The sequence below is a fragment of the Eleutherodactylus coqui genome, chromosome 11 (assembly GCF_035609145.1).
Source record: "Eleutherodactylus coqui strain aEleCoq1 chromosome 11, aEleCoq1.hap1, whole genome shotgun sequence".
Taxonomy (NCBI): domain Eukaryota; kingdom Metazoa; phylum Chordata; class Amphibia; order Anura; family Eleutherodactylidae; genus Eleutherodactylus; species Eleutherodactylus coqui.
This window is the reverse complement of record NC_089847.1, coordinates 15092721-15164809: the sequence shown is the minus strand read 5'-3', so window position 1 is coordinate 15164809 and position 72089 is coordinate 15092721. Positions and strand designations below refer to the sequence as shown.

General features: G+C 44.0%; 1 protein-coding gene and 1 long non-coding RNA gene across 2 annotated transcripts in view; both read right to left on the bottom strand.

Annotated features, from left to right (window-relative positions):
• LOC136581995 (uncharacterized) overlaps positions 1–12542 on the bottom strand; it is a 25097-nt gene extending 12555 nt beyond the window's left edge. Inside the window, exons 1-2 of the long non-coding RNA XR_010787112.1 lie at positions 12427–12542; positions 9172–9329 (exon numbers count right to left, since the gene is read on the bottom strand). This is a non-coding gene — a long non-coding RNA (uncharacterized lncRNA). The remainder of the gene's footprint in view (positions 1–9171; positions 9330–12426) is intronic.
• A 20492-nt stretch (positions 12543–33034) lies between these two features.
• LOC136581686 (Fanconi anemia core complex-associated protein 24-like) lies at positions 33035–55804 on the bottom strand. Its single transcript, XM_066582312.1, has 5 exons — positions 55794–55804; positions 51894–52003; positions 46543–46694; positions 46127–46273; positions 33035–33119 (listed from the first exon to the last, which is right to left on the bottom strand). The coding sequence occupies exons 1-5, from the start codon at positions 55802–55804 to the stop codon at positions 33108–33110; spliced, it is 432 nt and encodes a 143-aa protein (XP_066438409.1). The 3' UTR covers positions 33035–33107.
• Between the last annotated feature and the right edge of the window lie 16285 nt (positions 55805–72089).

The window sequence follows — 72089 nt, the reverse complement described above, 5'->3', positions numbered from 1 at the left end:
AGTGAGTTTTCAAACCTCTCACGGTTCTTCCTCAGGCATAATGAAATAGATCTGGAGACGCAAACATATACACTATATGGACAAAAGTATTTGGGCACTGCAGAAAATGGAGCGAATATGCAAATACTGAGTTTGCCGAATGGTAAGCTGGGAACGGCATGGGTAAAATAAAAAGCTGCTCATTCTGTAATAACTATTCATTCAAGCTGAGCCCGATGGCATCCGCAAGAAGAGACGGCTGTGACTGACAGCTGGCTTCCCGCTGCAACAATCAGGATCAGTGAGGACAGCGTTCCCGCTGTTAACACCTTACAAGCTGCGATCAATGTCGATCAAAGCATGCCGCAATGTCTGTGGGGAGGAAAACTCCCCCCAAAATTGTCACATCCTTAGGTCCAAAATAGGCCATGTCACTAAGGCTAGATTCATATGGGGGAGCACAATATTAGGCTTCGAAATGCGTCCTGATATCAGGCTTATCACCGTGTGTTTTCATGCCGAAGTAAGATATTTTTAATGTAAAAATGCCTTGTATGACTTCTGGGAAATTGTGAATCCCTGGCACTTGTTTCAGAGGATCATCAAGTGTTTCCTATTGCTTTTAAAGGGAAAACTCATGCAATGTGTTTTGTCTGTCCTATTGAAAGCGATGGGTGATGCATTCCTCGGAACGCGAAAGAATGAGACATGTAGCAATTTTTTTACCTAGCAACATAGCTGCACAGGAGAAAAAAAATCGCTCATGTGTATAACCCCGTTCAAAGGAATGGAGTTCATATTCGCACAAGTAGCCTCAGGGGCTAAACTGCAAATAAAGAGGATGAGATTTTAGAACGCTCATTCATCCACATATTGTCATTCATTTCAGTGACAAAAATCGGCAGCATGCTCATTTAGCGGTGAATTTGACACATACTTTCATTGTGGATCTTATCACACACGTTCCATGTAGGAGGGAAGCAAGCCCAATGTATGGTCTGAACAGTGCCTCTGTTAGTTGTAGGCAAGTAAGTGGAGTAAATCTGTAATAGTTTACAGCGTGGGAGAGTAGAGCGTGCAGAGCATTAAAACTGTCATAGGTGGAGGAAACCCTGTCCGAGGGGACATCAGAAGAGAGCATGCATGGAGGAGATCTGGGGGGCTGCAGCCCCCAGGACTAATAAATAGTAAAGGAGAAAAAAGAATCTGGTCCGAAAAGGATCTTCCGCCGTCTTCTGCTTATGCGCGCCAAAGGTAAAATGGTGATGCATGCACAGAAGACTGAATCGCCGTGGGAGATTTGAAATCTTCTGGCTTACGGCCACTAAAGGTAGCTGGGAGGCTGGAGATGTTATTGTACTTTTTTATACAATTATACATTGGTTAATGGCGATCACAGAAAAGTGTAAAAAAGCAAAATAAATAGAGATGAGCGAGCATGCTGGGTAAGGGCAGTTACTTGAGAGAGCACCGCTATTTTCGAGTAACTGCACGCTCGTCGATGCTCTCTCAAGTAACTGCTTTTACCAAGCATGCTCGCTCATCTCTAAAAATAAAGTTAAAGTTTAAGCTCCCCTCACGGTTTTGGATCCATGAGGGGAGCTAAAAATACTCACCTCCATCTTCCACGATATCCCACAACGTTCTGTTCCTTCCAGGACCTCATGTAATCTTCTGCGCATGCGCGGTCAGATGTAAACTTAAACGTCAGGCGCGTGCACAGAAGACCTTGCGGCCCTATAGATTTAAATTCTCTGTGCTCCTGGTTAGCACGTGTAGCCGAGAGCAGAGAGATATCACCGGGGACCACTGTATACGGTTCTCGGTCACATGATTGCCATTACCCAATGGATAACGGCCATCATATAAAGTAAAATAAAAGCTTTAAAAAAAGAAAAAAAAGTTTCATCTTCCCTCTTTGATAATATTTGTGAGGGGATATGAAATTACGTACCTAAAGCCCCCAGATTTATCCATGCAGCTTACCCGGCTTTTGCAAATGCACACATTGCCAAAATGGCAGAAGCATGCGCAAAAGCCGCGGGGGTGCAGTAAGCGGTCCCTGGTCACGTGATTGCCCCTATCCAATGCATAATGGTGATCATGTAAAAGTAAAAAATCTGTTGAAGTTTAATGCTTCTTTTGGTTTTGGCCCCATTGTGCATGCAGACATAATATTAGGGCCACAATGGGTATTTTTCTGAGCACGGGACAAAAAGGGGTATGCATTTTGGGGTGAAAGTCTTCATTTATCTGTGTGCTGTACAAAAAAAACTGTTTTTAAAATGACAATTGCCAAAAAAAATGAAAATTGTAATTTTTTTCCTTCTGCTTTGCCTAAATTGATTCAAAAACTGTGGGGTCAAAATTAATTTGTTAAGGGTCCAGTTTTCAAAATGGGGTCATTTGTGGGGGTTCTCATTTTGACCGCTCAAGGGCTCTATAAGTGTGCAATGGGGCCTGAAATGCCTTCAAGCAAAATTACTGTTTTGAAAGCCATTGGCTGCTCCTTTCATTTTGGGCAAAAGATTAGGGCCCCAATGTGTATGTTTCTGAACACAGTACAAACAGGGGTATCCATTTTGGGGTGCAAATCCTCATTTTCATGTGCACTATAGAAAAAGAAACTGCCTTTAAAATGACTTCTTTGTTCCCTGTGTGATGTATAGAGAAATAATTAATATTCCCTGAATACATTAAAAATTTTACCTTGTTTGTTTTTTCTGTTAGTTTAATAATGGAATCTCTGCACTCCAATAAAGATTTGACTACATCCCCCTGCGTAGGGGTCTATGCGGTAGAGTGTTGCCAACTTTTTATTGAACTCAAATAAAATCTTTTGAAACATAAAATGACTTATTTGCAAAAATAGGAAATTATATTTTTTCTCCTCTGAATTACATTAACTCCTGAAAAACAAATGTAGGGTCAAAATACTCATCAAGGGGTGTAGTTTTGAAAATGGGGTAATTTATGGGAATATATATCATTCTAAGGGTGCACTCACATGAACGTATATCCGCTCGGTTTTCACGCCGAGCCGATATACGTCGTCCTCATCTGCAGGAAGGGGGATGGAAGAGTCAGGAGCAGGAACTGAGCTCCCGCCCCCTCTCCGTCCTCTGCACTATTTGCAATGGGGAGAGGCGGGATGGGGGCGGGGCTAATTCTCGGAACTTAGCCTGGCCCCGTCCCACCTCCTTTCATTGAAAATAGTGCAGAGGGGCGGAGAGGGGGTGGAGAGGAGGCAGAGAGGGGACGGGAGCTCAGTTCCTGCTCCTTGCTCTTCTATCCTCCCCCCTGCAGATGAGGACGACGTATATCGGCTCGGCATGAAAACCGAGCCGATATACGTTCATGTGAATCCAGCCTAACACCTATGAGCCTTTGCAATCTTGGCTTGGTGTAGGAAAACAAAGGCTTCCTCAAAATGTTGATAAGTAAAGTTAAATTTGTACGTCTCTTAAATGGTTAAAAAAAAAACTAAAAGTTTTTAAAATGTGCATCCAGAATAAAATAAACAGATGGAAATCTAGATCTTATTAAAAATGTAAAGAGATGTTACAAGAGAAAATGTGAAAAAACATTTTTTTTCAAAATTCTCCCAATTTTGGCACCTTTAATAAATATACACAAATTCTATCGGTCTATTTTTACCACCTAAATGAAGTACAACATGTGGCGAAAAAACATGTCAGAATCACTTGGATATGCAAAACCTTTATAGAGTTATTCTATGTTAAAGTGACACGTTAGATTTCCAAAATGTGGCTCCGTCTCTAAGGCGCAAACAGGCTTGGTCACTAAAAGGTTAAATTACCCTCCAGTGCGGACAATAAATAAAGCGTATGTAAAGTAATTTATGATGCAGCTTTCACAGCACATTTCAAGTCCCCCGTACACACTGAGGTTTTCTGATGTGGATTCCAGCCAGAAACACGTCGATTTAATATCCCATTGAGTACCGTGGGAAAAGGCAAATAATATGTCCGCATTGGATGTGGAATGAATTTGAGTCAACAAATCTGCATGTGGATTAACCCCACTGAATTAAAGCTGACGTGTGCAGATCAAATGAAAATTCACCTGAGAAATCTGCAGTAACTGCAAGTATTTCTGGCACAAATTTTCATGAAAATGCGCAATGGACATTTCCAACGTGGGTTACTACTTGTGTGAACGAAACCTAAGGCTGGTTGTACACATTATCGCAGTTTTTCAAGCGGATAGAAGTCCTTCTTTTATTTTTAATTTTGGATCCACTTCTGGATTTGATTTAAAGAAAAATGCATCAAAAACGACAGCGGCATTTTTTCAAAAACTGCGATGTGAGGAACAATCCTTAGGGCTCATTCACACGACCTGTGTATACGTTCTGTATTATGCGTGTAATCCGGAGTGCTGAATCCCCATTGATTTGCATTTGAGTATTCAGACCTGCTTTTTTTTTTGTTTTTCACATAAGATCTTTGAACAAATTATTAAACAGCATGTATGCAAGTACTTGGATGAAAATGGAGTAATTAACCAGAGCCAGCATGGGTTTGTAACAAACAAGTCATACCAGACGAATCTAATTTCCTTCTATGACAGTATCACTGACTGGGTTGATCTAGAAAATGCCGTGGACCTAGTTTATCTTGACCTTAATAAAGCATTTGACAAAGTATCTCATACGATTCTTATTGAAAAAAATGATCAAATATGGGATTGGTAAGGCAACTGTTAGGTGGATTCAGAACTAGCTGAGTGATCGTACTCAAAGAGTGGTCATAAATGGCTGCACATCCAAGTGGAAGAATGTATCAAGTGGGGTACCCCAAGGCTCTGTCCTAGGCCCAGTGGTGTTCAACATTTTTATAAATGATCTGGACGAGGGAATTGATTGGAAACTGATCACATTTGCTGATGACACAAAGCTAGGAGGGATAGCCAACACTAGGGAAGAGAGAAAGAGTATTTAAAAAGATCTAGAAAAGTTTGCACAGTGGGCAGCGACTAACAGAATGGTATTTAACAAGGAGAAATGCAAAGTCCTAAATCTGGGCAAGAAAAATGAAAAAAGCACATACAGAATGGGAGGAATTGAGCTAAGCAGCAGCACATGGGAAAAGACTTGGGTATACTAATAGCTCATAGACTGAACATGAGTCAACAATGTAATGCAGCAGCCAAAAAGGCAAACACAATTCTGGAATGTATTAAGAGAAGCATAGAGTGTAGCTCATGTGAGGTCATTATCCCCCTCTACTCTTTCTTAGTCAGACCTCATCTGGAATACTTGTGTCCAGTTCTGGGCACCCCATTTTAAAAAAGACAGAGAAACTGGAGCAAGTTCAGAGAAGAGTTACCATGATGGTAAGTGGTCTGCAAATCATGTCCTATGAAGAAAGGTTAAAGGATCCGGGAATGTTTAGCTTGTAAAAAAGAAAACTTAATAGCTGTCTACAAATATCTGCAGGGCTGTCACAGTGCAGAAGGATCAGCCCTATTCTCATTTGTAGAAGTAAAGACTAGAAGCAATGGGATGAAACTGAAAGGGAGAAGACACAAATTAGATATTAGAAAAAACTTTCTGACCGTGAGGGTGATCAGTGAGTGGAACAGGTTACCACAGGAGGTGGTGAGTTCTCCTTCAATGGAAGTGTTCAAACAAAGGATGGACAAATATCTGTCTGGGATGATTTAGTGAATCCTGCACGGAGCAGGGGGTCAGACCCGATAACCCTGGAGGTCCCTTCCAACTCTACAATTCTATCATTCTATGATATGTACATATTTACATGGTGGATTTTGGTGCAGATCTGCAACAGATTTCACATTTTTAATTGAAGAACTGACGACGTCCGGTGCGGATTTTAATGTGGTTTAATCTGCTACAAACCCAGTACCTCTGAACGCAGCCTTAGGTTAGGTTTACACGGTGGAATACCACCTCTAAAAACCACAGCAAAAACCTCACCTGAGCCACACTTGGATGCACTCCTGTCAATGGGCAAAAGCCGCATGTGGAATTCCGACGCTAAAAATCATGTTTCCGTGCCGAGAAGTGTGAGGTCAGTTGTTGACGCAGTGACCAATCAGATTTCTGCAAGTGAAATTTGCCCATTGACAGGGCTAAATCGACTTATCGATCTACTGCAAAAATCATGGCCGAAAGACACACATTCTGCAGCAGTTTTTAAAGGTAGAATTCATGTGGAAAATTCCGCTGCGAATTCCATCATGTGACCGCTGTAAGAACAGCCTGCACCCAACGTTGTATGGAGTGGAATCCACCCGCGATCCCGCTCCATACAACCATTTGTTCGGACTTGCGAACAAATCGACTTGCAAACAGGTTCCTGGAACGGAACCTGTTCGCAAGTAGGGGACTAACTGTATAGAAAATCTAATCTCCAAAGCCGTAGCCACTGTTGTGGATTTCTAAATTTTGGTGTGGATTTTGGTTTCCATTGAAGTCTATGACAGAAAGCTGAGAGTTTTCACCAAATGTATTGCTAAAAATTTGAATTGATCTGGATTAAAATTCCGCACCGCAAGTCAATATCCACACTAATTTAGTGCAGATTTTTTTTCGCAGCGCATGGACGAGACTTTAACATTTGCATCCATATTCCTGCTACTGACAAAATCTGGCCCGAGTGAACATGGCCTCACAGCGAAAATCACTAGAACAACAGACACTTTATGAACTCCATGATTAGGGCTTCTTCACGCGACTGTGACACAAATAGAACTTATTGATTTCAATTAGTTTCTTCTCATGAACGTCTTTAGCGTTTGCATTTCCCGTGTGATTAAAAAAAAGTAGAGCCTGTTCTATCTTTCTGCGTTTTTGCACAATAAAGGCCCCCATAGCAGTCTATAGAAGGCACACAGATACGCAAGGGGGTGTGTAAAACACTGCGCAAAACACGGAAAAAAGAACACATCTGGACCTCATTAGACTTTTAATCCACAGAAAGGGAGTGTCACTCACGTGAGTGAACTAAACCAGAGTGCAGAAAAAGTACAGTACTATGCACAGACACACGAACAAATAGATCTCATCCAACCTTGTTCATGTGCAAATATGATACGCTGCGGTAAGCCTTTTGGCGCATGTGGTCTTCTGAATAAGCCCTAAGTTGATGGGACCCCTCAGGATTCTGTGTAACCATTTGGAAACAGATCCGTCCCACTGGCCATGACTCCATTCAGACCGGAAGTCGTGCTAGTAACATAAATACTCTTCTGGATAAGGAAACTACCAGGGAAACACGCTGCTTGTAGTATGAAGAGGTGCTGACCGCAATACAAGATGAATTTGTACTTTGATGAAGTGCTGACAGAAGAAAATGCCATAATCTGCTAAGGAAGCAAAGAAGCGCAACTGCCTGCTACTCCTCGCTGAGCCGCGCTGCTGACTTTCAGCTTCTATTGTCCGAAATCTTTCTGAAGACACAAATCTTTTATAAATCTTGTCAAAATCCAAATTCACGACTCGTTCTCGCTTCAAGGAGGAAAATTGTCTCAGAAATGTCCTTAGTCTAGAGCAATGAAGGAATTAGAAGGTTGGGTGGTGTCTATCTCTGAGCAGGCGGGTGTAGACTGCTGCTATGTCATCTCCATACACTACACACATGGGAGAGCAGGATATTTTCTCTATCCATGAGCTGCTGGGTGTAGACTGCTGTTGTGATGTTTTCATACACTACACACATAAAAGAGCAGGATCTGTTCTCTATCTCTGAGCATGTGGGTGTAGACTGCTGCCATGTCATAGCTATAGACTGCACACATAGGAGAGCAGAATCTCTTCTCTATCTCTGAGCAGGTGAGTGTAGACTGCTGCTATGACACCTCCAAACACTACTTAGAGGAACAGGATCTTTTCTCTATCTCTGAGCAGGTGGGTGTACACTGCTGCTATGTTGTCTCCATACACTGCACACACATAGGAGAGCAGGCTCTCTTTTTCTCTCTCTGAGCAGGTGGGTCAAGACTGCTGCTATGAAATCTCCATACATTGCACATATAGGAGAGCAGAATCTCTTCTCTATCTCTGAGCAGGTGGGCGTAGACTGCAGCTATGATTTCTCAATACACTGCGCACATAGGAAAGCAGAATATCTTCTCTATCTTTGAGCAGGTGGGTGTAGACTGCTGCTGTGATGTCTCCATACACAAAACACATAGGATAGCAGGATCTCTTCTCTATCTTTGAGCAGGTGGGTGTAGACTGCTGCTATGATGTCTCCATACACAAAACACATAGGATAGCAGGATCTCTTTTTCTCTCTCTGAACAGACGGGTGTACACGGCTCCATACACTAAACTGCACCCCTGCTGTTCTATTGATTCACTCCCAGACCTCAACCTCATGAGTCCAGATTTGGCCAACCTGCATAAAAGCAGGAATCACTCCACCACCAGTGTACAAAATAATGTTAGACAGAGCTAGTGAGTAGTGTCAACATGATTTGGCAGGAGGTAATATAACCCCCCTTTGGTTCCTGGACAGTATTTTGTCCCAGAACTGAAGAATCACTTTAAAATTATATCCAATGAAAAATTGTTCCGTTTATGTTACTATCGTGGAACAACTCACTTTATTATGGAAAAATAAATACAACCGTGGGAGGGCATTCTTATGATCAGTTCGCATTTACGTTGTGGGCTTGGAGCCAACGCCGTCAATACAATCAAATCTGCAACAAAGACCAGCACTGCATGCAGTGCCATTCTTCAATATTTATAAGCTGCAGGCTAGCTCCACCCACTGATTGACTGCTTTCCGCCTATTACTATATGCATAGAGAGACAAGTGTCAAGCAGTGGCAGGGTGGATGTGGCTAGCTGCAGATCATGAACATGGAGGACTACTTCCCTGTAGTTCTCAGTGTCTGGTTGCTATGCATAAAGTTGAAGTTTCTCCTAAACTACTGCACAAATACATACAGCAGATGTCTCACTGCAATCAGTGTGACTGTCACTAACTTTTACTGCCCTAGAGAGGGCTATGAAAAGATGGTGATAGATTCTCTTTAAAGAAACACCTTGTGATAGGCGTTAGACGGTGAAGTTGTTTTGCGCTGGGAGTGTTTTTGTGAATCATACATTTAGTTAGTTTTTTTCTGGAGGGGGGCACATAGTTATTATATAAATAAACCTTTTTGATGACAATGAAGATGATAACTAATGCAAACCTGTTGGACTTTTTCACTGCCTTCACTTCGGTCTCGAGGATCTTGTTATCAGCGACCAAGCCATTCCTCTGCAGAAGTAGCACCTTCTTCTCTGCCTGCAGAGCCGTGATCTTTCCCATCAGATCGCGCACTTCTTTGTTGTTGTTCTCCTGCTGCCGCTGAAGTTGGAAAGAAGCACATCAAAACGAAACATACTTACTTTGTGAAATAGTCACTCATTTTCGTTACTGCTGCTGTGCAGAGAAAACATCAAGGGCTTTTTCCCATTAACCCCTTCCCTCCATATGACATAAGGGTACGCCCTGGATGCGGGGTACTTCCCGCAACTAGACGTACCCTTATGTAATAGGGATAGCGCGAGATCATAAGAGATCTTGATCTATCTGGCAGCAGGAGCCGGCTGTCACTGACAGCTAGCCTCTTGCTGCAACAGTGGGGATGCATCGGAGATGCGCCCCCTGCTGTTAAACCCTTCCCTACCGCGATCTATCTAGATCACGGCATGGGAAGGGTTCACAGAAGGAGCGCGCTTCCTTCTATGATGTTATCTGGCTCTCGCAATATAATCACAGAGAGCCAGGCTGGTTGCCATGGTAACAGGACGCCACCTACAGGCGTCCTGTATTACCATTGCCTGTGATCGCTGTAATAAGTGATAAGGCATTGCAGGAGAGACGTCCTGCAATCCCTTATTATAGCAATCATTGGTGGTATGATGCAAGTCCCCCACAGGGACACAAATGGTGTAAAAAAAAAAAAAGAACAATAAAAATGTACAAAAAATAAAAATGTAAAAAAAAGTTAAAAAAATAAAAACAAAAAAACCTTTTTTTGGTCTATCTCGTATTAGCATAAAAAAAAATAAAGAAATCTCACATATTTGGTATTGACGTGTCAGTTACGACAGGTACAATAAGTTGAACATGCTTTTTATCCTGCACCACAAAAAGCGTAAAAAAAACGATAAAAAACTGAGGCAAAATGCTAATTTTTAGCATTTTGCCTCCCAAAAAACGCAATAAAAGTGATAAAAAAAAGCCATATGTAGCCCAAAATGGTACCAATAAAAACTACAGCTTGTCTCGCAAAACATAAGCCCTCATAGAGCTCCATCCATGGAAAAATAAAAAAGTTATAGAACTTTGAATGCAGCAATTTAGAAAAAAAAAAAGATTTCCAAAAAAAAAGGTTTTACAATAGCTTTATAATATAGTCTATGTACCCAAAAATGACACTGATAAAAAAATACAGTTCGCCACGCAAAAAACAAGCCCTTTTACAAGTGTGTCAACGGAAAAATAAAAAAAAGTTATGGCTTTTGAACAATGGAGATGAAAATCTGTCAAAAATTGTTGCGTCCTTAAGCCAAAATAGGCCGTGTCCTTAAGGGGTTGTACCAAGATCACAAGTTATCCTCTAAACGTGCTGATCGTGGAGGTGTCACCACTGGGAGCCCCACCGATCCCGAAAGTGGGGGTCCCGTCCTTCTCACTGTGACTTTACTGCACGCCACAATGTGAGTGACTGAACAAAGCACTGGTCAAGCAAATGCGCTGCTGCTCCATTTAGTTTCAATGAGACTGCCAGTGATAGCCGAGAGGCAAACGCTTGCATACTTCCATCAAATATAGTGAAAGGAAACGAGCAGCAGCCGCACATGCTCAACCAGCGCTCCATTCATTCTGATGTCACAACGGGGAATAAAGTGACAGTCAGAAGGGGACAGTGGACTGTGGGTAGGGGATAGCTTGTGATCCTGGTACAAACCCTTTATCCCCTGAACGCTATATGACATTAGTTTACATCATTACAGCATGGTACTTAACCCACCAGGATGTAAACTTGCGGCATGTGGATGGCGCGGGTTCAGAAGCCGAGCCTGCGCCAACTTCAAGCAGTAGCTGGCTGTTACTGATATGCGGCCTCCCACTGCAACACCTGGGATCAGAGAGAACATTGATCTCTGCTTTTAACCCACTACATTCTGTGAGCTATGTAGATCCCTCTGTGATGTCATCAGACTCCTGAGATGTAATCACGGAGGGCCAATGGGTTGCTGGGGCAACAGGATTGCAGAAACTGGCATCCCGGCTTGCCATGGCCTATGATCACTATTACAAGCGATAAGGCATTGCAGTACAGACGCCCTGCAATGCCTTATCATAGCAATCATAGCTATAGTACACGTGCCCTACAGAGGTATAAAAAAAAAAAAAAGTGTTAAAAAAAACAAAAAACCTTTTTTGCGCTCTTTCCCCTATTTGTATAAAACCCCCCACAAATTTTAAAACACTTCATCTAGGCTCGTGAGGTTGGTAACGACCCTAGAGGACTGGCAACATGTCGCATGGTCAGATGAGTCATGGTACCAATTATTTTGGGCTGGTGGAAGGGTTCATGTGTAGTGCAGACCGCATGAAGCCATGGACCCCAGTTGTATACATGGTACTGGGCAGGCTGGTGGTGGTTCCTTACTGGTGTGGGATGTGTTCTTGTGGCATAGGTCATGTCCACTAGTCCTCCTAAACACATCACTGAGCGGTGCCACTATGTTTTACTATGTTTCACTGCTTAGTGACCATTTGCAGCTGAAATGGGATATTGCAGAAAATGGGAAAATGCTCTGTGCCTAAATGGCTTTGAATGTGGATGTAATTTCTGCCCCAGTTGCTTGCCTGTGCAGATGGACGATTCTAGCCAGATCCTGCTAACCGTTATCATTAAGCACTGATGGGCAGCCACTGCACTCTAGTTGGTAATGCCTTGTATGCCGTATTCCTGGTACACACATGATGCTGAGGATCGAGGAATGTTAAATGTGCGGACAATTCAGAAGTAGAACATACCACCCGTCTGTCACCCACTAAACCGCCTTGTTCCAACTCCATAGAATTCACATCGCCTTGCCATGAGCGTGCTGGCCGGTGTTCAGCCTCACTCACATGACAACACCCCATAACGTATACAGGTGAGGGTGTTCCCAAGCTGTCCCCTGAGCTAATGTCACTAAATACTCAATATACATACTGGTATCCGAGGACGTCTGGCATATCTGTGTAATATATATAAATGTGTAATGGAAAATAGCATGGCAGCCCTATAGGTACGGTAAAGTGCCCAGATTTTGTAGGTCACAGTAGGAACCCCTCTTATGAGTGTACATGTAGCTCCGGTCTCCTTTAAGCTTCAGTTTCACACATGAGGAGTCCAAGAGCCCCATCAGAAGTACAGACACAATCCCACAGGTAATCTCACCTTCCTGGACATGTTTGGAGTGATTCTCTCGGCGTCTTCCTTTTTGGACTTCTAACTGTTTTATCAGAATCCGCTTCTATTCCATCAGCAGTCCATACGGACTTTGCAGCTGATCCCTAAAAACATGAATTGTGGATTAACAAAATGGTAAATAATTTTAGGAAAAGAGACCTAGAGTTTACCGCAGACTACGGGGAGTAGTCAATACTACAACTTCCAAAATGCAGGTTGCATCTATAGCAAAGTGTCAATAGCACGTTCTCTCCGTGTTTGCGTGGGTTTCCTCCGGGATCTCCGGTTACCCCAACATTAAAAAAGTAGGTGACCGCTGAGCCTGGAGTTGAGTTATACTTACTATTATAAAATTAAAACAGGAGGATTACTTAGCACGATGGTTGCTGCATTGAACGGTGGCTTTCAGTGTGGTAACAAAGAGGGGAAGGGGAGTATAACATTTACATCATGGACTCGAGCCATGACAAAGCCGTGTGGATTTTAGTGCAGATTTTGATAGAGATTTACAACTGTGAAAATGGCTCAGTGTGCGAACTGAATGTTCTAGTCTGCAGTCCGAGGTTGGAGAGCATTTCTTTGTACTGTTAAGTCACATTAGCCTTCATCACTTCGGCAGCGGTGGACTGTGCCGCTAGTGCATAAGGAAATAGAGTAGTGGTGACAGCATAATCGGTGCAATAAAAATGTTATCTTTATTCCTCCATAGTCAGCAATGTTTTGACTCAAGAGTCTTTTTCAAGCATAAAGACATAACATACACATTTATATACAGACTAATGTTAACAATCCACAAATCAGACAAGATGTTACCTCCCCTCATTAGTCCACCTGGGTCCGGGATTGTCATGGCGTCTGGCTCCTCTGTCTGCGCATCTCAGCAGCGCCAATGCGCATGCGTGGATCCCCATAGTGCTTAGCGCCGGTCATGTGATCCGCAGAGGGTCTCGTGATGTCACAGACTCAATCGCCATCGGCGCATGCGCTGGTCGCATAGTATATTCTAACACCATGGCAATGCTAGGCATGTAAACTTATTAATGGAGCATGGTGCTGCTACAGGCGCAGAGGAGCTCAAGGACATATAAATAAAAGCCATTAAAGTATATATAGCTCCAAATTTACATCAGATAGATAGATAGATAGGACAACGCCAGGCCACGTCTAAAAAGCGAACAATGAATTAAAATCAATTAATAAAATCAATGTACATAGTATATGTACTAAGATATAAATCAGTCAGCTATCACCAGTTACAAGAATTAAGTCACATTATACTCATGATTCAGCCCTTTCGGGTTTAAAGTGTCCAGCAAATAAATACAGTAAAGCGCCTTCTTTTTTAGGGCTTTTGCCCTATCACCCCCTCTGGCCATTGGGGGCACCCCATCAATCACCTGAAATCTTAATTGAGTAATGGAGTGACCCTTATCATTAAAGTGTCGAGGGATCGGCAAATCTAGATTCTGTATGTATGGTGCTCTTATGTTTCACTATCCTGCTCCTCACCTCCATCGTGGTTTCACCCACAAATCGAAGCCCACATGGGCATGTTATAAGATATACAACATACGATGAGGAGCAGGTATAGCGACCATCCATTTTAAATGCCACACCTGTTTGAGCATGAAAAAATTTGTCCCCCTTCACCAAATTTCCACAACACGAGCAACCCAAACCAGGGGTAATTGCCTGCCTTGTAGGGTAAGAGGGTCCTTGGTTTCTGTGTCGTCACTTTATTAAATAAAGAGTGTACAAGTTTGTCCCTCAAGCTGGGACACCGCCGATATAACATCATTGGTGGACTTACAAGTTCCTCGGAATTGCTAGCAAGACTCACCAATGCCCAGTGTTTATTCAAAACAGCTCGTATATGTCCACTCATAGGATTATACATAGACGCAAACGGCATTCGGCTACACTTTTCCTTCCTTCATTTGGTGATCAGGAGAATGTCCCTGTCAACCAATCTAGCGCTCTCTGCTGCACGGGCAATTAAGGACTGTGGATAACCCTTTTTAAGAAATTTATCGCACAGAGATCTCTCTCTTACTCTTCCTTCCGCTCCACTCCCACCTGCCCCCCGCAGCCCACCTGAGCCTGCTCGGATCACTAAGCTGTTACTCGAGAAGAGCGATGCTCGCTCGAGTGAGTAACTGCCTTACCGAGTAGACTCACTCATCTCTAATTATGACCCCATATTAACACCAGTGTCTGAATAAGGGCTCACACCCACTTGCGTTTTTTGAGTGCTGCAATATCGCTGCATTTTTTTAACATGATTGTCAATGAGACTTGCAATTTTTGTGCGATGCGTTTTAACATTAGAAAGTCACATTGACAATCGCGTGAAAAAAACGCAGCAATATTGCGTGAAAAAAACGCGCAAGAAAACCCAAGTATGCAGGAGTCCTAAGACCTCCCAACTGTTACTGAACAAAAACTACACTTTATAAGGACCAATACCGCCATACAATGACTATATAATGGTAGATCCTAGTTCTGCACAGGTACTGCATAGACAGTAGAAGTAATTACAGGAAAGTTACCTGCCATAATCACAGATGACGTCTTCTCTAACTGAAGTCCTTGACTTTCCATTTTCTGACTCGTCTCTGCAGAGTTTTCTACCCAATCATCTTTAGTTCTTCAGCACCCGAGCTACCCATCTCTCACTCTCTACACAAAAGTCCCTTTAACAGTACTGTCAGCTTTGAACACGGTGTAAAAAAGGTTAAATGATGAAAATCGAATGTTTCTCTCATTATTATGCTGTACATTGACTTTGTATTACACCTGCTGTCCTGCTCCTGACAGCGCTCGGACACAGCGGCAGTGCTCACATGATTAGAGAGCCATTACTGTATGGCACAGGTAGAAATAGTTGATGATGTTGAGCTGCTCAGTACTTACTGATCTATATATATAAAATTGAATGTATGTCTGTGTGCGTGCGTGTGTCTGTCTGCGTGTCTGTCTGTCTGTTTGTCCTTTATGCGCTACTACACCATTCATCCGATCGCCATGAAACTTTGAGAAGTTGTTGAGTACACTCCTGGGAAGATTATAGGCATAGTACAACTATCCTACGATAAATGGCGCGCACGCGAGCGTCGTCGAAAGTTACCACCCCCCCACGTAGATCGAATAAGTAAGCCACCTGCTATTGTGATGTCATCACTGATGTCATCAACATCGGACGCCCTTGAACATGCCCCAACATCTATCTATATATATAAAATTGAATGTATGTCTGTCTGCGTGTCTGCGTGTCTGTTTGTCCTTTATGCGCTACTACACCATTCATCCGATCGCCATGAAACTTTGGGAAGTTGTTAAGTACACTCCTGGGAAGATTATAGGCATAGTACAAATATCCTACGATAAATGGCGCGCGCGCGAGCGTCGTCGAAAGTTACACCCCCCCCCCCACGTAGATCGAATAAGTAAGCCACCTGCTATTGTGATGTCATCACTGATGTCATCAACATCGGACGCCCTTGAACATGCCCCAACATGTTCTATAAAGCTGCATTGTGATGTCATTAAGGCTCTATTATGACACGTACAGCTTGGAACCACTAGAGCACGCCAGCCAATTACCATTGGAGTTGGAAGTGGGTAAACAAGTACTAGGATATCTTCCTAAGAAGCCACAGCAGCCGGATAAATTGTATGTTCCACCCAACGGCTATTTTATTCAGCCCGCAAGGGGGAAGCAGCGGCCTACAAAATCTCATTCAGGTAGGTAGGTTCAGTTCTTGGAGGTTGGGGAATGCTTATGGGCAAGGCCTTATGTCTCATCCCAACTTAATTCTCTCACTTCCCAATGTCATAGAAACTTGAAATTTGGCACGAGCATTGATTATGTCATAAATAGGAAAAGTTAATGGGTTCCAACTCGATTATTCAATTCAAAGCGCCAAAGAATTAGCGTTCAAATTTTACGTACGGAATCTAATTCTCTCATTTCCTGATGTCATAGATAGATAGATAGACTGTATGCAATAACCCTGATAGATAGATAGATAGATAGATAGATAGACTGTATGCAATGACACGTACAGCTTGAAACCATAAATACTAGAGCACGCCAGCCATTTACAGTCAGTCTTCATTGGAGTTGGAAGTGGGCAAACATGTACTAGGCTATCTTTCCAAGAAGCCACAGCAGCCGGATAAATTGGATGTTCCACACAACGGCTATTTTATTCAGCCTGCAAGGGGGAAGCAGCGGCCTACAAAACCTCAGTGGTCGCTGCTGCCATCATCTAGATATATAAAAACGAATGTATGTATGTATGTCTGTCTTCGCAGCAACGCGCGACGGGTACGCTAGTATATATATAAAATTGAATGTATGTCTGTGTGCGTGCGTGTCTGTCTGTCTGCGTGTCTGTCTGTTTGTCCTTTATGCGCTACTACACCATTCATCCGATCGCCATGAAACTTTGGGAAGTTGTTAAGTACACTCCTGGGAAGATTATAGGCATAGTACAAATATCCTACGATAAATGGCGCGCGCGCGAGCGTCGTCGAAAGTTACCACCCCCCCACGTAGATCGAATAAGTAAGCCACCTGCTATTGTGATGTCATCACTGATGTCATCAACATCGGACGCCCTTGAACATGCCCCAACATGTTCTATAAAGCTGCATTGTGATGTCATTAAGGCTCTATTATGACACGTACAGCTTGGAACCACTAGAGCACGCCAGCCAATTACCATTGGAGTTGGAAGTGGGTAAACAAGTACTAGGATATCTTCCTAAGAAGCCACAGCAGCCAGGTAAATTGTATGTTCCACCCAACGGCTATTTTATTCAGCCCGCAAGGGGGAAGCAGCGGCCTACAAAATCTAATTCTCTCATTTCCTGATGTCATAGATAGATAGATAGACTGTATGCAATAACCCTGATAGATAGATAGATAGATAGATAGATAGATAGACTGTATGCAATGACACGTACAGCTTGAAACCATAAATACTAGAGCACGCCAGCCATTTACAGTCAGACTCCATTGGAGTTGGAAGTGGGCAAACATGTACTAGGCTATCTTCCCAAGAAGCCACAGCAGCCGGATAAATTGGATGTTCCACACAACGGCTATTTTATTCAGCCTGCAAGGGGGAAGCAGCGGCCTACAAAACCTCAGTGGTCGCTGCTGCCGTCATCTAGATATATAAAAACGAATGTATGTATGTATGTCTGTCTTCGCAGCAACGCGCGACGGGTACGCTAGTGTTCTATAAAGCTGCATTGTGATGTCATTAAGGCTCTATTATGACACGTACAGCTTGGAACCACTAGAGCACGCCAGCCAATTACCATTGGAGTTGGAAGTGGGTAAACAAGTACTAGGATATCTTCCTAAGAAGCCACAGCAGCCGGATAAATTGTATGTTCCGCCCAACGGCTATTTTATTCAGCCCGCAAGGGGGAAGCAGCGGCCTACAAAATCTCATTCAGGTAGGTAGGTTCAGTTCTTGGAGGTTGGGGAATGCTTATGGGAAAGGCCTTATGTCTCATCCCAACTCGATTATTCAATTCTAAGCGCAAAAGAATTAGCGTCCAAAATTTATGTACGGAATTTAATTCTCTCACTTCCCAATGTCATAGAAACTTGAAATTTGGCACGAGCATTGATTATGTCATAAATAGGAAAAGTTAATGGGTCCCAACTCGATTATTCAATTCAAAGTGCCAAAGAATTAGTGTTCAAATTTTACGTACGGAATCTAATTCTCTCATTTCCTGATGTCATAGATAGATAGATAGATAGACTGTATGCAATAACCTAGATAGATAGATAGATAGACTGTATGCAATGACACGTACAGCTTGAAACCATAAATACTAGAGCACGCCAGCCATTTACAGTCAGTCTCCATTGGAGTTGGAAGTGGGCAAACATGTACTAGGCTATCTTCCCAAGAAGCCACAGCAGCCGGATAAATTGGATGTTCCACACAACGGCTATTTTATTCAGCCTGCAAGGGGGAAGCAGCGGCCTACAAAATCTCAGTGGTCGCTGCTGCCGTCATCTAGATATATAAAAACGAATGTATGTATGTATGTCTGTCTTCGCAGCAACGCGCGACGGGTACGCTATTCTACAATAAAATATATACATTATATATGTATGCACGTACATTATGGACATGTTGGGGCATGTTCCTCACGACAGATGATGACATCACAATGGCAGATGACATCACAATGGAACGAGTATACTTATACAGGTGCACGGCTTAGAATCCTTGCATTCACTTGCTGCAGTTAGCAGAGAATAAGTGAGAGCAACGATCCCTGTGGATTTCTAGATTTTCAATATTTTTGCTTTTGTGATAAAATGAAGGCAAAAAAGAAGACAAACCATTTACAGGAAGAAGCTGATAAGATCGAGCACATTCCTGAAGAGAAGAACGATGGCCGTGACGGCCAGGAAAAGCCAAGAAAAGCTAAGAAACCAAAAAAGAACCGGTTCTTAGCGTGCATGCGAAGAACCTGGGCAAGGATTACTGGGTGTATGAGGTGCTGCATTTCCATCCAAGAAGAGAGAAGTGCGGAAGAACTCCCAACACCCAGTAGAATAAACATGGAGGAGGAACTCCCAGGACCCAGCAGGGTACACATTGAGTACCTCTCAACGCCCAGCGAGATAAACATGGAGGAGGAACTCCCATCATTCAGTGGGGTAAACATTGAGGAGGAACTCCCAATACCCAGCGGGACAATAAACATGGAGGAGGAACTCCCAACACCCAGCGGAGTAAACACGGAAGAGGAACTCCCAGGACCCAACAGGGTAATCATTGAGGAGTACCTCCCGATGCCCAGCGAGATAAACATGGAGGAGGAACTCCCAACACCCAGCAAGATAAACATGGAGGAGGAACTCCCAACAAGCGGCGGGATAAACATCCAGGAGGAAATCCCAACACCTAGCGGGATAAACCTGGAGGAAGAAATCCCAACACCCAGCGGGATAAACATGGAGATACTCCCTACACCCAGTGGGATAAACATGGAGGAGATACTCCCAACATCCAGCGGGAAACACATGGAGGAGGAACTCCCAACACCCAGCCCGGTATACATGGAGGAAGAACTCCAAGCACCCTGCAACATCAACATGGAGGACAGCAAAGGTAGGATATATAATGTACCTTCTCATATTATACAAGATTATGGTTGCAGTTACAGCTCCCCATTGTTACTGCCAAACAGATTATTTGAAGAGGCTAGGGCCCCGCAGTGGTACCAATCTTTGTGGTGGTATTTAGTTTTTATATGTTTATATGCTTTTCTGAAGGATAAATGAGATTTTTTTATAACATATATAGTTATGGTTTTGGGCTTGCTTGGAGATATGTCATTCTTTTAACATCTTAGTAAACTTGCAAATGCTCAGCCTTATACCAATGTGGGTGATGTGGGGGTGGGCACAATACAGCTTGTTTATGTAGTATTATATGACAACTGTTCAGAAGTAGGATTGTCCAGGAACATTTGGGTCCATCAGGGCATGAACTGTTCTTATAAGGGAACCACATTTGATGCCCTAATAGGACATAAGGACAGAAATTCTCCCCTTGAGAAGGCATCCCCTTGAAATACAAGTTATTGGGTGAGGGCTTCTCTCAAGTTCTCAAAGCATGTATTCCATTATTTCTTAGTTATATCTCATTTATCATTTATGTATAAAGCAGGCTTCAGATTTTCTAATCTATAAAGCAGGCTTCAAATTTTCTAATGTGGCTTCTTATCGTTTTTCTTTAGATATGTCCTTTACAGTTACAGTGTTACCTGAAAGAAAGGACGATAATGTAGAGGAAAATCAAAACATCAAACCCGAAAACAAGGAGGCAGAAGTGATGGTGACAGACAGCTTTGTGGAAAAGGAAATAGAAGCAGAATACCATCGTGTTCTTGACCTGATCCACAGCCAGGAAGATCTGTATGTCCAGTACTATGCTAGTCAGCAGGAAATTCTGGCAACATACGATCCTATTGATGACCTGATCCAGATCACAGAAGATCTGCACACCCATCACTATGATAAAGAGGATAAAGAACAACAGGATGGAGAAGAAAAACTGGAGAGTGAAGTAGGAGATGAAGCAGAAGGAAAGATCAAGAAAGATGGAGAGGATGGACTCGAGAACACAGGCAGCACCAAGGAAAGCCAAAGAGCTTCTGGTGAAATGCCAGTGCCCAGTCATATCAACAGTAGAGGTAGGAGATCAGGAAGCAACTGGGGATGTTCATGGGAACTTTTTATAAACTTTTCAGATTATATGGTCCATAACTATAGAAACACATAGACCAGCACAAGAGCTGCAGACACAAGACGGCATTTAGGCTTCTATTTACGGCTTTACATGTTAGTGAATATAATGTAGGTTGTATGTTGCATGAGCTGACAATGTATATGTGTTGCTGTGGGATAGTAATGAAGACTAATAATTATTATACATATTAACACGTGTTCCTTTGAATCCTATAAACAGACAATGAATCATCTAAAGAGAAAGACAAGGAGGACGATAAGGGGGTAGATAACAGCATTAACATGAATGAAGAGAAAGAGTGTAGATCTGAGGAGTCAAGTAACAAGATCCCCTCTCTAGAAGAGGAGGTCCACAAAACCATCAAATCCTCTCAGAACGGCAGTAGTGACTGCAGATCTGATTCCTGCTCTCTAGAAGAGGAGATACCATATGAGCTCCTCAAATCTACCAACACCTCTCAGAGCGGCAGTAGCCATGATGAGGAACCCTCCACAAGCAACAGTTTGGAGAAACCCGAACAATCTGGCAAGGAAACACCTGCCACAGTACCCCTAACATTAGAGTCTTTTAGATTCTATCAAGAACTGGGAGAAGGAAGCTTTGGCGATGTCTATTTGGCAAAAGATATCATCCGCAAGGAATGTGTTGCCATTAAAGTGTCAAACAAATGTTTGTTCTCACTGGGTGGATACAGTTTCGCGGAGCGCCATATCTTAGAGCTATCCCATGAGAGTCCATTCCTCATTCATGGCCTGGCCGCCTTCCAAACAGAAAACTATGTCTACTATGTAATGGAGTTGGCCACCAGAGGGGACCTGGATCATTTTACGCGCAAGAACTTTGTTCTTGATACCCCCACAATTCAATTTATCATAGCAGAAGTGATCTGTGGCACACAGTTCCTGCACACCAAAAGCATCATACACCGGGACCTGAAGCCACCAAACATCCTTCTGACAGCAGATGGCCATGTCAAAATAACAGACTTTGGCCTTGCTGTAATGGGTGTAAATGAGAAGACCAAAGCAAAGCCTATAGGCACACCTGCATATATGGCCCCAGAAATGGTGATGGGCCAGGAACACGGACGAGGGGTAGACTATTTTGCCATTGGCGTGATCCTGTATAAGATGTACACATCTAAGCTCCCTTTTCCTGGACAAAATCCCAGAGTAGTTAAGCTTGCCATCCTCAACCATGCTCCACTCTACCCACAGTTCCTGACTCCTGACACAGTTGACATCTTACTAGGGCTGCTGTGTAAAAGTCAGCAGTATCGGCTAGGAGTAATAGGAGACATCAGGAAGCATCAATTTTTTTCTGACATCAACTGGGAAGATGTGGAAGCCAGAAGAGTGGAACCACCAGCAATCATGACAGCAGCTTCTGTTGACCTGAATACAGGACAAGCTCTACGCTACGTGGAAATGCCAAACAGAGTTAGTCTTGGAGACCAGAAAATATACAAAGAATTCAGCTTTGTATGTCCGGATTGGTCACAACACTATCATCCCGACAGCAATGAGACCAAATTTTGGATGGCCGAATAGTTTACCTGGAGGCCATTCAATGATGAAGAAAGCGAAGCGGTCAACAAGAACAGCTGGTGAACAACCTACTCAAACCAGCAGAGTCAATGAAATCCCATCCATATTCTCCTACAGCTTTCCACAACAAACCTTGACATCATGTAGATAGAGCCTCCGACGACTCAGGGTCTCATTCCGATCGCCATATTTGGGGTCAGGGAGAAATTTTTTCCCCTAATATGAGGACAAACCAACAATTAATCCTCAGGGTTTTTTTTGTCTCCCTCTGGGTCAACATAGCAAGTTATTACGGGTGAAGGACTTACTTGCTATGCAACTATCTGGACATCTAATCTACAATGTCATGAAGATGACAGAATGAAACTGCTAATAAAGAAACCAGCCCCTTCACCCATCGGACATGACAGAAGGACACTGCTGAGATTGCAAGCAGCTCCTTCACTCACTGGACTTGACAAACAGAGGGCCCAAAGGCTGAACGTGGGGTGTTGTAAGAACTCAGGAAAGCGTCACCTATGTGTGATCTGGACCTGCATTTCCAAACACAACACAAAAGTAAGCCGAGGCCTGAAGAGCGGAATCACTATCATCTGCTCCTTTTTATTCATTGCATGATGGAAACATCTTTCATGCATAATAATAAATGTATATTACCATCTATAAAGAATTTATCTTCATTATTCCCCCATACAGCACGAGATGCTTGGTTGGGGTCGTACCACAATACACTTATCACCTATCCAAAGTCTCACAGCTGAGACCATCAGAGTTTCCAAGAAAGTGGATTCGGCGCCCCACTCTTCTTGTTACTGTGGACTTGTTGCACCCATCTGCAGTGACAACAGATTAAATGTAGAGGCAGTCACCCATGTGCAGCTCTATTCATTTCAATGGGGCTAATGGAAATGACTGAATCTAAAATGCTTGCCTCTTTAGCAGTCCATTGTAAATGAATGGAGCATTACCAGGCATCGGCGACCACCACTCCCATTCAAGCTTCTCACTGTGCGTGGTGCAGTGAACCCGGATAAGGAGGATAGGAGAACACAAGAACATTTCCTTCTAATCATGAAAGGGACATAAAAAGGAAATAACAAAATAAGCTAAAATTGAAGTAACACACAATCCTAGAGACTGCATTTTCCTAAGGGTATATACTCAGACAGTACGGTTGTTTCCACGTGGCAAACTACAAGCTGCTTTACGGTGGACTGCTGTGGTTTAGCAGCTAGCACAGATGCTGCTTATTAAAGCCTCAAAACTACAGCAATTTGTGGTAAAATCGCATGCGGCTTTTGCTGCTCACTTCTGGGATGAATCTGAATATATCTTGAGGGTTGAGTTTAACATGGTGGTCTAGTATTGCACCACAAAACTATAGGAATACTTGCATGTACAAAAAGTGACCTCCCCCCCTCCCAAATTACAATTGTCACTTCTTGGTAGATGGTCCTTCAGCTAGTGATGGTCCTAAAATGGCATCTATGGAAAAACCTATATCGGTACTGCAGGAAATGTAGCATTTTCATCCCCAACTACAGAATAAGTCCTGCGATGAGGTTCCAGTGCCACCCTGGAGAGGGCACACAGCAGTCTAATGATAGCCAAACTCTAAAGGTAGGGATTTGAGGAATGTCTAATTCCCGCAATTTAAAGGAAATCTGTCACCTACTTTTAGCCCTATGAGATAAGATTATGGGCTAAAAGTAGGCGACCCGCTGAGTCTGTGGATGTTAGTGTTATACTTACCTGCCCTGTCGTTCCACCACTGTGAGCGCTGGAAGCTGCTGCTTAGTGATTTGAATGGATCTGCTAAGTCGTCCGCCCGTTCAAAATTTATAATTGCGCCTAGTTCGGACAAGTGGAAAAAGTGTCTGAAATTGTATAAAACACATAATAAGTGTGCGAAAAGCATGTAAGATAGTTTACTGGTTTCATTCACAGAAAACTGTTGGTTTTTTGACTAGTAAATAAGCCCCATAGTGTCAATGCTTTTCTGTATGTGTGAAAGCCCTCCTCTGTACAACCTCTGTATACCCACTACCACCACAAATTACCACGATGCTGAACATACATTACATAGCTGCACTGATGTGTCCTTCATCAATGGATCTAGCCCTCAACACTGCGTCCGTATAGCCAAAATAGAGCCATACATTTTGGGAAGGGGTGAGTTTTAAAGCGTACCTGAGTAGTCAACAAGTGTTCTAGAACGGGCTCTTCTTACCTTCCTCTCATCTGCTACTGCTGTTTGCACTCCATTTCCTGTCTCTACGTTCTCATTTTCAGGTGGTCTTCCCCATTCTTTTGTTCTGCTGTTTGCTATCCACTATCAGGGAGGGGGCATGTAACAAGCTTAGCATTCCACCAGTAGTTCACTGCCCTGACTTCCTTGCTGGGGGCATGTAACAAGCTTAGCATTCCACCAGTAGTTCACTGCCCTGACTTCCTTGCTTTCACCTAAAGTTGCTATGGAAACGTCCATTTGTCCTTGGTACCACAGAAGCTCTGTACCTAATGACCGAGAGTGGATTGCAGAGAAGCTGGAAGGGAGACCCCTAGTGGCAGCCACTATAAACAATATTTAGTGGTAAAGCAACATAATTTTTAATGCAAGTATATTACAGAAATGATGAGACAAACACAAGCTAGTAGATGAGCAGGACTTGTTTGAAAAATCCCTGCCCCTTTAAGTATGAGTTAATCTCTAAAGGGTTAACCAATCAATCTGAAGGTCTGATAAATGAAATTTTCACCATACAACAAACAAGAGAAAGAACCATCAGACATACATGACCAGTTCAGCAGGACTGTGTCATCTTTCGGCACTTTATGGTTTTTTTGCCAAAACAGGTTTGCGTTTTGTTGGTTTAATAAAGAGGTTGTACCAGAATTTCAAGTTATTCCCCATCCCCACCAGTCTCTAGAATGGGACTCCCATGTCCCGCTCTCCTGTCACTGCGGGGCTCACTTCTCCCTCTGCAATGATGTCAGTCTGAATGGAGCGCTGGCCGTCCATGCGTGATCACCGTTCCATTCATTTCAGTGAGGCTGACGGAAATACCCGAACGGCTGTCGCTAGGTGTCTTGGCAGTCCCAGGGAAAGTGAATGGAGCACCAGAGCACTTGCGCAAGGTGGAGCGGTGCAGTAACCCCACAGTGAGGATGAAGAGGGACATCCGGCTTCTATGATGGGGTGGTCCCAAACCCCACACTAATAAATCAATGAATAGGGAAGCACAGATGTGAGAGAGTCCTAAAATTCATCAGCCTGGAAAGTGCAATGCAACAAACATCGGCCATGAGACGTTTTAAAGGCATGGATGACTTTTAGGAGATAATAAAATAACTAATCACTGACAGCAAGCAGAGATCTTGGAAATAGTGAAAAATGCAATGCAAAGAACAGTAAAAAGTCACAGAACTTTTAATTGCACAGTCATTAACCCTTTCACATCTTGTATCTGATCTCGTCTGGCAATCAGATCTCCCTGCATAGCTCCGACGGAGCGCTGTCCTGCATACTTTTAGAAACATGTGCTATACACTTTGTATGTAGTTATAGGATGCTTTTGTATGGCACCTAAAGTAAATAAGCTGTGCAGTGTACGGGTGGCTGGGAAATTGGATTGGAAAGGGTTAAATGGGTTTTCAGTTCCATGTAAAGTAAACTCAAAAGGGTCTGTCCGGGACTTTGGGAGTTTTTTCTGTTGATGACCTACTGTGTCCTTAGGATAGGTCATCAATAGATGATCGGCGGTGCTCCATCGCTTGGGGTACTTAACTGATCTACTTATTCCCAACACCGCTGCTACTACGAACAGCAAAGTAAGCGAATTTCAATGTCCGTAGTACAGCGGCCCATGTAGCTATCGCAGACGCAGCTCCCACTGAATTTAATGTAATACCAACCTGGGCTGTTGCACTACAGAGCAATATGCTTCTTGTGCTGTCCATACTGTCAGCGGTGCCAACAATCAGCTGATTGCTGTGGATCCAAAGCGGCAGCCCCTTACTAATCACCTACTCATGACTTACCCTAAGATGGAAAAAGCAACAGAAAAAGTCCCGGAGAACCCCTTTACTCTCTGTATAAACAAAAAGTTCTACAACTTTCTATTACACAAGGTGCCTCAAAAGTGTGGAAACATGAAAACGGTTTGGCAGACACTGATCCAATCTTGCATATAAGCTGCGGAGGAAAGGGGAAATCTGTTAGGCCATGTCACTGACTAGACGGCCATTTTCACTGCCGCTAACTTGGATTCAACTCAAATTTTTCCATTGGGAAGGTCGGTGTATGATATATCAGACTGGAAGAGAATTTTAACAGAAACCAATGGTGTGCCTCACTTTAACACAACGTTACTCTTTGTCATGTTAACACAGTGATTTTACATCAATACCGGCATTGTGAATGATGGCGTTATCTCAAGCAGACCGTGTTGAGCGCGCCAAACCTCTCGCCAAATTCTCAGCAACAGTAGTTGTCGCAAAAAAAAAAAAAAAAAAAAAGATCAAAAACCGTTATGGATGAAGCATCAGCAACCGCTGTCTGGCCTCAAACAGCAAGAGCCCACAATGTAGTACTCATCTATCTCAAGAATGTGTGGTTAGTGCACAAATCTCTGCTAGATTGCTACAATGTATCAGTCCGCTGGTCAGCCCACATTGTGCTATCTACACTGGATAAGGAAGCTACCAGGAAAACATGCTGAGTGCTGCTTCTAGTATCAAGAGGTGTTGACCACGATACAAGATGTATTTGTACTTTGATGAAGTGCTGACCGAAGCAAATGCCATAAAGTAGCGCAACTGCCTGCTGCTCCTCGCTGAGCTGCGCTGCCGACTTTCAACTTCCATTGTCCGAAATCTTTCTAAAAACACAAATCTTTTCTAAATCTTGTCAAAATCCAAATTCACGACTCGTTCTTGCGGCCAGGAGGAAAATTGTCTCCGAAATGTCCTTAGTCTGGAGCAACGTCCCATGGGGAGACCGATGTGGGAAGTGCTGTCAGAAGGAATTAAAAGGTGGCGTGGTGACGTAGCAGCGCAACGCTTCTGTACACGGCTTACTAATAGCGGAGCCTCAATCACAGTTCAGCGAGCTTTATGCATCCCTAAGAGACGGGAAGGAATCTGCAACTGAAGACTCTTCTGCAGACGACTTCAATAACAGCTCCGCTCCCCAGTTTGTTATGTAGTTGGGGTTTTAATATATCTTCTGATTCTTGCCTTGTATAGGTCTCTGGCTATCATGACAAAAAGTCTCAAATATCAAGAATTTCAAGTTTATCTTAAAGGGGTTGTAGCAGAATAGACTTATTACCTATTCATGGAAAAGGTGATTAAAGTCTGATAGGTGGGGGTTTCACCGCTGAGATACCACCACCTCAGTGAAAGGGGGTCCCAAGTCTTCCTCACTGCGGACTCACTGTACCCATCTGTTATGATATCAAACTGAATGGAGCAGCGGTCGCACATGCGTGGCATCACTTCATTCATGTCAACAGGGCTGCGGAAATAGCACAAATGCTTAGTTATCTTTGGCAGTCCCACTGAAGATGAATGGAGAGTCACTGTGCAGGTGTGACTGCTTCTCCATGCAATCTCCTCCTGAGGGGTGATGCAGTAAGCCCACATTAAGGAGGGGACACAGGACCCCTGTTCTCGGGATTGGTGAGGGTCTCAGCAGTGAGAACCCCATTGATTAGACTTTTATTACTTATCCTATGGCTAGGTGATAAGTCTATTCTGCTACAACCCCTTTTAGATATTCTTTCTATAGTTTGTGCTAACAGAAGGACGGTATAGTATATTACATGGGTTTTCCAATTAAAGACATATTCACCATCCCTAAGGGTCTAACTGCCCCTCATGACATGGCAATACGCATGCATAACCACTGCTCTACTCACTTTTATAGGACCGGGAAAAGGTTGCCGATCACATTGATCTCCCTCCATCCCATAGAAGTGAACGAAGCGGTAGGCATGTGCACTGTTGCTCCATTCACATAGGTTATACTGGGTGCGCAGATCTCAGGATTGCTGGGGGTCCCAGAGGTTGGTTAAGGATAAATAAATCTGACTGGAAACCACTTTTAAAAGGGGAAGTCCCATCTTGTAAAGACATAAGACTATGCTATTACATTACAATAAGTGGTGGGTTTGCTCTTTGGGACCCTCACCTATTCTGAAAATGTCAGGTATGCGGCACTTATATAGCACTGCACCTCTGGCAACCTGTATGCGAGAACTGCAGCCGCTCTATTCACAGGATGTGGCCTATGTGCAAAGAAAAACCGCGGAAAAAAGGTGCTTCCCCAACACAGCATGCCGTTCCTCAACAGGATCAGTGGGTGTCGAACAGGGAAATTAATGGCGCTATACACCATGTTCCAAATTATTATGCAGATGCCATTTGTATTTGTCTTCCCCAGCAAACAGTATGTGCAAGGATTGTTTATCCCCGACAGTTTTATTACAATGTGGGTGTTATTACTAGTGGAAGGACCGATGATGGCGATGACTTTTTTATATTGTGAAATGAACACCAAATATGTTGTTCCAATTCTGCAGAATTCAGTGTTTGAGCCCATAATGACATTCATCTCATTTCCAACATAAATCTGTTATTTGCTGTATTTACAGATTATTTTGTAAGAAATAAACAGACTGTAACAGGGTGAGAGGTGTGGTCTGGAATGGAAGATATGTCACAGAGGTTGTTAGCTTCTGTGATGTAGATCAGTCCAATATTACTCCAGGCCAGATCTTACACCAAAACAAGCAAGCTATGTAAGGAGACAGGTGGAAGTGAGGAGGAGGTGTGTGTGTCTGGGAGAACCAGACTTCAGTTGTAACCTGACTTCTGTTGTGAGGAGAGAGATGCTGTGGACAAAGAGCTACGCTGTCCAGCAGGACACCTGGGGAACTCCGGCCCTAGGACTGGGGTCTGGAGACACTACGACTTAAAGACCAGCTGCGCTCTGGACAACTACAGGTTTGTGAAAACAAACAGACTTATTACTGTTTCCCTCAGCTGTGGACTTAATTGCTCCTCCTGTGGACTGCGGAGGGTTAAATTGAAAGGACTTTTGCAAACTTTATCATTTCTCTGGAGACCCAGTTGTTTATGTTCTGCTAAAACTTATATGAATAAACTAACAAAGAAGTAAAAGTGACCATTTGGCATACTTATTAACCTCCGTGGCGTTACAAGACCTTAAAACCAAAAGTTTATATTTCTAGATTTAGTTCCACATCGATAAAGGAGCCCTTCTTTGAGCACTTGTACAACAGTCTTATTCACTGAGCTGGTAAGTCCATGTGTAGTTTCTGCTTGTAGTTCTTGTATTGCCTCCCAGCACTGCTGATTTGATGTATACAGACACCCACTGGTTTCCAATAGGATCGAAGTCAGGAGAGAATGGTGGGCAAACTAGGATTCTATCTCCTTTTCTACCCATCGCAGGCCAGAAGTCACTGGATCTCTGCAGCCTGGGATGATGAATTGCCTTGTATGAACATGAATTTATTTTAGAAGGCACAATTCTTCTTTTTACACTGCGGCAGAGAATGCTCAGATAGGAACTCCATGTAGCTTTTATTTTTACGTCTCCACTTCTATTTCTGGGTATAAATCATATACAAAGCCAGACAGCACTATGGGGCATCGTAGATATTGGCCACAGTGTGAATGATGGAAGATTTCATATGGTTTGTAAGTACAATGCCCAGTGACTCGCATACATTTCTTTTGCAGCCTGTTTTTCTTCTCTATTTGCATAAAGTTTGGGGTAAGTCTCATACTGGCCGAGCACCAGAATAGTGCTGCAGAAAAGCTGCAAGTTTTTACATAACCTGTAATTGCCCCAAAATCTGCAACCTTTTGGCCTTTTACTGTCACTTTTATAAAAGTGTATGAAACCTTGTGCAAGACCCAATAAATTTACACCAAACCATTAGTGTAAATTATAGACCAAATCTACACTAGGTGTCTAGTGCAAAGCTGCCAGAGATCTGATGTCTTGGTGCGCAGAACAACAAGAGATACAACACAATTATTAGGAGTGCACCTCTTAATAAACTTGTTTCAACTTACTCCACCAAGATCGGTGTTAATAATGCCGGTCTTAGTGAATTATCCCCTTGTATGTCTACTTGCTGACTGAACTCAACACATACTCCTATTAAAAAGCACTGAGCGGATCCAGCGAGATATGAAGACGTTGGATGTAGCAAGGCTATATTTTGGGCCATCAGGGATTACAAGTCTGAGTGTCTGAAAGAGGCCAATTGAAAGATGGGTCAGCAAAGTACATACTAGATCCAGTTTGTGAAGAACAAGCGCTCTTGTATGAATTACGACGGGGTAAAAAGAAGGCAGGACTATGTCCTCATTAAGGTAGAAAGTCTACACCAGCTTAGATAGAGAGGAGGGGACAGGACATAGGATCACCTTGTCCTGTGGATAATGGTGAATAGAGGTTTGGCCGACAAGTCAGCAAGCACGGAAACCCTGCAGATGGAGGTGACCGCTACCAATACAGCCACCTTCCAGGTGAAAAGGTGAGCTGGAACCTCACCTTAATGGCTCAAATCAGTGAGACTGCAGCACCTCCAGTACTAAATTAAGGTCCCATGGAGGGTCAGGAGAATGGTATGGAGGGGCGGCATGAGCGAACCCTTGTAGAAAAGTATGGACAACCCACTTTTAGCCTAGTGTTCCTTGAAAAAGTATGGATAGTGTGGATAACCGACCTTTTAGGGAACTAATGCTAAAGCCCATATCCAGGCCCTCCTGTTGGAAGAACAGGGGGTGGGATAAGGAAAAACATGTAAGGTGGGAGATATGTTTTTTCCACCAGAGAAATAAATGTTTTCAAATACAATAATAAACCAGAGAGGAGGAAAGCTCTATAGCCCTCATCATAGTTTGATGATTGGCTCCACAGATCCACGTCTCTTAAGACAGTGGTTTCAACTGCCACGCCTTAAACGAAGTATAGACAAACTCGGTTGGAAAAGGGATCTCTGTAAGAGAAGATCTTCTCAAAGAGGGAGGTGCCATGGAGAGTAGACAAATAGGTCAACGAGATCCGCGTACCATTCCTGGCAGGGCCAATCTGGGGCAATGATAATCACTTGGAGATTTTCCATTTTGATCTTCTTGAGAAATCATGGGGTTAGTGGGCAGAGAGTAAAGATGTACAGAAAGGGTTTGTCCTTCCAAGGGTTTACGAGTGCTTCCACTGTTCAATCAGGTGGATCCTGAGACCTGGCCACAAAGATTGGAAGCTTGCGAATTGATTCTGGATGCCATCAGGTTGACATCCGGTTGGTCCCACTTTCAACGAAGTGCTTGAAAGACTACCATTCTTCTGGGTCAACTGTCTCGCTGCTGAAGTATAAATCAGCTATCCAGTTGTCGACTCCCGAGATGGATCTGTGAGGAATGTAGTCACCAAAGAAGGGAGCTCTGTGTTTGCAGAAGTATTGGATCTTTTGATCGAGACTCTATTGATTATTCCCCTCTACTCCTTAGGCAGACCTCATCTGGAAAACTGTGTCCAGTTCTGGGAACGCCAGGTTTAAAAAATACAATCGACAACCTCAAGCAAGTTCAGAGAAGAGTTACCAGGATGGTCTGCAAATTATGTGCTATGAGGAACGGTTAAAGGAGTTTTGTCAAAAAAAAAAATATATATATATAGACTTCCCAGGCAGTCTTCTTACTGCATGTTCTACTCACCTATCTTCTCATGGCTTCTGCATTTGCCCGGGTGACGTCACCTCCATAAGGCTGGATCCTCTTCTCCCTGTTTTAGAGCGTCCATTAGCTGCAGTTCACTTCCTGCAGGGAATGCCCAAAGTGCTCTTAATCTAAATGTGGAAGATCCAGTGTGCCTTCTTGCGTAGTAATTTTTTGTTTAGATGCCCCTTATGGAGACTAAATTCTGTGACAAATGACCCACAATATTAGTCGAGTAAGATAGTCTCCATGATATCAATTAACATGCCTTGCATCGGGGCTGTCCATTTTTGTGCTTAGGTGTTTGGAAACGTGCTTCCTAAGCTCTTCACCCGTTTTACCTGTGCTGCGACAGGTCATTTCCTGCTTTATTAGATAAATTTTGCTGTCTACTGCATTGATAAATATACAGGCGTTTCTGACAAGTGGACGGAACAAATTAGAGTCCTAAACACCAAAGGGACGTTGAATTCTACAGTTAGAGTCCCATAGAAAGCCTAAGACTGGGGTCACACGGGACCGAAATCCTGCGGAAATCTCATGGAATGAGCGCACGAAAATACCGCAAGATTTCCGTGGGAGAAATACCGCTTCAAAACCCGTGGCCCTTCGCTGCGGATTTTGGAACGGCTTCGCCACCTGCATTCTGCTGCGACCATCTTTTCCCATAGAAAGGAGAGAGGCCACTGCAGAAATGAGAAAAGAATTGACATGCCACGTCTTTTAATTTTCCGCACGACTAGGCGGCAGCATGTGGACCAGATTTTTGCAAATCTTGACCACTTTGCTGGTTAATCCCGTGATTAAAACTGCGGGAGGAATTTCTGTGCAGAAAGTCTGCACGGAAATTCCGCCCCATGTAAACCCAGGCTAAAGATGCCAGACTGTGGTTCAGTACAGCTCTGAGTTTGTATGGAGCCATATTACGGAAGTTTGCATAAATCCTGAACACTGCAGGGACGTTGATTGTTACAAGCAACTAAATTACCTGATCTGGCCAGTTGTTCTGTCTGCTCTCTGCTTTCCTCTGAAACATGATGATGAATTGGAGACTCTGTTGCCACATCTACTCTGCATTCTAAAAGATAACAAACAATCAATCATTCTGACAGAATTAAAGTTTGCATCTTATATGCAAAAGACTAGAAATTATTTTCCAGTAACTAGCTATTCTTTAATGCCCGCTGGTTGGGCCACAGGCACTGCAAGGTCTAGGGATAACAGAAGGCAGATTCTGCATAGTACAATCCCAGGTTAAAAGGGTTCGCTCGGGGGGCAGCGTGGCCGGACGTGCAGCAGGACAGTCGCACGAGAGTGGGCTCTGCCACTGCCCAGTACTTACCGGCGAATTCTGGAGACGAAACCCACAGGAGAGACCCAAGGACCACTCCATGAACATCCTCGGAGACAGAGGACCATGCCGAGCCGCCTCACGGCCGAACAGACGCCGGACCGAAGTAAGGCCTACCTGGTCCGGGCAAGCCGCGGACTAAAGTGCCGGCCGCCGCAGACCGGAAGTGGCCGCAGGACCGCGGGAAGAGGGGAAAGAGGACATCAAAATGGACAGACAGACGGAGGGAGAGGAGGGATCTTTCCTTTCCTCTCCTTCCTCTTTTCTCTTCCACAATAAATATAACAGGAGGGGGGGGGAGCGCCCACAGGGGGGAAACCCCGCGGGAGCGTTCTTCCACGCAAGAAATGCAAATTGATCATTTAATCCAGGTTTTGGAATAGAGTGCCTGGTCCCACGATGGTACAAAAGTTGCTGAGTTCATCAGAGATGGAGGGGTCACCAAAAGGTGATACCAATCCAATCTCTGGCCTTAAGGGTCCGAGGACCCTAGTTAACGTTAGGTTACTAAATGTTTCACCGAACCCACATACACAGTGGGGAAAGGTGGTTATGTTTGAACATTTGTTTGTAATTGTTTTTGAATTAAGATCATAGGTCGTCTCTCAGAAAAGGGGTCAGACTGGAGGACAACAGAAAAATGAACACAGGTCCCAGGGTAAGGACATCACAGCGAGACCAGATTACACCACCAAATGGTATGTCTAATATCTCATAATGTAAGAGGATTTAATTCACCGAACAAACGGAGAAAAGCCTTCATGACATACACTAAACATAAACCAGACATAATATGCATTCAGGAGACACATTTCTCCCACAGCTCAGCTCCCAGATACATTAATCACAATTACACAAGAAGCTTTACATCCACTGCAAGCAAGAAACATAGGGGGGTATTGACTCTACTACATAATTCATTCCCTCTTCAGGAGATCCACTCAGAAAGCGACCAAGAAGGGAGATACTGCCTTACGTGGGGCACAATCCAGGATCAATCGTTGCTAATAGTCAATATGTATGCCCCCTCGGAAAACCCCTGGCCCACATTACGAAAAGTAGCAAACCAAATAGCCAGATTTCCACAACATAAGGTCCTGTGGGCAGGGGATTTCAACATCCCTTACCACAAAACATTAGACAGATCAAGTAACGCTCCGGACAGATTCTCAGACAAGCAGAGGAAAAAGTGGGAAGCCAAATTAGAATACCACAGACTAGCTGATTGTTGGAGAGAAGTCCGTGGGAAAGATAGAGGATATACCTTTTTCTCAGCGCCAAATCAGTCATACTCTAGACTTGACTACGTACTAATCTCAACACAGCTCGTGCCTCAGCTGGCGGCCGCCAGGCACTATCCAAATGCATGGTCGGACCACGACTTGGTACTCTGTGAAATAGAACTAGAAAACACTCAGAGAAATGTCTTCAGATGGAAGCTGAATGAGGCGACTCTGAAGGACCCAATCAGCTCAAACAAAATTTCGTCCCAAATTGCAGAATTCTTCGAATTAAATAAGGGGCCAGAAAACAAACCACAGTGGGTCTGGCTATCCCACAAGGCCTATATCCGGGGCAGATTAATCCAACTAGCTTCCCAAAAAAAAGGGAAAGATCTAAAGTCTTTCAGGCCTTGGAAAGGAGATTATTTCTCCTGGAAAACCTGAATCAACGACATCCGACGCGAGCAACCGCGAAAGAAATAAGGGACATTAAACTCCAACTAAATATCATATTGTCGGAAAAAGTAGAAAGAGCGCTACAGTGGACTAAATATAAATATTATAAATATGCAAACAAACCAGATAAAATGCTGGCCACAAAACTGCGAGAAACGCAAAGACTAAATTCGGTATTCAAATTGCACACCCCACATAATACTACAACCACCAATCCGACAAAAATCTATGATACATTTGCCGACTTCTATACGTCCCTATACCGGGAGCACAGAGGGGGAGGGGAAACCCAGAGAGAAGAATTCCTGAAATCAGTGCAACTACCCACCATAGGTCAGGAACAAAGAGACCTACTAAATGCCGATATCACGGTGGAGGAAATAATGCAGGTAATAGATAACCTAAAACCGGGTAAGGCCCCAGGCCCGGATGGCCTCACAGCCATATATTACAAGAAATACAAGGACAATTTGGCAGGACCCCTCAGGGAAATATATCAAACCATAATGGATGGACAAACCCCACCAGCAGAATTTCTTAACTCAAACCTAACGGTGATACCGAAAGCGAATAAAGACCCACTTTCCCCGAAAAATTATAGGCCAATATCGCTCTTAAATTTAGATTATAAAATCTTTACAGGTATCCTAGCGAGACGACTAAACCCACTTCTTACAAAACTAGTACATAAAGACCAGGTAGGTTTCATCCCGCAGAGGCAGGCGCCGGATAACATTAGGAAAGTATTAAATATTATTGACCAAGTTCAAAGAAACAACAATCCCCTGACCCTGCTCGCTTTAGACATCGAAAAAGCGTTTGACTCCATATCATGGGACTACCTGTTCGCCCTGCTGGGACACATGGGTTTTAGAGGGGATTTCCTACGGGCAATAAAATCCTTGTACTCCCAACCCTCAACATCACTAAAACTACCAAAGAAAGACCAATGCCAATTAAGCGAGGCACCCGGCAGGGATGCCCCCTCTCCCCAGCGCTCTTTGCCTTAGCCATGGAACCGCTGGCGAAAGCTATAAGGGAAAACCCAAACATAAAAGGAGTCACCCTAGGAAACAGGGAATATAAAATAAACCTATTTGCGGATGATATGTTACTAACTATCACCCAACCCCTAACAACTTTACCAAACCTGGTGAATCTCCTGGAGAGGTGGGCATCCCTGACGGGACTGAAAGTAAACACAGACAAAAGCGATATAATGCATATAAACACACCACCCCCCCCTAATAAAATTAATAGACATAAATTTCGGCTTTAAACTACAGACACAATATATACCATACCTGGGAATTAACCTAACCCCCTCTCTGTCCTCCCAATACAAACGGAACTACCCGCCGCTAATTAAGAAACTGACATCGGAACTAATAAAATGGGACGATCCCATGCTTACATGGATGGGAAGGATAAACGCGGTAAAAATGAATACCCTGCCCCAGATACTATACCTGTTCCGGACACTGCCCATCCCTATCCCGAACAAAGCACTGGATGACTTCCAGAGGGCCATTTTCAAGTTTATTTGGGCCGGAAAACGGGCGAGGATTAAAAATAGGACTATGTACTACCACAAGAAACCGGGGGGGCCTCTCCGTTCCCAATCTAAAGAAATATTATCTAGCAGCGAGACTTGCACAATGGATCGAAACCCTGGGAGGGTCGAAAGCTCCACTCTGGGTCAGCATGGAGACACATAAATTAGCACCCCCACACCCCCGAGGAACTGACTTGGTCGGCAGGTCCATTAAAATCAAATCTCCTTGACAAGAGCCCACTCTCATATCACTCAATACGCATATGGAGGGAATCAAGATATAAATATAAACTTTCAAACAATCCATCCAGATTAATGCCAATGATACCAAATGAAAAATTCGCCCCAAGCAGGGACCTGATACATTTCCAATGGTGGAAAATTAACGAGCTCACAAGTATACACAATATGACAGAAAATTCCAAGATACTCACTATAACCCAATTTAAAACCAAATACAATCCTCCTGCATCCGAGAGCTTTAGAATTAACCAAATCTACCATTTCCTAGGCTCACTCAGGCTCCCACGAACCCTCCCAGACTTAACAACGTTCGAGAGACTATGCCTGAGGGACCCTATGAAAAAGGGCTCCCTATCCCTGATATACAACGTGTTGAATAGACCGGGGGGAGAGGGAAAACTCCCATACATGGAAAAATGGGAAAAGGACTTAGAAATAAGTCTATCAATAGAGAAATGGAGACAATGCTGTGAGACGGTGGCGAAGGGGAGCCACCAGGTGACTCTGACAGAAACATCAATAAGGATTCTCCATCGAACCCACCTGGTACCATATAGACTACATCAAATACACCAAACTACTTCACCTCTCTGCTTTAGAGGTTGTAACGAAGCGGGCACGCAAGCACATATCTGGTGGACGTGCCCGGTGGTGGCGAGTCTTTGGACACAGGTCCATAGGCTTCTCCAGAGGTTATTCATAGACACCCTACATAGAAATCCAGCAGTGCTCCTACTGGGAGACCGCCAACCAGGGGTCAGATACCGAGCTCACAAGCTGATCCAGGTAATATGTATGGCCGCTAGAATTCACATTGCCTCAAGGTGGAAGCAGAGAAACCTCTCCTTCCGAGACGTACTAGAAAGAGTCTCCCGGATTGCAGTATATGAAAGACTACACGCAGTGGGAACAGATGCTCTAGAAAAATTAAGTGAGATATGGGACCCCTGGGTGAACTTGGTAGATATACCGGGAATGAGACACATCCTCCAGTCGACATAAAAATGAGACCCTTAAGACAAATAGTTAAAAGAAAAACGAAAACACTCAGCTAGGGAATGAGAGACGACCACAGGTGATCTTTGTTAAAATATTATTGTAAGTTTAATGTTCGAATTGATAAAGTTAGGAATTGCAACTAGTTTACGAAACAGACCCTCCAGTGAAAACTGGAGAAAGAGAGTTCAAGGGGCAATAAAAATAGGAACAATATTGGCAAGAAAATAGTACATTCTACTCGAGATCAAGTTTAACGCTGTATAATATGCTATACCCCCTGCGAGGGGAAACTCACACGTGAATACTGGAAAAAGTTGTACTTAATATGATTGATTCTTGAATAAAATATTTTGAAACTAAAAGGGTTCGCTCACACGTCGCTGATTTGCTGTGGATTTTGTTGCGGATCTGCAGCAAGTTTCACCCTTACAACTGAATTGAAATTAAATGGATGAAATCTGCTGCAGACTTGCAGCAAATTTGCAGCAAATCCAAAAAGGGGTTGTTCCAAGTAGAGAAGTTATATGATGTATATATAATAAATATTTATATGCACGTAAAATACAATTTTTGTGCTGTTTTGCCCACTGGATTCTCGCATTTCTGATTTTCTCAGACACAGTAGCGCTGGAAGAGCCCATCTGCAGTTATTGCCCATCCAAGGAGCAACGGGTTGTGCATTTGGACACATTTGCTGGAGCGCCAGTCTTGTATTCAGCTGCTCCTGACTGTGCAGCGCCTTTTGGGCAAAACAATTTCCGATGTCCTCATCGGACTCCTTTGTTTCTGTCCACAGGATTCCCTTTCGCTGGATGTTTTAATCCGATCACACTACTCTCTGTATCCTATTCTGTAATATGAGAAAAACCCCATGCGGTTGGCAGTGAAATCCTGGCTCTGGCTAGTCTAGAACTGATGGCCGGCCTCACTGAAGTCACTCAGATCGCTGGATTTTCCTATTCAATCTGGATTCACACTGAAACTCATCAATGTTAAACTTGTCACGTAATTTTATGCTGCACTCCGAAGTTAAAGCTCCAATAAAACGTTAAATAAAGCAGAGCGTCCCAAAATTAGACTCCTGTCTGCTGATTGGCTGGTCTTACTGAGCAGTCCTTTTATTGACTGGGCTCTATGAAGATACAGGGTAATAGTTGACAAGAACTGATCATGTGCAGAAAATTCTGAGATAGGAACATCCGGATCCCATCTGTTTGTGACATAGGTGGTGACACACCGTTACCAGCTTCACAGGTTGTACTTTCCCAGATTGACTATTTAGGTAACTTTCGACCACCCCCGGCTGCTGCATTCAATTGGGCCATGGATGGGGAGGGGGGGTTAGAATTAGAGATAAGTGCAGGTCCCAGAGATCTACATCCATCAAACTTTTATGGCTTATCCTGTAGATATGCCATGAAAGTCTGAGTTGGGAATAAGCCTTGCGGTGAGATCGGGGAAGCTGTGCAGGTGTCATGGCAGCCGGCAGCCTTCTAAAAGGCCCAATGGCTGCCTTAGGAGACTGCCTATCAACCCATCCCCATGGGGTGGCTTGATAGACTGCCTGTCAAAAAGTAGTATGACGTAATGCTATAGCATTACGTCATACTGCAGGAGCGATCAAAGCATAAGCATGTTGTAATCCCCCAGAGGGGCCTTAAAAAAAGACTGAAAGTGAGATCAATCAAGTTTTAACAATTAAAAAAAAAAAAAAAAGTAATAAAACTATATATCCCCCCGTTTGCCATATCTATAATAAAAAAAAACATATTTGGTATCACCGCATCCATAAAAGTCCGAACTATCAAAGTAGCACATTATTTACCCCGCATGGTGAACGTCATCCCAAAAAAAAAGAACGCCAGAAATGCACTTTTTCAGTTACCCCGTTTACCAGAAAAAAAGCAATCAAAAAGCTGTATGTATTCCGAATTGGTTCTGTCAGAAACTACAGGACATCCTGCAAAAAATGAGCCATCGCTCAACTACGTCGACAGAAAAATAAAATAGTTATTGCGCGCAGAAGATGGCGCCAGAAAATAAGTTTAAAAAATTAAATGTCTGGAAAAAAAGAAAAAAAAAAAAGTAGTATAGTAAAAAACAAACCTATACAAGTTTGGCATCGTAGTAATCATACTGACCCATAAAATAAAGTTATCATGTCGTTTTTGTTGCAGTTTGTGCGCCGTAGAAACAAAACGCACTGAAAAATAGCGGGATATCTGTTTTTTTTTCTTTCATTTTACTCCACTTTGAATTTTTTAAAAGTATTTCAGTACATTATGTGGTACAGTAAATAGCACCATCGAAAAATACAACTCGTCCCGCAAAAGACAAGCCCTCATGCAGCGACGTCGGTGGATAAATAAAGGAGTCACGATTTTTTTTTAAAGGGGGGGGGGAGCAAAAAACGAAAATGGAAAAAAAAAATCGGCTGCGTCATTAAGGGGTTAAAGGGGTTATCCAGGGTCTTCCAGCATTACAGAAGACCTACTCACCTTTCCCAATCTATTACAGCTGCAGTTCGGCCACCACTCGGTCCCCGCTGATCTCTACTTACGGGAGGAGAGTAACAACAATATGACCCCATGTCATGTGATCGCTGCAGTAAATCACCAGCTGAAAGAACCTGCAGCAGTCACATGGTTCTGGTGTTTGTGACATCATAGTTGTCTTCCTGCACCTGGAAGTGAAGATCAGCAGGGACCGCACGTCGGAGGAACAGCAGGATGTATGTATATATGTGTGTGCCGCCATAACTCTTCAACGCCTGGAGCAATTACAGCCAAACTTGGTACGTATATAACTCATCCTTTGGGGACAAATTTTGTGGGGGTAACACAGCCTCACTACCCCTGAGGTGGAGGAGGGAAATGTTTGCTCCCACTAGCACTAGGCCTTCATCTACCACAGCGAAAAGGATGTGAAAAGAACTGGTATGGAGGCGCAACACTCTAAGCTCCTAGAAAATGTAGATCAAAGTCCAATGTGTGATGGTGAAAGCACTTCTTTTTTATTATTTTTTCAGAAATTAAAAACCAGCAATGGAATACGCGTTTCGGGGAAGAACCCCTTCGTCAGTTCGGCTGGATAGGACAACAGGATGCCTAGGGGTGACACGATTCCAAAGATGTATAGAATGTGTCGGAGGTCCTGTGTGCAGGAGGACAGGGGAGAAAAAAAAAAAAGATGTATAGAATGTGTCGGAGGTCCTGTGTGCAGGAGGACAGGCGAGAAAAAAAAAAATGCTTTTTTTTTCTCCCCTGTCCTCCTGCACACAGGACCTCCGACACATTCTATACATCTTTGGAATCGTGTCACCCCTAGGCATCCTGTTGTCCTATCCAGCCGAACTGACGAAGGGGTTCTTCCCCGAAACGCGTATTCCATTGCTGGTTTTTAATTTCTGAAAAAATAATAAAAAAGAAGTGCTTTCACCATCACACATTGGACTTTGATCTACATCTTCTAGTAGCTTAGAGTGTTGCGCCTCCATACCAGTTCTTTTCACATCCTTTTCGCTACACTTACGCCCACACTGGTGGAGCGTCATCTGGTTGGCAGCACCTCCACCATTCAAAATACTCAATCATTGAAAACTCTTTGTACTCCATAAATATTCCACTACCCTCACTGGGTCTTGCTCCACCCTCCTTTTTCATTTCTTTTACTTTCATCTACCACAGAGCCTTCCACCAGCACGATTCTATTATGACATCACGCAGCTCGGAACCACAACTACCAGAGCGCGGCTACCATTATAAATCAGTCCTTGCTGGAGCAATTTCAACTAAACTAGGTACAAAGATAACTCATCCCGTGGGGACGAATTTCATGGGGGTTAACACAGCCTGGGGGAGGGGAGGGGGGGTATGTGTGTGTGTGTGTGTTTGTGTGCCACCATAACTCATGAACGCCTGGAGCAATTTCAACCAAACTTGGTACTATGTACCACACAGAAATGAGCCGAGCACCGAGTCTTATAAAAGCTGTCCAAACAGAAGTCTGTGTTACCCCTAGCAACCAATCACAGCGCAGCTTTCATGTTACCTCAGCAGTATAATATATACAAACCAATCACAGTGCAGCTTTCATGTTACCACAGCAGTATAATATATAACAACCAATCACAGCGCAGCTTTCATGTTACCTCAGCAGTATAATATATAACAACCAATCACAGCACAGCTTTCATGTTACCGCAGCGGTATAATATATAACAACCAATCACAGTGCAGCTTTCATGTTACCACAGCAGTATAAAATATATAACAACCAATCACAGCACAGCTTTCATGTTACCGCAGCGGTATAATATATAACAACCAATCACAGCACAGCTTTCATGTTACCGCAGCGGTATAATATATAACAACCAATCACAGCACAGCTTTCATGGTACCTCAGCAGTATAATATATAACAACCAATCACAGCACAGCTTTCATGTTACCACAGCAGTATAATATATAACAACCAATCACAGCACAGCTTTCATGTTACCTCAGCATTATAAAATATAACAACGAATCACATAGCAGCTTTCATGTTACCTCAGCGGTATAATATATAACAACCAATCACAGCACAGCTTTCATGTTACCTCAGTGGTATAATAGGAGTGGAGGTATAAAGACCCCACACCACATGACCCAATGTTGGCTTTGAGCTGGAAGCGAAGGTGCCGACGTCACTGAATAGGTTAAGTATTTCCCTCTCCAGATATGCACTTTACCCAGTGGTTTCACAAGTGGAAGAAAGTCTGGATGTAAAGGGAGTGTTTATCAGGACTTGTATACTAATGACTTTCTCGCAAGAACGGTCATCAGTATCAGATTTGTGGGGTTCCAACTCCTAGCACCCCCACTGAACAGTTGTTTGAAAGGGTGGCAGACTCTTTACTGTACACTGGGCACAGTGCCGTACATTGTGTAGTGGCGGTGCCTGGTATTTCAGCTCAATTGCATTCACTTGAATGGAACTGTGCCGCAGGAAGGACGCGGGTCTGGTAAAAAGTCATGTCACGGGTTTGAAGGAAAAGCTGCAGCACTGGCCTGCAATGCCAGCTGCACAAACCTATATACAACAATCTCCCCGTAGTGGTGGCTGCTGGTAGAAAGAGATATACTGCCCCGTGAATGGAGAAGTAACAAACTAGGAGAGCAGCTAAAGAAAATTAAAAGGTGAAGACGCCCAGCAGTGCTGTACTTGGGCAACACTAAGGACTTTTGTTCTTCATGTGTGCAACTCAGGATAATCAGTAAAATGGTTGTGTTCACACGCAGGATTTTTATGTGGTTTTTGAAGCCAAAACCTTGGTGAGAATCATAAAAGGAAAGAAAAAAATTTGTGATGACAACCTTACGGTGCGTACAATGCGAACCCCCCACCTCCACTTGCTAGAGCTAAGGGGCTGCAGCGTCCTCTGAGCATTATGTCCTTTTTCTTCTAACAGACGACTACAGGTGAGCACTTCTATTTAAAAGGTATCAAGATAGGGATAGATTTTGCTTGAGGAGGGCGTCTTACAGTACGCCGAAACGCGTTGCATTTGTTTATGAACTTTTACTTGACTTCATGTCGATTGCCGTAAATTGAATAAATGTTATTCTGGGAATTAGTCTGAGAGACTTTGTGGGAAACCAGCTTCCTTGACACAGTCCACAGCAGGAGCGCGGACATTATATATTTTTCTCTTACTTTTGGTTCATTACTCCCCACTTGGATTTGTTTCTTTTGGGTTTTTTTTGGTCTGCTGCTCTCCCTTTTACATTGGGATCATCTGGAGGAAGTTGTTTGATTACAAGCACACCAGGATCATCGGTGCAGACGGGATGCCCTCTCAGTAGGGGCCCCGCTATGCACCAGGTGAGTCCTTCTTTATTACTTGCTGTTGGGCGACGCAGATAATATTCTATTCATGTGAGCGTTTTTGTTTTGTTTTCTTCCCTTGGTGCATCACTGCGAGGGGAAAAAAATAAATAAAATCGCATCATGTTCTATCTTTGGTTGCTGCTTCAGAATCCTTCACCGTTAGCTTTCAATGGTATCTTTAAAAAAAAAACCAACATGGCGCTCGCATGCCGTACAATGAGAGACATTTGCGATCTTTTCACGCACGTGAAATTGGGGATTGCAATTTAACAGAGGCAATGCAATTTTTTAATCAAAAACACTTTGTATCACAAAGAAAATTGCACGTCGGCAAGAGTGATATCAGGCTGAGCTTCGTGGCCCTATATCGTGCTTGGCCGTGTGAACATCGCCTAAGGGTGTATTCGCTTATAGCTGATTTGCTGCGGAGGTTGTCGTTGATTTTGGTGCAGATCTGCAGCAGATTTCACCCTTTCAATTAAATTCAAAATGAAGGGGTGAAATCTGCTGCCGATTAGCACCAAAAGCAACAGCAAATCAGAAATGTGTGGATACACCCTGGAGGTGCCGTCACACAGGCTGTAGGAGCAGCAGAATTTATGCTGAAAAATAATCTGCAGCATTTAGGGCTCCTTCACATGGGTGTATGTGCGTGCGCAAAATCTGTGCGCAACACGTAGAGAATGGAAGAGAGTGTTTTCAACGGGTTTCCTCTCACTGTTTTTTTTTTTGGTCGTGCAAAAAAACTGATATGCTCTATTTTTTCGCGCATTTACGCACCAAATAGTCCGCATAAGTCTTCGAGAACACGCACATATGTACACTCAAGTATGTGCAAAACACTGCACATACCCGCAAATACTGGCACCTAGTTTGTCTTAATAGCGGGAAGGGATGGGGGGTGATTTCCCTGCCCGTGCTAAAGCACACATTATTTACGCATGCGTGCAAAAAAAAGACGTTGCACAGCAATGAGTGTTTTTGCATCTACGCTCGTCTGCAGTGAGTGAGCTATAAAACATTTCATCCACACTGAGTAGATAAACTCCACGCAGAATCTGCAATGCATTCCAAGTTCACTGCATGTCTATTTATACTGCGGATTTCAACCTTTGTCATGTAAAGTTTAAAACCCGTGGCAAATCTGCACCGTTCAGGTGCGCATCTGGCCTTTCTGGATTACCTGTGGATTTACTGCTAATTTTCATCTGTGGAAAGCCTGTGGAAAGAGGCCACCATCAGACCAGTATGAAGGCACCCCAAAACTTGGATATACATTTTAGGAGTTCTATATACAAAAGTGAGTAAAAATGCTGGGTGCTAAAAATCGCCCCTATATAGACAAGATATGTGTGTAAAAATGTATTTCGTCCAGAATTTCCGCACACTGGGAGCATGGGGTGTGATTATACACCACACACCTGAGCGTCCAAAGGAGCAATATATGTGGTATGTGAATGCACTGCAGGTCCCTGTCTACCACATCCGTGTGCAAGAAGAGCGCTGGTCCCAGTAGCCTGAAGGTCCAGACGCCCCATGGGAATAAGGAATACAGCAAAATACACAAAATGTGGGATAGCGTTGTAGGGACGATGTAACACTGGTGAGAGTACGTGTAAATAGCAATAACTTCACTAAGGGGAGGTGAAAAGTCCCCCATCAATCCAGAAAGCCGTCTAAAAAGAGGAGTCAACTGGAGAAAGTTTATCTACTGGATTGTAATCACAATGAAGAGACAAAGACATATGCTGGCAATGCATGTTGGGGGCAGGAATCATGGTGCTTGCTTGTACAAGCTTAAAGTTCCCAGAGGTGTTTGTGTGGATGGCCAAATTCATGGCAAACAATTATCTTCCATGCGACGGCCCTCCTCGGGTGTCATGCAGTCAGCTGATTGTAGGGCATGCATCCCAGCAGTCCTGCGTTCCACCGTTGTTTATAGATTGTGCGGCACTTTTATAATCCCATTTACTAAAGCTCTGCGTGGGAATATGTAGTGTTAGGGCGCCCTCTAGTTGCCGTGCAGTACTTTTTATCAGTGTGTATTTGGAAATTCACGCAAACACCTTTGGGGGCTCTAAGTAAGCCAAAGTAAGTCTGGAGGAATTTGTTGTATGGCTTGAAAAAGGGGGCACAGTTATTCCTGTCCCCGAAACGTGTTGCATTTGCCCTTGTCTTTATCTCTGCATTGTGAATAACATCCTGTGGATATACATTATCCAGCAGATCATCTTTTCAGACGGCATTCCTGAACTGAGGGGAACTTTTTACCCCCCTCCCAGTAGGTTGTTTTTGCCATTTACACCTACTGTCACATCGCCACTGCAGCGCTGTCCACATTTTGTGTTACTTACTTGTATCAGTTCTCTAAGGCTAGTTACTTACTAAATGAAATATAAGCTGAGCCGCTTCACTCCGATTGGTGACAGGGAGTAACGTCATGCCGAGCTCCAGCACCACGAAGTTCTGCACTGGAGAATAGTACTGATCGCTGAGCCGCGTCCTCTCCGCTAGAACGATGCCCCTCAATTGCTGGCCTGTTAAAAAGCAGAGATCTAAGAGGGGACTGACACACGGACGAGAGCAGTATAGAAACGTAAAAAAGGAGACTTCCACCCAACGCTTTACGGTAACCTAGGAATGTTTAGAGCGGCAGCTGAATGCTGATTGGTCGGTCTCATAGCATCATTGTAAGAGAATTGTATAAGAGCAATTCCATAATAACTAGTAAAATTGTTTGTGCAATGTCCTTACATGATCCTCATTACAGACACTACATGAGAAAAGAACTCTGATTGGACAAGATTACTTACCTTCCGGAAGCGGACCAGTCTTCTTTTGAACTCGTTCCCGGATACCAGGTCAGTCTCTGATATGTACAGGATGCAGGCTCGCTGCGACAGATGGAAGTCTACTAGTCCCAGGCCATCTTCAAACACCAAATTCACCTTCTCTATAGAGGAAAGATTTACATTTTCAGTCTTGCTCTGGAAAGAGCTGAGTGACAACTATCGGAGCTCTACGGCGGCCACATTAGTTCTTGGGGTTTTCCAGATTCATACATTTAAAAGAATGGTGGGGAAAAAAAACTTTAACAGAAGTGATTGGACCCCATTGTTGGCACTGTTGTGGGGTCTGTGTATCTCTCTGCATCTCCCTCCCTCCTGCATTCTCCTTCCTAGACTTCTATGGGTAACATGAGTCATCATCGTCCTCTTCCTGTAATACATCTCGGTGTCTTTGTTACTAGAGACGGATTTCACTTGGCAACAGACAATGGAGTGCAAATTAAAAGGAAGGGAGACCCCTGGTGGCCAATACTTAGATTTTACAACACAAAAATTAGGCCTTAAGGCCATTCTCACACATGAGTTCAGTTAAACACCGCTCGAAGCCCCAGCATTTTAACGCAATACAAGTGTCGTTTTTTAACGCACGTCACAGCGCTTTTTAACCCACCCCAACATTGTGATGGTCTGCAAAGCCCCATTGAAATCGATGGGAGCATTGCACGGCCCTCGGGGCGCCACGGCAAAAAGCGGCCGGTGTGAGAGCAGCCTAAGGGTGTATATAGGCTTCGTATTATGCACATATGTTTTACAGCTGCAATTTGGAGTACAGAATCCTCATTGATTTGTGAAAAACGCAGCCTGTCCTATATTGGTCTGTATTACAGATGAAAAAAGACCATTAAAGTCAAAAGGCCGGTGTAGATACGCAGGAGAGCAATGGGGCCTTCTTATGGGTTTTTTGCACTCAGAAATACAAAGTGATTATGCGCACAAAAAAGCATGAATGTTTAAATATGCGGAAAATATACTACAGCAGGGATGTCAAACTCATTTTCACCGAGGGCCACATCAGGCTTATGGTGACCTTCAAAGGGCCAATTGTAAGACTGCCTGCAGATGGCCGGGTTGGATCCTGCTGTGAGAATTCTCGCAGCAGGACCCGACCCGAGCCCCTGCAGGAACCAGTGCGGCACTCACCTGCTCCCGCGGCTCCGGCTCTGTGATGTTCCGGCTGCTGGGGAGTGACATTTCTGTGCACAGCCCCGCACAGTAATAGAGCATGGCGCGATTTGTTTTCCGTGCGAGATTTCGCGCAGACAAATCGCACCCGTCTGCATAGGATTGCGCTTTCTAAAGCAATCCTATGGCAGCTTCCACAGGTGTGGAATTTCCGCCCGTGTGCAAGGGGCCTAAGACAGTATAGTAAGGGCCTGTTCACACCAGCGTATTTGCGTACATAATATGCAGTGAATAGAAGCCATTGATTTCACTGAGTTCATTCACATGATGTATATTTTCACACAGCATGACCTATTTTGTTACGTACTACGCACCCCAATAGGCCATTGAAGTGAATGGGCCGCGCAAAAACGTGGTGAATGCGCAGGAAACCTATGTATTCACTGCATATTTGCGCCCCATTTCAATGGGCCCACCTGCGTTCCTTTTTACGTACACAAATATGCAGGCATAAGCGATTTTCGATATATACGCAAATACGCAGCGTACTTGTGCGACCGAAAAACAATTACACCCGTGTAAACGAGCCCTAATAGTGACCCTGATAGTGGCCCCAGTAAAAATAACGACTCCCACAGTGGCCCAATTAGTAATATTAACCCCCATAACAACGTTATAATTATAAGCCCACCCCCCAGTAATAAGCCCCCCTCCGTAATAAGCCCCCCCTCAGTAATAATAATAAGCCCCCTCAGTAATAATAAGCCCTCACCTCAGTAATAAGCAGTCCCCCAGTAATAAGCACCCCCCCCAGTAATAAGCACCCCCCCAATAATACCCCCTCCCCAGTAATAAGCAGCCCCCCACAGTAATAAGCAGCTCCCCCCGTAATAAGCAGCCCCCCCCCAGCAATAAGCACCCCCCACAGTAATAAGCAGCCTCCCCCAGTAATAAGCAGCCTCCCCTCCAGTAATAAGCAGCCCCCACCCCTCAGTAATAAGCAGCACCCCCCCCAACCCATATACTTACCACTTTCTTCCTGTCAGCATCGCTCCCCCTCTGCTCGCGCTGAGCCAGGATGCACACTGACATCAGTGTGTGCGCCCGGAACGCTTCCTCCCCGAGTCCTCTCCTGCGGAACTGATGAGCAGGGGACTCAGGGGAGGAGGATCCTGGGTGCACACTGATGTCAGTGTGCACAGGGATCAGCGGTAACAGTGCGATTACCAGCGGGGAGCTGCGGCACCCCCCAGCTGGTAATCGCTTCAGTGGTGAGCGGCATCAGCACGCCGCGGGACACATAACACGACGCAGCGGGCCGGATTCGGTCCGCGGGCCTTGTGTTTGACACATGTGTACTACAGTATGGGTCCGTGAATAAGCAGTGCATTCACAGAACAAAACCAAATACGCCCACGTGAATGAGCCACTAGAGTGTGTTCACACAGAGGAAATTTGCTGTGGATTCTGCATGTTGAGGTGTGCCATTGCTATCTACGTAAATTGGCGCCATGGTCTACACGTGCAGAATTTTTATGCAAATGCCCAAAAGAGAAGGAACATGTGACTTCTTCAGGTTTTGCGCAGATTTGCTCATTGATAAGGGCTAAATCCACGTACAGATCTGCAGCTCGGTTGCAGTTTTTGAAGCGGATTCTGCCGTGTGAACCAAATCTCAGAGTAGGAAGTTTGACATACTGACTTTAAAGCCCTGACTGGTATGGGGGACAGCAGATGGTACTGCTATGGAGGCCCTGCGCAGGGCAGCACTACAGAGACCCTACTGAGGGCATTACTAGGGTGCACTCACATGGGCAAGTTCCGTCCGGTTACAATATGAACAGAACTCACGTTTGATAACAACATTGATTTCGATGTGTTTATTCACAAGAGCGATGCTACAAGATTAAGAAATCGCTGCATGTCACATTTTTGGGCAATCCCTTGCCGCTTATCGCTCATTAATTATTATGAGATCATTTCAAAGAAGAAAAAAAATGCGCCAGCATGAGACTTTTACCATTGGGACTACAGTAAGCACTTGTGATTTTTTTTCAGGTGCTTAAAAACAGCAAGTACACAGTTAGGATGTGATGAGTTTCTTAAGCAAAAAACACATCGGTCTCGCATCCAAAATTGCTATTTTAACCTCTTAATGCTGCAGGGCGTACATTTAAGTCCTGCAGCGTTGGGGTATGAAGAGAAATCGGGGGCGATCTCTTTGTATATGACAGGCGCGCCGGCTGTTTCTTACAGCTGGCGGCAACAGCTCCGATGAGCCGTGTGGCTGATCGGAGCTGTTAACCTTTTAAACGCAGCTGTCATTTCTGACAGCGGCATTTAAATCCTCCGAACGATGTGCAGGGGTCCCGTACGGCCCCCTCGCAATGTGTCATGGCAGCCAGGGGCCTATTGAAAGGCCCCAGGGCTTTTATAGTAGAATGCCTATCGAGCCGTCCCCGTTGGTCGCACTATGATGGAATGCTATGGCATTATATAATATTGCAGGAGCGATCAAAGCATCGCAAGTTGTTGTTCCCACTGCGGACTAAGAGGAAAAGTACTAAAAGTAAAATAAAAAAAACCCTTTTGCAATATTTATAATAAAACAATTTAAGTAAAACCAAAACACATATTTGGTATCGCTGCGTCCGTAAAAGTCAGATCAAAGTAAAGCATTATTTACTCCACGCGATGAACATCGTCAGAAAAAATAAAGAAATAAAGAACGCCAAAAATTCGCTTTTTTGGTCACCCCGTCCCCAAGAAAAAATGCTATGAAAAACGATCAAAAATCTGTGCTATGAATTAGAGCTGTTTGAAACATGTAAGCACAAAAAAAAAACTTATTTTGGAAGATGTTTTTATCCCTGATGTCAAAATAAAATACTACTTTTATCCTGGTATCCGCAGAAGTTTTGTTTTTTAAAAGCAAATAAAAAGTCGTATGTTTTCTAAAACGGAACCAACATAAACTACAGAACATTCCGCAAAATAATGAGCCGCCGCACAACTATGTCTACGTAAAAATGAAAAAGTTAATGCGCTCAGAAGATTGCGGCAGAAAAAAAAATTAAAAATATTTAATATCTTTGAAAAAAAATAAAAGTAGTACAACTGAAAAAAAAAACAATATAAGTTAGGGATTGTAGAAATCGAGTTTCACGCCGATATTGCGCTCACCCGTGTGAAATTAGCCTTAGGCCTGCTGTACACAGATTCCGGATCCTGCAGTTGAATCCGACCCTGCGCCCGGCTGGTGACCCCTCTTTTCTTCGTATCTGTGCTGTGTATGGTCTGGCCGACGAGCCGTCAGACATGCGCAGTACAGATTTTTCTGCACCGACGCTAGGTGATGACGTGGAATTCCACAACCTATCCTCAATGTTAATTGTGGACAGGCCTCGGGTCTGATGGCTTCCGTTGACTTCAATGGAAGCCGTCCGTGCGGAAATCGCACTAAAATGGAGCGTGCTGCGATTTTTCCTCTGCAAAGCTTAAATCGAAATTGATTTCCGCTCGTGTGCAGGAAAAAGCGATTTTCCATAGAAAGCTATGGACGGTATTTGCTGCGGCATCCGGAGGCGGACGCCCGCTCCGGATTCCACAATGTAAATATGCCCGTTTGTAGCCGGCCTTAGGCTACATTCACACGGGCGAGCGAGATTGGCTAAGAAACCCGGCCCAATATCGCTCCTGCCAAGATGCGTTTTATACACTAATGTGAGGCGTTTCTCACGCAAAAACGCTTTGTGTCTGTGAAATTCCGATCGATACGCATGTATTTCACGCCCAAGAGTGGATCACAAGTGTTTCCAATTGATTTCAATGGGAAACATCACCTCACACGACATACAATGTCTTTACGGTGCCGAGGAATGTGAAAAAAATATGACCTGCAGCAATTGTTTACCTCACAGCATCGCTCATGTGAATACCTCCATTCAAAATAATCGCGTTCATGTCCGTGCGACTTTTATGCTTATGTGAATGTGACCTTATGAGGATGCTAGGAAGGGCACACGCTGCACTGTTTTGGTGGTGAAAATGCCAGATGGACGCCATTATAGTCAGGGGGTCCGGCATACGCAGATCCGGCGCTTCCAGTATTTTGGTCATTTGGCTCCAAGGACAAACAATGAAAACTACAGGTGTGAAGGCGCCCTTGTTGTCTCTCATACCTTGTAATAACTGCGCCAGTTCGGTTCCTCGCCATTTTTCTCTCACAATTACGTATCCATACAGAACGGTGGAGGCTCCGGCCCTCACCGGGGTGCTCTGGAACCTGTTACTGTGCAAAGAAACATTAAAACGTCAAAAACAACATCCGCCGACTCTCGGCGCACTGCGACATTTCTTAACTCTCCAGCAGCTGGTCAAAGTATAAAATTGGTAATGCCTGTGCGAATCCTATAACGTACCATCCACACTGTAGCTTATTCCAGATGTGGCCAGACTACAGAGAACAAGCGTTACAATAAGATACAGGCAGTTCGCCTATAGCGCCCCCTCCGCTCACCTCAACACACAGCAGCTCTCGTCAAAGGAAAAAACAAAAAAGCCAGCCAATATTCTAGTCTTAAGGCTGATTGGTCAGCGACCTATCACACACCCTGAAATAGCCAATCACTGCATCGCTCTATCTGAAAGGACGGGCCTTCTTTTTCTGCGCCCATTCGTTTACCTTGAGAAACTTTAGCTCCGGCAGCGACACGTGGGGTTGCCATGGTCACCATTATCGCACACGCTGATTGGTCACAGCGGAAAGGCTGGCCAGTGGGAAGCGGCGGTGATGACGGTTGTCGGAGGAAACGGTCGCTGAGGTGTTTGAGGGGCTGTTTGTGTGGAGAAGTAACCGGGACAGGAGACACCGGGGGACGAGGCACCATGTCCTTCTACTTCAGGAGGCGGAGCGACAACCAGTTTGTGAGAATTTCCAGACGGTATAATAGACGAGGCCGTGGAGTCATGTGCTCGTTCTCCGTCCTGTCATCACACCGGGCCTCCTATAATATATACTGGGTATAACAATACATAATGTGTGCAGTAGGGAGCCTTTCCAGGTATAATGGGAGAAATGATTTACACACACACACACACACACACACACACACACACACACACTCTAATGTGCCAGAAGTCATGGGACAGTGGTATATAAGGGACAAGGGAGTGTTGTTACCTCAGGTGTTATCTTGGATGGTGCACATCTCTGGCGCGCTCATGGCGATGTGAATTATGATGGCTGGGACGCAGTCAGATCGCGCTGCAGGTGGAGGGACGTTACATTTGCTGTGCAGACATTTAGTATTCCCTCATCCTCGGTGTGTCACATACATCCTAGCAGACATTACCGCCCACCGTGAACAGCACAGCTTACAGGGCTCAATATTCGCAACCGGTGGCAACCATTGGAACAGACCTGTAAGGCTGGGTTCCCACAAGACAGAAAATCACTCTGAAATCTCGAGGCTTGGCTGCATTGAAAAGCCGTGAGATTTCTGCGGGAGAGCCGCAGCTTCAAAACCCGCAGCATTTTGCCGCAGGTTTTGGAGAAGTTCGTCTGCCGGCATCCCATTTCTACATGGAATTTCTACAGCAAATCCATCCCATATGAACCCAGCCTAAGGATGCCTGCGCACGGCAGAGTCGGATTCCACATGTGGAAGCCCGCAGCGATATCTGACCCTGGCAGCAGCGGCGTCTGCGCATACCTGTGTGTAATCCTCTTCATCTGTACTGCGGATGGTCACGGTGAGTCACAGTCAGGCATGCACAGCACAGGCAATGACACGAAATCCGCAACGTCTCCGCAACTTTAACTGTGGACGGGCCCACGGGTTGGACGGCTTTCATTGATTTCAATGGAAGCGGTCAGCGTGGAATCTGTGCAAAAATAGAGGACGCTGCAATTTTTTTTCCCTCCACTCGTGGAAACCGCAATTGGTTTCCGCTCGTGTGCAGGAGGAATAGATTTCCCATAGCATGCTATGGACTGTATTCTCTGTGGATCTGCGGTGCGGACTTTGCAGCTAATATGCATTTGTGTGCAGGCGGCCTAAGTCCGATACAAACGTCATGGCTAACCAGTGCCGCTGGGTTTCACTGCTTGGTTGACATTTGCAGCACTTTATAGACTTCATGTGCCCAACAATAATGGGATATTCCAGCAGGATAGTGCACCGTGTTATCAGGCCCAAGTGGTGCAGAACTGGTGGAGGAGCATTCTGGAGAGTTCCTATGCATGGTGCTACCTGCACGTTCTCCGGACATGAGCCCAATTTATGGGATGTGGTGGAGAGCTGGGTCCATTCACATCCGAGATCCTGTGCCTATAAACACCTAGGAGCTGTGGGGGCTATCCAGACGTCTTCTGTCCACTTGTGGATTCAATGCCATTTCAGGTTGCTGCACTTCAAAGGCTTTTGGAAGATGTTTTTATCCATGATGTCAAAATAAAATACTACTTTTATCCTGGTATCCACAGAAGTGCCGGAGGTTTTTGTTTTTTGAAAGTGATCAAAAAGTCGTATATTTTCCAAAACAGTACCAACATAAACTAACAAACAGCTGATCAGCTGGGCTCCATGAGAGTGATAGATCAGTAATATTTTAGTCCGAGAAACCCTTTAATAAGATCCAGGAATCATTATAAAACAATAAGGGTTTGTTCACATGGAGGATTCAGCCATGGAATTTTCTGCGCAGAAACCATCCGTGAAACCTTTGCAAAAATTTGCGACTATTCTACTACGTTTTTTGCCGTAGATCCGCACTCTGATTTGGCCCTCAATAGGAAAAATTAGAATACGGAATATCCAATGCATTTCTGTGCAGATCCACACGAAGAATTGACGTGTTTTATCACGTGGATTAGTGCTGAAATGTGTCGGTAACAGCTGCAGATTTCTGCCATGGATTTACACGAGGATTCCGAATTGAAAGTTCCGCCATGGAATCAGCCATGCAAACATACCCTAAGGCCACTCTCGCACGCAACGCATTGTACGCTGAGGTAAACGCTGCACACTGCTTGCATTGATTTCAATTGGGTTTCGCAGAGGAGCGTTTGTATGTGATATTTCTCACAACATAATTTTCATGCGCTGTCTGCCGTATTTTCGTGCATTTAAGAGCTTTTTCAAACGCGTAATTTTAAAGTGAATTCTAGCGGAGATTGTAAATGCCTTGTGCAACATTCAACAGCGTTTTTAAATGCATCTCATCACCCATCACAATGATGGGGTGTGTTTAAAAAAAACGCTGTTGAATGCTATATAATATGTTTGAAAACTACGCTAGAAATCACGGTAAAATGACATGTTTGAAACGCTGCGTTTTACCAATGGAGTGTGAGAGAAAGCGGCTTAAAAATATGCTCACATGACAAAATTTTATGCAGCTAATTCTGCCTCAAGAAAACATGTCAAAATCTGCAGGTTTTGCCGCGGATCTGCACATGGATGATTGCATGTAGAATTCTGATGCAGAAGCAAGTATTTCCGAGTCAAGAGCTGAGTGACCTGTCACTTCTGGACTTGGAAACACTCATTTCTGCATCAGATTTCCGCATGCGGATCTTGCCCATTGACGGGGCAGAAATTATGCTAAAATCTGTATAAGAAAACCGCAAATATCTGCACCAAATCCTTACACAACCTAAAAGAAGTAAAACCCACTCGTTCCTCTTGTCGTAGTTTATGGGTTACTTTTTGGTGCCACACCCTGTTTCCCCCAAAATAATCACAGATGACGTCTTCTCTAACTGAAGTCCTTAACTTTCCATTTTCTGACTAGTCTCTGCAGAGTTTTCTACCCAATCATCTTTGGTTCTTCACTTCTCCAGCACCCAAGCTAACCATTTCTCACTCTCTACACAAAAGCTCCATCCTGATGCCCCTTTAACATGACCGTTTCTCTCATCATCATGCTGTAAGAACGAAACATTGACTTTGTATTACACCTGCTGCCCTGCTCCTGATAGCGCTCAGGCACAGTGGCAGTGCCCACATCATCAGAGCCTTAAAACCGCATGGCACATAGTTAAGATAGTTGATGATGTTGAGCTGCTCAGTACTTACATGATGGACATGTTGGGGCATGCACATACATGATGGACATGTTGGGGCATGTTCCTCACGGCAGATGATGACATCACAATGGCAGGTGACATCACAATGGTAACTAGGTGACATCACAATGGTAACTAGGTGACATCACAATGGCAGTTGATGACATCACAATGGCACAAGCCTTCTTATACAGGCGCACGGCTTAGAATCCTTGCATTCACTTGCTGCAGTTAGCAGAGAATAAGTGAGAGCGACGATCCGTGCGGATTTCTAGATTTTCTATATTTTTGCCTTTGTGATAAAATGAAGGCAAAAAAGAAGACAAACCATTTACAGGAAGAAGCTGATAAGATCGAGCACATTCCTGAAGAGAACAACGATGGCCATGACGGCCAGGAAAAGCCATGTAAAGCTAAGAAACCCAAAAAGAACCGGTTCTTAGCCCGCCTGCGAAAAACCTGGGCGAGGATTATTGGGTGTATGAGGTGCTGCACTTCCATCCAAGAGGAGAGAAGTGCCGAAGAACTCCCAACACCTAGTAGAATAAACATGGAGGAAGAACTCCCAACACTTAGCGGGGTAAACCTAGAGGAGGAACATCCAGGACCCAGCCGGGTAAACATGGACGAGGAACTCCTAGCACCCTGCGATATCTATATGGAGGACAGCAAAGGTAGGATATAATGTACCATCTCATATTACACAAGGTTATGGTTATAGTTACAGCCCCCCATTGTTCCTGCCAAACCTAGATTAATTGAAGGGGCTTGGGCCTTGAAACACAGATTAATTGAAGGGGCTAGAGCCCTGCAGTGGTAACAATCCTTGTGGTGGTATTTAGTTTTTATATGCTTTTCTGAAGGATAAATGAGATTTTTTTTATGCTAACAATTATAGTTATGGTTTTGGGCTTGCCTGGAGATACATCATTCTTTTAACATATTAGTAAACTTGCAAATACATGGTCTTATACCAATGTGGGTGATGTAGGGGTGGGCATAATACAACTTATTTATGTAGTACTAGCGTACCCGTCGCGCGTTGCTGCGAAGACAGACATACATACATACTACGTTTTTATATATCTAGATGACGGCAGCAGCGACCACTGAGGTTTACCGCTGGGGTATGTCACTCTTATTACTAATGGGGGGAGTGTCACTATTATTACTGCTGTGGGATGTCACTATTATCGCTGGGGTGAAGGTGTCACTATTACCGCTGGGGTATGTGTACATGTGGCAGAAATGGGCAGGGCTCTTTCAGAATAGACCGGGTGCAGATTTTGACTGCTTTTTAGATGCGGAAATGCTGCAGAATTTTCCACAGAAATCTCCGCTGAGGACATTCTGCAGTATTTCCGCGTCCAAAAAGCAGTCAGAATCTGCACCCGGTCTATTCTGAAACAGCCTTGTCCTTTTTAGAACGACGGGGGTAAAATCATACGTTGTGATAAGCCCCGCCCCCTGACGTGTTGGCACTTTGCGATACATAAGTGGGTTTTGGGTTGTAGTTTGGGCACTCGGTCCCTAAAAGGTTCGCCATCACTGGCCTAGTACATGTTTGCCCACTTCCAACTCCAATGGAGACTGACTGTAAATGGCTGGCATGCTCTAGTATTTATGGTTTCAAGCTGTACGTGTCATTGCATACAGTCTATCTATCTATCTATCTATCTATCTATCTATCAGGGTTATTGCATACAGTCTATCTATCTATCTATCTATCTATCTATCTATCTATCAGGGTTATTGCATACAGTCTATCTATCTATCTATCTATCTATCTATCTATCAGGGTTATTGCATACAGTCTATCTATCTATCTATCTATCTATCTATCTATCCATGACATCAGGAAATGAGAGAATTAGATTTTGTAGGCCGCTGCTTCCCCCTTGCAGGCTGAATAAAATAGCCGTTGGGTGGAACATACAATTTATCCGGCTGCTGTGGCTTCTTAGGAAGATATCCTAGTACTTGTTTACCCACTTCCAACTCCAATGGTAATTGGCTGGCGTGCTCTAGTGGTTCCAAGCTGTACGTGTCATAATAGAGCCTTAATGACATCACAATGCAGCTTTATAGAACATGTTGGGGCATGTTCAAGGGCGTCCGATGTTGATGACATCAGTGATGACATCACAATAGCAGGTGGCTTACTTATTCGATCTACGTGGGGGGGGGGGCGTAACTTTCGACGACGCTCGCGAGCCATTTATCGTAGGATATTTGTACTATGCCTATAATCTTCCCAGGAGTGTACTTAACAACTTCCCAAAGTTTCATGGCGATCGGATGAATGGTGTAGTAGCGCATAAAGGACAAACAGACACGCACGCAGACACGCACGCAGACAGACATACATTCAATTTTATATATATAGATTATATGACAACTATTCAGAAACATGGCTGTCCAGAAACATTTGGGTCCATTAGGGCATGAACTGCCCTTATAAGGGAATCACATTTGATGCCCTAATAGGACATATGGACAGGAGTTGTTTTCAAAAGGCATACCCTTGAAATACAAGTCCTTGGGTGAGGTGGTCTTCTCTCAGGTTCTCAAAACACGTATTCCATTATTCCTTAGCTATATCTCATTTATCATTCATTATGTATAAAGCAGGCTGCAGATTTTCTAATGTGACTTCTTATCCTATTTCTTTAGATATGTCCTTTACAGTTACAGTGTTAACTGAAGGAAAGGACGATAATGTAGAGGGAAATCAAAACATCAACCCCGAAAACAATGAGGCAGAAGTGATGGTGACAGACAGCTTTGTGGAAAAGGAAATCGAAGCAGAATACCAACGTGTTCTTGACCTGATCCACAGCCAGGAAGATCTGTATGTCCAGTACTATGCTAGTCAGCAGGAAATTCTGGCAACATACGATCCTATTCATGACCTGATCCAGGTCACAGTAGATCTGCACACCCATCACTATGATAAAGAGGATGAGGAACAACAAGATGTAGAAGAAAAATTGGAGAGTAAAGTAGGAGATGAAGCAGAAGGAAAAATCAAGGAAGATGGACTGGGGAACATAGGCAGCACCAAGGAAAGCCAAAGAGCTTCTGGTGAACTGCCCGTGCCCAGTCACATCAGCAATACAGGTAGGAGATCAGGAAGCAACTGGGAATGTTCATGGGAAGTTTTTATAAGCTTTTCAAATTATATGGTCTACAACCATAGAAACACATAGATCAGCACAATAGCTGCAGACACAAGACAGCATTTAGGTTTCTATTTAAGGTTTTACATGTTAGTGTGTTTAATGTAGGTTGGATGTTGCATGATCTGACTACATATGAATATGTGTTGCTGTGGGATAGTAATGAAGACTCTAATAATTGTTATACATATTAACATGTGTTCCTTTGTTTCCTATAAACAGACAATGAATCCCCTAAAGGAAAAGACAAGGAAAACGATAAGGGGGTAGATAACAGCATTAACATCAATGAAGAGAGAGAAGAGTGTAGATCTAAGCAGAAGTCCAGCAGTAAGAGCAGTTCTCTAAAAGATGAGACGCCAGATGAGCTCTGCAAATCTACCAACACCTCTCAGAGTGACAACAGATCTGAGTTATTCTCACTAGAAGAGGAGATGGAGTTACCAAAGGAGCTCTTGAAATCTACGAACACCTCTCAAAGTGGCAGTAGTGACCACAGACCTGGTTTCTGCTTGCCAGAAGAGGAGACGCCAGATGTGCTCCAGAAATCTTCCAACACCTCTCAGAGCGACAGTAGTGACCACAGATCTGAGTTATGCTCCCTAGGAGAGGAGATGGAGTTACCAGAGGAGCTCTTCAAATCTACCAACACCTCTCAGAGCGGCAGTAGGGACTACAGACCTGGTTTCTGCTTGCCAGAAGAGGAGATGCCAGATGAGCTCCAGAAATCTTCCAACACACCTCAGAGCAACAATAGTCACTACAGACCTAAGCTATGCTCCCTAGAAGAGGAGATGGACTTATCAGAGGAGCTCTTCAAATCTACCAACACCTCTCAGAGCGGCAGTAGTGACTACAGACCAAGTTTCTCCTTGCCAGAAGAGGAGACTCCAGATGAGCTCGACAAATCTTTCAACACCTCTCAGAGTGGCAGTAGCCATGATGAGGAACCCTCCACAAGCAACAGCTTGGAAAGACCACAACAACCTGGCACGGAAACACCTGCCACAGTACCCCTAACATTAGAGTATTTTAGATTCTATCAAGAACTTGGAGAAGGAAGCTTTGGCGACGTCTATTTGGCAAAAGATATCATCCGCAAGGAATGGGTTGCCATTAAAGTGTCAAACAAAAGTTTGTTCAAAGTGGATAAATACAGTTTCGTAGAGCGCCAAATATTAGAACTATCCCATGAGAGTCCATTCCTCATTCACGGCCTGGCCGCCTTCCACACAGAAAACTATGTCTACTATATAATGGAATTCGCCACAAGAGGGGACCTGTCTCATTTTATGCGCAAGAACTTTCCTCTTGATACCCCCACAAAAAAATTCATCATAGCAGAAGTGATCTGTGGCATACAGTTCCTGCACACAAAAGGCATCATACACCGGGACCTGAAGCCAGCAAACATCCTTCTGACAGCAGACGGCCATGTCAAAATAACCGACTTTGGCCTTGCTCTAATGGGTGTGTATGAGAGGACCGAAGCAAAGCCTGCAGGTACACTTGCATATATGGCCCCAGAAATGGTGATGGGCCAGGAATATGGGCGAGGGGTAGATTTTTTTGCCATTGGCGTGATCCTGTATAAGATGTACACATCGAAGTTCCCTTTTCCTGGAGAAAATGTCAGAGACGTTAAGAATGCCATCCTCAACCATGCTCCACTCTACCCAGAGTTCCTGACTCCTGACACAGCGGACATCTTACTAGGTCTGCTGTGTAAAGATCAGCAGTATCGGCTAGGAGTAATAGGAGACATCAAGAAGCATCAATTTTTCTCTGACATCAATTGGGAAGATGTGGAGGCCAGAAGAGTGGAACCACCAGCAATTATGACAGCAGCTTCTGTTGACTTGAATAAGAATGAAGCTAAATGCTACATGGAAATGGAAAACAGAAGTGGACTTAGAGACCAGAAAATATACAAAGAATTCAGCTTTGTATGTCCAGATTGGTCACAACATTATCATCCTGTTAGCAATGCGACCAAATTTTGGATGGCCAAATAGTTTACCCAAAGGCCATTCAATGATGAAGAAAGCTAACAAATCCACCACTTAACATCCAGGTAGATTCGAGCTCCGACGACCCAGGGACTCATTCCGATTGCCATATTTGGGGTCAGGGAGGAATTTTTTCCCCTAATATGAGGGCAAACCAACAATCCTCAGGGGTTTTTTGCCTCCCTCTGGGACAACATAGCAAGTAATTACAGGTTGAAATAGAAGGATTTCTTTCAACCTTACTTACTTGCTATGTAACCATCTGGACATCTCATCTACAATGTGGTGACAATGACAGAAGGAAGCTGATAATGAAAGCAGCTTCACCACCCATCGGACTTGACAGAAGGAAGCAGCTAAGATTGTAAGCAGCTCCTTCACCCCCCCGGACATGACAGAATAGAGGGCCCAAAGGCTGAACATGGCATGTTGTAGGAATCCAGGAAAGTGTCACCTATGTGTGATCTTCACCTGTATTTCGAAATATAACACAACAGTAAGCCGATGTTGTAGGAATCCAGGAAAGCGTCACCTATGTGTGATCTTCACCTGCATTTCGAAAAATAACACAACAGTAAGCCGATGTTGTAGGAATCCAGGAAAGCGTCACCTATGTGTGATCTTCACCTGCATTTCCAAACACAACACAAAAGTAAGCCGAGGCCTGAAGAGCGGAATGACCATCATCTGCTCATTTCTATTCACTGTATGATAACATCTTTCATGCATTTATAATAAATGTATATTAACATCTATAGAGAATTTATCTTCATTATTCCCCCATACAGCACGAGATGTTTGGTTGGGGTCATATCACAATACACTTATCACAAATCCAAAGTCTCACAGCTGAGACCACCACAGTTTCCGAGAAAGTAGATTAAGCGCCCACTCTTCTTGTCACTGTGGACTTGTTGCACCCATCTGCATTGACAACAGATTAAATGGAGAGGCGGTCGCGCATGTGCAGCTCTATTCATTTCAATGGTGCTAATGGAAATGACTGAATCCAAAATGCTCACCTATCTTTAGCAGTCCATTGTAAAGAATGGAGCAGCACTAGGCATCGGCGACCACCACTCCCATTCAATATTCTCCTCACTGTGCGGGGTGCAATGAACCCGGATAAGTAGGAGAGGAGAACACGAGACAGAGGCAGACAGATGCAAGAGAGGCACGCAGATCTGAGAGAGAGACAGGCAGATAGACAGACCTCAAAATTCTCTATACAATTTACCATCCCTTATTACATACACTTCAAAAGTTGGTGCAACTTTTCCTTCTCCATTATCACGTCATTAATGCTCGCTTTGAATGTTTTCATTTCCTCCTAATCATGAAGGGAACATATAAAAGAAATACCAAAATAAACTAAAATTGAAGTAACACACAATACACAATCCTGAAGACACCGCACTTCCCGGGGTGCAGTGAACCCGGATAAGGAGAGGAGATCACAAGAAAATTTCCTTCCAATCATGAAAGGGACATAAAAAAATATAACAAAATAAGCTAAAATTGAAGTAACACACAATACACAATCCTGAAAAGACCGCACTTCCCTAAGGGTATACTTGGTGCTGCTCACTTCTGGGATGAGCGGCTGCAAATGCACCATCTGAATATATCTTGAGGGTTGAGTTTAATTAACATGGCGGTCTAGTACCGCACCACAAAACTATAAGAACACTTGCATGTACAAAAAGTGACCTCCCCCCTCCCCAATTAACATTGTCACTTCTTGGTAGATGGTCCTTCAGCTAGTGGAGGTCCTAAAATGGCATCTATGGAAAAGCCGTTGTGAGCGCTTGAAGCTGCTGCTCAGTGCATTATTAATAATATTTGGTGGTAAAGCAACAACATTTTTAATGCAAGTATATTATAGAAATGATGAGACAGACAAAAGATCAGCAAGAGTTGTCTGAAAAGTTACTGCCCCTTTAAGTAGGAGTAAATCTCTAAAGGGTTAAACAATCAATCTGAAGGTCTAAGAAATGTAATTTTCACCAACCAACAAACAAGAGAAAGACCCATCAGACATACAGGACCGGTGTGGCAGACAGTGTTGTCATCTTTCCACACTTTATGGTATTTGTCGATTTGCACACGTGCCACCTAGTTGGATACGGCGCCCCCTGGGTACTCTGCATTACTGTGACAATACGAGGGCAGTGCTGGTTAAATGGCATCTGATTGAACGGGCTGTGCTGCCTGTACAGGGAAACTACATAGAAAACTCTACTGGGCATCAATAAAGAGGTTGTACCAGAATTTCAAGTTATTCCCTATCCCCGCCAATCTCGAGAACGGGACTCCCATCTCCCGCTCTCCTGTCACTGCAGGGGTCACGTCTCCCTCCACAGTGCCGTCAGTCTGAATGGAGCGCTGGCCGTCCATGCGTGGTCACCCCATTCCATTCATTTCAGAGAGGCTGACGGAAATACCCGAATGGCTGCCGCTGGGTGTCTTGGCAGTCCCAGAGAGGAAGGCAAATGGGGCGCTGGAGTACTTGTGCAATCAGCTCTTCATTCAGTCTCTTCCTCACTGCGAGGGAATGGGGGTAGGGGTGCAGTAACCCCACAGTGAGGAGAACGAGGGACATGGGACCCCTGTTCTTGAGATAAGAGGGTATCTCAGTGAGAATCCCATGATCAGCAAATTGTACCCTATACTTTGGGGGATAACTTGAAATTCTGCTACAACCCCTTTAATATGTGCGAAGACCAAGAGGCTCTAAGGGATTTGTCTGCGTAATAGGTGTTCATGAGAATAGTCACTAACGCACACAAGGTGATGAAAAAGTCACTTCTAGAACTTCACACACAATTTCCTCTTGCACAAAAAAAATAATTTCAGGTTTATACCGGTATGGAAATATGAGTAGACAGTAGTGTCAGAAAGATGAAAAACTCAACAGAAAAAGTCCCAGAGAACCCCTTTACTCTCTGTATAAACAAAAAGTTCTACAACTTTCTATTATACAAGGTGCCTCAAAAGTGTGGAAACATGAAAACGGTTTGGCAGAGACTGATCCAATCTTTCATATAAGCTGCGGAGAAAAGAGGAAACCTGTTAGGCCATGTCACTAACTAGATGGCCATTTTGAATTCCACCAATTTGGATTCAACTTTAAATTTTTCCAATTGGAAGGTTGGTGTGAAAAACAATGATGTGCTGCATTTTAACATAACTTTAATTCCTCACCATTTTCAATATATTTGTTTGCTGTCAGTGAATGGGAACCTGTACATGGCTACTCTCACTATCAGCTGAGAAGTGCATTCAATTCTATCTAGTTTACTCAATGCTTTCTAAGTTAATCACTAACTGCACACATCTCTCTGCTAGTTCGCTACAATGTATCAGTCCGCAGGTCAGTCTCTTTAGCCCACATTGCAATGTCTACATTGGATACAATTGTACAATTAATGTTTTATGGGAGTGTCCAGAATTAGAAAAAACATGGCAGCTTTCTTCTCCAAAAATTTTCACAACTGTCAACTGGTTGTGTGTGGTACTGAAACTAAGTCCCATTCACTGTAATGGAGCTCAGCTGTAATACCAGACACTATCCATGGTCGGCAGTGGCGCCGTTTCTGGAACAGAGTAGCCAAGATTTTCTAATCCTGGACAACTTTTTAAGCAAGTACCGAATGTTTGAAAAGAAGTCTGTATGGGCTTAATCACACAGCGCAGCCAAATTCCGCTTTATTGGTTGTGTGCTGTGCGGTCAAAAAATGGTTTTGAAATACGTAAACGGTTGTCTGTGTGAATAAACCCTAGAATGAGAACTTCACGTAACGTCACTGCATGCTAGTAAATTACAACTCACCTCCACTGCCAGGATCAGGTTATCCTTCTCATTAATTCTATCTTCATATGCCAGTAACAATGGGACAGATACTTCATATCCAGCTGCAAAGAAATACATGAGTTACTAAACGTTATTGATGGATTAAACTGCGCCAAACCTTACTTCTTGTATCAGCTGGCTGCTAAAATATGGAGCTAAAGGGAACCTGTCATCACCTAGAAGCAGTATAGAAAGTCTGGCTGAGGTACGAGAAAGTGCTTTTTATGCTTACCTGACGCCCCATTTTCTCACCGCAGCCTTGGAAACTGGCACTCAGTCTGTGCAATGGGCTCATCTCTGCAGTCAGCGGGCGCATGCACATTCTTCTTGATTGGTGTGCGCACAGACTGACCGTATAGATGAGACCGATGTGCAGACTGACTGCCAGTTTCCATGGCTGACAGTGAGGGAACTGGGATCCAGGTAAATACAAAATACCCATTCCTGGATCTCAGCCCTGTTCTGTAAGCCCATAAACTTAGTTTATGGTGCTTATAGTTGATGACTGGTTTCCTTTAAAGCCAGCCTCAGGTCCTGCGAAAATACCTCTTGTTGGCATTCTCCACCAATTCCAGGTCCCGCTTTCACTTGTCCAAGATGACCACCACAATCTTCCCACTACCCAATGAGCACCATGTGCTACTCTCTGGCTGGTGCCAGTCACGTGAGCAGCACTGACCAGAGAGCAGACGTAGTGAATCGGTAGACCAACACTACCAATGCACTGCGGAAATTAGGTGGTCGAAAGATTGTGGCAGAATGACTGAAAGCAGAACCCTGTGCATCAGAGGGACAAAAGTACAGAAGAACAGCAGCAGGTAAACCCCACCTGTCATCAGCTCCCAGGATAGAATGTTGTCCCAGGACTGAAGTGTTGTTTAAAGGGTGCGCTCACATGTAGCTGATTGGGTGCAGATATTGTTGCAGATTTGCAGCAGATTTCACCCCCTTCAATATGAATTCATTTAGAAGAGTGAAATCTTCTGCAGATCTGCACAAGAATCACCAAATCAGCTACATGTGATCACACCGTAATTCAAGAAGAGGACCTGATCAAGGCCTCAAACCCCACTATATGGAAATGCTACTAACTGCTGTGAGATATGTAAACTTAGGGGCCGGACCCAGAAAGATAATTAGATAGGATCCAATCCAGACACATTAAAGTTCACTTTGGTAAACATGGATGAACAGAAGTTTTAACATCTTAAACTGCAATTCTCAATATCAATCTGTGAAAAGGTCAATGGAAAGTACGCCAGCTCTGGTCAGGAAAGTGTCCAATAACATGACAGGCTGATGAGTGATGAAGGAAGGCATCAGCGGCTTTTTCTAACATACAGACCTTTTATATTTGACATAAACAAGGATTCGGCAAAACTCAAATCGGTCTTCCCCCTCTTAACTTCTGCCTAGCACAGACAAAGCTGACAAAAGTTGTCGTCCTCAGGAGTCACAGCTGCAGGGCTGCCGCAGTCGTCTGCCAGTCACTTCAAACTGCTCCTAGCTGCAGGTTTGTGGCTGGAGGAGTGCGGGGGTTGGAGGTCCCCTTGCTGATCAGATGGATGCTCAGCGATTCGGGATGCATCACCAATACAGTTGATAAGGGGTATACCAGAAGCATTTACCACCTAAGGGTGCATTCCCACCGGTGATTTTCACATGCGAGATCTGACCAATTGCGATATGATCAGATATCGTTCGTGAAAATGACTTATTGATTTAAATTATGTAAATTCACATGAGCAATTTTTCTCTCAGATCGGAGGTTCGAAATAGAAAGATCGCTTGTCCTACTTTTGGATGATGTTTGTGCAAGAATCACCCATTCTTTCCTACGGCAGTCAAAAAAAATTATATATCATCGCACATGCATGCGAATACGAGTTTAGGCCAGTTTCAAATGGGCGACAAAATCGTGAGAAAAAAAAATCGTGGTTGCTTAAAATATTGCCGCGGATTGTGAGGTTTCATAGCCCATGTCTTCCTATGGAGTCTTCTTATGTGTTGCATCCTGCAGTGTGATGCAACTTTTACAGTAGGAAATCATCGGTGAAAATTAGTCTTCCTGTATTTCTGAGCCCACTGCAAACACTTCTCTTTGTGAGCTTTGGCTTTAGGGTATGTTTACACGTGGTGGAAATGCTGCGTAATGTCCGCAACGCAAAATCTGCTTCGAAAAATGAATCAAAATCTGTACCACTGGCCCAAATTTTGACTTGAAATCAGCTGTGTACCTGCACTGAGCGCAGTGGGTTACTTAGACATCATTTGCCCAGCAGCGCCACAGTCAGTACAGGCCGCCGGGTACCGGGTGAAGGAAGCGCAGACAGTCGAAGACTACGGAGGTGAGCGCTGTACCTTCTGAAATCAGCTGTGGGTACAGGATAGTAATTCTGTGAATGGAGGAGGAGCGTCGGGGATCTCTTCCAGTCACCTGCCCGCCTCCAGTTACTGTAATCAGGTGAACAGGGCCTTAATCAGATTCTTCTTAAAAGGTTTTCCAGGTTATATAACAAATGATTTCAGTAGAATATTCCATCGCTCTACGATCCGTGGGGGCTCAACCTCTTGGGACTCCACCAATCCTGAGACTGAAGGGGCGGCAGTGCTGGCATACAGATGCGCCCCCTTCATTGGTTTTCTTTGCACAGTGGCATCCAGGTCCCCAATTGAGCTTCGTTAAAGTGAATGAGGACGGCTGCAACTCCCACCGCAGCTTGTGAGAGGGGTGCCAATGTACAGAAAGAACTTTTACAGAGGCGCTGCACTACATCAGCACTGTTTCCCCTTCATTTGTAAGATCTATGGGGGTCCCAGAGGTCCTATGCAATAATAAAATGGAAAAAACCTTTTAGCTTACATGCAGGTTGATAATCTCTTTAATACAAGTTACTATACTGCCCCCTTGCTGTACCATTATTACATTACAGCGTCAGGCTGAGGTTGCAATCTATTTATAATGAAGACTCAGAATGAATAGTTGAGTTGAAGGATGCGGTTCAGAGCAGTGTCTCTCAGTTCCTGTATAATGCAGGTTACATTCCACTTAACGTACAGAGTTTCTGCATTATTCATTGCTGTAAGCCGCTGCACAAGCTGCATGGGGAGCGCGGCCAACGCTCAGCTGCGGCGAGAGGGAGGGCGCACGGCCAATACGGGGCGCAGACACTCCACGGACACTATGGTCCTCCAGCCTGGACGTAAATGTCACTTCATAGAGAAGATGACAGGAAGCCACATGATGTGGAGTAAATATTTGACACAAGCTGGAAGACGATCGGAACTGAAGGGGAATTTAATAGGGCAGAAAATGTTTTTCCTCCAGTGGAGATAAATGCTGGATTATAAAGTTACAGCTACGACTGACCCCGACAATCCCATCGGATGCGGGATTTATGCTGCAACGATGACACAATATTGAACACTTACAGCTCCTACGTCTGACTGCATGTTAGCAGAATTCCTATCTCCCAATCATGGCATCTCGCTCCACGCCTTTTGCCAAGTCCGTAGGATCGACGCCTGCTACGTCACAATTATCTATAGTAGTTCTAAAAAAGCAAAAATTCACTGAACGGCCACTTTATTAGAGCCATCTATCTAGTAGCACTTTGGGCTCCTTTGGCCTTCAGACCCGCAGCACTTTGTCACGGCATAGATTCAACTGCAGGAATATCGGCCCCTGTGGACAGGAAGCTTCTTGTAGTTGCCACAGGTTAGATGGAGGTGCTGACATGTTCTGACAAGCTGACAGGAAGGGGTCATCGCTTAAAGCTGTTCGCATCAAATTCTGGCCTCCTAGCAGCAATAATGCAACATATTTGGTTTCATCGAACCTGATGATGTTTTGCCGCTGCTTAGCGGTCCAATTTTTTTGCTCCTTACCCCCTGGAGTCTCGCTTGTTTCTCTTAGACGAAAATGGTCATCTGCTGTTAGAGCCCATCCGTGCTAAGGTGCAACAAGTTGTGTGTTTGGGCACATTAGTTGGAGCTTCAGCATTGTACTTGGTTGCAATTTTCTTGACTGTGTAGCACCTGTTCAATCACGTCATTCTCGTTATAGTGTCCACACCATTAACTCCCACACAGATGTCAGTGAAATCCTTGTCCGGCTAGTCTACCACCGGTGACCAGGCCTTGCTGGAAGTCGCTTAGATCGCTGATTTTTCTCCCCTAGTGTGGATCTACACTGAAACTGATCCACGAAAACTTATCACGCGATTTTATGCTGCACTCCGGGGTCACGGCTCTAGTTTACATACTGGGAAGCGCCAATTGTGAAACGGCCAGGGACTCTAATAATGTGGTCATTCAACGTACATAAAAAAGGAAATTTATTACGACCAGTGTTACACATGCCAGCCTCAATAGGATTTCCCCAGGAGCAAGATGTACCCGATGTATCCAGAGGCTTATAAATCTCTGCACACATTAGGTGCATCTCAGGTTGTCTGTCCAAAAACAGAGAGGGTAAAAAAGAGAAATCTATGCCGGCTGCAGCAGATTTCTGGTATAATTTCTGTCACCTTCTAGTGTAAAATATCCTTATATCTCTTGGACCCAGGTGACCACACCTCTTCCCAATAAGCCATAACCACTTTTAAACTGCCATGGGTGTCGTTAAAATAAATAATTATTTTGTGCAAGGCTTGCGTCAAAATTTGAGACTTTTTTTAACAACACTTTCAGCCTGATAAATTCCTCCTCAAGTTCTTTCCTGGTAAAAGAAACACGTCTATTTCTGGGTATAAAACCAGACGGCACTATGGCGCATCGTAAATATTGGCCGCAGTGTGAATGATGGAAGATTTCATATGGCTTGTAAGTACAATGCCCAGTGACTCGCATATATTTCTTTTGCAGCCTATTTTTTCCTCTACTTTCATAAAGTTTGGGGTAAGTCTCATACTGGCCGAGCACCAGAATAGTGCTGCAGAAAAGCTGCAAGTTTTTACATAACCTGTAATTGCCCCAAACTCTGCAACCTTTTGGCCTTTTACTGTCACTTTTACAAAAGTGTATGAAACTTTGTGCAAGACCCAATAAATTTACACCAAACCATTAGTGTAAATTATAGACCAAATCTACACTAGGTGTCTAGTGCAAAGCTGCCAGAGATCTGATTTGTTGGTGCGCAGAAGAGCAAGAGATACAATACAATTATTAGGAGTGCGCCTCTCAATAAATTTGTTTCAACTTACTCCAGTGGGCCGGTTAAAATGCCGGTCTTGGTGAATTATCCTCTTGTATGTCTACTTGCTGACTGAACTCAACACATACTCCTATTAAAAAGCACTGTGCAGATCCAGCGAGATATGAAGAGGCTGAATGCAGCAAGGCTACATCTTGGGCCATCAGGGATTACGAACAGAGTCGGAGCGTCTGAAACTCGTACTACATCCAGTTTGTGAAGGGCATGCTCTCTTGTATGAACTACGTCTGGGCAAAAAGAAGGCAGGACTATGTCCTCATTAAGGTAGAAAGTCGACACCACCTTAGATAGAAAGGAGGGGACAAGTTTGGCCGACAATTCAGCAAGCTGCGAAACCCGGCAGATGGAGGTGACCGCTACCAAAATAACCACCTTCCAGGTGAAAAGGTGAGCTGGAACCTCACCCTAATGGCTCAAATCAGTGAGACTGTAGCGCATCCAGTACTAAATTAAGGTCCTATGGAGGGACAGGAGAATGGTATGGAGTGGCGGCATGAGCGAACCCTTGTAGAAAAGTATGGATAACCAACTTTTAGCCTAGTGGTCATTGGAAAAGTATGGATAGTGTGGATAACCGACCTTTTAGGGAACTAAGGCTCAAGTCCATATCCAGGCCATCCTGTTGTAAGGACAGGGGATGGGAAAAGGAAAAATGTGTACGGTGGAAGATCTGTTGTTCGCACCAGAGAAATAAAATTTTCAAATACAATAATAAACCAGAGAGGAGGAAAGCTCTATAGCCCTCATCACAGTTTGATGATTGGCTCCACGCGGCTCTCAAATCAGTGGTTTGAACTGCCACGCCGTTAAACGAAGTATAGACAAACTCAGTTGGAAAAGGGAACCCTATAAGAGAAGATCTTCTCAAAGAGGGAGGTGCCACAGAAAGTCAACAAAAAGGTCAAGGAGATCCGTGGGGCCAATCTGGGGCAATGATAATCAACGGGAGTTTTTACATCTTGATCTTCTTGTGAAGTCATGGGATTAGTGGGAAAGGGGAAAAAATGTACGGAAAATGTTAGTTCTTCCACGGGCTCACAAGTGCTTCCACTGTTCAATCTTGTGGATCCTGAGACCTGGCCACAAAGATTGGAAATTGCAATGGATTCTGGATGCCGTCACGTTGATGTCCGGTTGGTCCCACTTTCAAAAAAGTGTTTGAAAGACTACCATTCTCCCGTGTCGACTGTCTCTCTGCTGAAGTATAAATCGGCTATCCAGTTGTTGACTCTCGGTATGTTCTGAAATGGATCTGTGAGGAATGTAGCCACCAAAGAAGGGAGCTCTGCGTTTGCAGAGATATTTGGATATTTTGATAGAGAGTTTATTGATTATCCCCCTCTACTCCTTAGGCAGACCTCATCTGGAAAACTGTATCCAGTTCTGGACCCCCCAGATTAAAAAAAAAAAAACACAATCAAGTTAGGAGAAGAGTTACCAGGATGGTGGGTGGACACAGATTTGATATTAGAAAAAAAAATTCTGACAGTCAGGGTGATCAATCAGTGGAATAGGCTACCACAGGAGGTGGGGAGTTCTCCTTCAATGGAAGTCTTCAGAGGCTGGACAGACATCTGTCTGGGATGATTTAGTGATCCTGCACTGAGCAGGGGGCTGGACCCGATGACCCTGGAGGTCCCTTCCAACTCTACCATTCTATGAATAGCATTTCCCAAAGCTGTTTTCAAATGAATCATGAAGAAGAAAATTCCCCAAAGAGCTCTTAATCTAAATGTGGAAGATCCAGCATGCCTTCTTGCGTAGTAATTTTTTTTTTTAGATCCCCCTTACGGGGACCAAGGTCTATCTGACAAATGTCCCAAAATGTTAAGGCCTATTTACACCAGCCGATGATCGCTAAAAATTTGCTAATCGGCAGTAGCATTGTTTCCCCGTGGAGAACAAAGGATCTGAGTGCAGATAATAGCCTCGGGCTATTAACTACATTCAGTGAAGGCTTCATTTTCATACTTAATTGCTACTAAGTAGCTGAGTAGCTACTTAATAGTTTATGCAAAATGATCACTCAAAGCTGTCACTCAAACTATCG

Coding starts and splice junctions, on each gene's coding strand:
- LOC136581686 (XM_066582312.1), bottom strand. Junction 46,695..51,893: donor ACTGGCGCAGTTATTACAAG/GTATGAGAGACA, acceptor TTTCCTCTATAG/AGAAGGTGAATTTGGTGTTT. Junction 46,274..46,542: donor TCCGGAAGGTAAGTAATCTT/GTCCAATCAGAG, acceptor TTAACAGGCCAG/CAATTGAGGGGCATCGTTCT.